Raw genomic sequence first — 72,089 nt, forward strand, 5'->3', positions numbered from 1 at the left:
AGAAAAAATACTGTTAGGTGAACAATAATGAAAGAAAGTTGCCTTTCACTTTGTTTTATATCTTTTAAATGTTTTATATTATACTTGCATTATCTAATCAAGAGCATAATAATAATGCTGAAAAAATAAATAAAGGAAAATCTATGTATATAGAGTAGAAATTAATGCAAACTCTTAAATTACAATCATTATTTCAAATAGAGACAAACCAGGAGCTGAAAAGAAACTAGTGTACACAAACTACTTAAGGTATCTGGTTAGGGCTAAGGATAAGCTTAATTCAATTATATAGTTTATACTTTACCCTAAGAAAAGCTCCCATCCTATCCAAGAACACATAAAGGGACACACACACACAATAGTGGGCCATCATTCTAAAGCAGAAAAGTGTCACATATTTAATAAAATGGAAGTACTTTGGGTCTCTGTTTTGAAGAAGTGAGATATCCAAGATTTTCAAAGGGAACAGTGTGGTCTGAAAAAGAGAGACCAATAAATAAATAGGTAAATAAATACCACATAAAGTAACTTACTTTTGAAATGGAAACAGTAGTTTGCACTTCAGAACAGATGAAAAGGTTAAAAAAGGGAAAGCCTAAAAGGACAAGACTTCTATTTCTAATTCTGACAGAGTAGACTGTATCCAATCAATTCTTCCACTGGGAACCACTAGACAAGCTGAATAACATACAAAACAAATCCAAACCATTCTTTGAGGTCATTCAGTGAGCAGAGAGGCAGACAAGACAAAATATGCTGAGATCCCATAAAAGGAGCTACATTGAGCAGAACCCAAATTCTCAGCCCCTTTTTCTCCTTTATACAGTTTTCTTAGTACAGAGACAAGGCTTCTAGGCAGAAGGCAGTGGTTCAGAGTTTCAGTCTTTCCTTTGAGCTAGAGGGGAAAAAAAAGGAGTTTCCGTGTTAAAACAACCAGTAATGGAGGAGCCAAGTCTAGAAAGAAAAGATAACCTCAGGGAAGTGAGGACATTGCGAATCCCTAATTTGTGATAGTAAGGGCCACTGAACCAAGCCGATGGATCAGCTCGTGGGCTAAAAAGCTAACCTAGAGCTTTTTCAGAAGACTCACAAGGCTGGGGGATAGAAACTGGAGGTCAGCATCCACCATTAATAAGGGGCCCTGGTGAATACCCAGGTTTTCAATTAAAAGCAGTGACGGCTAAGCCTAGGAAAAAGGGTAAGCAGGAAATAGACAGGTGCTCACAAAGGCTAACTCTACCCCAAATTGCTGCAATTCCTGATTAGAGCAAGGTGACCTGCCTCTACTCTAATAGTATTTGATTTTAACAGAAATTAAATACTCTCTGGAGAAAAATAGCAGCTAGAGTTTCTGAAATGTTTCTTCACGAGTTTCAACATTTGATTTTAAAAAATACCAGAAATGCCAAGAGACAAGACTAAAGGGCTAAAAAATTTTAAATGCAGACAAAAGAAAAGAGGGAATAATATATATACACAATATAATTATATTTTAATATATAATTATGTCTTATAATGCAACTATAAATGTAAATGATTATTTATGTAATTCTATATTTATTACAGCTTGAATGTACAATATACAATATTATATTCTTGCCAAAAAAAAATCAGTACCAGAGAGCTTCCCCGTCAATCTCCTGTGAGCTGTAATATCTCTGAGCAGCATCTTCACATTTAATCAGTTATAGACCACCAAGGAATTTGTATTTGCAAATCACTCAGTTCTCCATGGTGAGTTTCCAAGGAGATGTCCACTCTTTGCCAGCCCACCTTTCCCAGGCAACAAGCCATTTCACTGCTGCTCCTGTGCACAAGTTATTTGAATTGTTACACTTGAACAAAAGACAGTGTTCTCATTTCTTTCATGCAGTTTTGAGTGCATTCCTGCTCTGTAAAATGGCCTAAAATTTAGGAGAAGCTAATACCAAGTGTTGACAAGAATGACTAGAATATGGAAGTACCAGAACTCTCATCACATGCTGGCAGGAGTGGAAACTGATACAAATTATTTAGAAAATGCTGGGTGGGATTGCTTAAAATTGGCATCACAAATCTGTTCTGATTTAGCATTAGTGCTCTTTGGTAGGAGTGCAAGATAAACGAGTGGTTGGTGGTGGTTATCAGTCATGTCCGACTCTTTGCAAACCAATTGACTGTAATCTGCCAGGCTCCTCTGCCCATGGGAGTGGGTTGCCATTTCCTTCTCCAGGCACTCTTCCAGATCCAGGGACCAAACCCACCTCTCTTGCATTGGCAGGTGAGTTCTTTTGTTTTTTTGTTTTTTTCTCATCTTCTCAACTCTGTTTTCAAGGTTCCCTTTATTCCAAGAGGAAGGATCTCAGAGTCCACAGTCATCCCCAGTATTTCATGTCCCAGAGCTCTAAATCTTCACAATATTTCAATAAAAGGGATACTTTTGGTGACACACTCATGTGGCAAAATTATGTCAAAGATATTATATAAAGTAAAATACTACGTTATTTATTTGTGATAAAAGGCTCCCCAGTCTGGGGACAGGTATTAAGCCATGAACTCTAGACACCCCCTTCCCATAAACAAGTTCTCTCCCCAACAACGGGGCTTGCTGGGCACAGACCCTTGATGATCAGGGTGGGACTATTTCTCCCACACTCAGGAACTTCCTGAAACTTCCTTACTCAACCGGAAGCACAGTGCTGGCAGGAAGATTGCCGTGACCCTGAATTCCAAGGACACACAGTGACCCGCATTGTCAGTGCTGGCAGTGTCAGTGTCCTTGAGGTTATAAATCTCCCCTGATGGGCCAGTGCCACATCTTATTTACTTATTAGGTCTGAATCATATCTTGTTTTGAGTGCTCTGGACAAATATCTGAACTTATCTCAGCCTGCAAGCTGTCACAGCACTGGGGATGTGTTCCTACTTCAGAACTCTGGGTTAAATAAGTGGGGCCCTGTGCATGTGCCCAGTGAAGCTATAAATCCTTCATAAAAATGCCTATTTACCAGAACCCATTCTCCAGGAGATGCTGCTTTCATAAATGGTTGGCTCTAATACAGATAATCACAGTGGTGTGATCACTCACCTAGAGCCAGACATCCTGGAATGTGAAGTCAAGTGGGCCTTAGAAAGCATCACTACGAACAAAGCTAGTGGATGTGATGGAATTCCAGTTGAGCAAATCCTGAAAAATGATGCTGTGAAAGTGCTGCACTCAATACGTCAGCAAATTTGGAAAACGCAGCAGTGGCCACAGGACTGGAAAAGGTCAGTTTTCATTCCAATCCCTAAGAAAGACAATCCCAAAGAATGCTCAAACTACCACTCAATTGCACTCATCTCACATGCTAGTAAAGTAATGCTCAAAATTCTCCAAGCCAGGCTTCAGCAATATGTGAACCATGAACTTCCACATGTTCAAGCTGGTTTTAGAAAAGGCAGAGGAACCAGAGATCAAATTGCAAATATCCGCTGGATCATCAAAAAAACAAGAGAGTTCCAGAAAAACATCTATTTCTGCTTTATTGACTACGCCAAAGCCTTCGGCTGTGTGGATCACAATAAACTGTGGAAAATTCTGAAGGAAATGGGAATGAATACCAGTCTACCTGACCTGCCTCTTGAGAAACCTATATACAGGTCAGGAAGCAAGAGTTAGAACTGGACATGGGACAACAAACTGGTTCCAAATAGGAAAAGGAGTACGTCAAGGCTGTATATTGTCACCCTGCTTATTTAACTTATATGCAGAGTACATCATGAGAAACGCTGGGCTGGAAGAAGCACAAGCTGGAATCAAGATTGCCGGGAGAAATATCAATAACCTCAGATATGCAGATGACACCACCCTTATGGCAGAAAGTGAAGAGGAACTAAAAAGCCTCTTGATGAAAGTGAAAGAGGAGAGTGAAAAAGTTGGCTTAGAGCTCAACATTCAGAAAACTAAGATCATGGCATCTGGTCCCATCACCTCATGGGAAATAGATGGGGAGACAGTGGAAACAGTGTCAGACTTTATTTTTGGGGGCTCCAAAATCACTGCGGATGGTGACTACAGCCATGAAATTAAAAGGTGCTTACTCCTTGGAAGGAAAGTTATGACCAACGTAGACAGTATATTAAAAAGCAGAAACATTACTTTGCCAACAAAGGTCCATCTGGTCAAGGGTATGGTTTTTTCAGTGGTCATGTATGGATGTGAGCGTTGGACTATAAAGAAAGCTGAGCACTGAAAAATTGATGCTTTTGAACTATGGTGTTGGAGAAGACTCTTGAGAGTCCCTTGGACTGCAAGGAGATCCAACCAGTCCATCCTGAAGGAGATTAGTTCTGGGTGTTCATTGGAAGGACTGATGCTGAAGCTGAAACTCCAACACTTTGGCCACCTCATGTGAAGAGTTGACTCAGTGGAAAAGACCCTGATGCTGGGAGGGATTGGGGGCAGGAGGAGAAGGGGATGACAGAGGATGAGATGGCTAGATGGCATCACCGACTCAATGGGCATGAGTTTAAGTAAACTCCGGGAGTTTGTGATGGACAGGGAGGCCTGGCATGAAGCGATTCATGGGGTCGCAAAGAGTCGGACACAACTGAGCAACTGAACTGAACTGAACTGAATACTAGACAAGGTTTCCAGGAGCGCCTCCTAGTGGCACATCATTTTCCTAATTTTCTTTTCTTTCTTTTTTTCCAGTTTTATTTATTTATTTTACTTTACAATATTGTATTGGTTTTGCCATACAATGACTTGAATCCTCCACAGGTATACATGTGTTCCCCATCCTGAACCCCTCTCCCATCTCCCTCCCCATCTCATCCCTCTGGGTCATCGCAGTGCACTAGCCCCAAGTGTCCTGTATCATGCATTGAACCTGGATTGGTGATTCATTTCACATACGATAATTTACATGTTTCAATGCCATTCTCCCATATCATCCCACCCTCGCCCTCTCCCACAGAGACCAAAAGACTGCTTTATGCATCTATGTCTCTTGCTGTCTCGCATACAGGGTTATCGTTACCATCTTTCTAAATTCCATATATAAGCATTAGTATACTGTATTGGTGTTTATCTTTCTGGCTTACTTCGCTCTGTATAATAGGCTCCAGCTTCATCCACCTCATTATAACTGATTCAAATGTATTCTTTTTAATGGCTGAGTAGTATTTCATTGTGTATATGTACCACAGCTTTCTTATCCATTCGTCTGCTGATAGACATCTAGGTTGTTTCCATGTCCTGGCTATTGTAAATAGTGCTACAATGAGTGTTGGGGTACACGTGTCTCTTTCAATTCTGGTTTCCTCAGTGTGTATGCCCAGAAGTGGGATTGCTGGGTCATATGGCAGTTCTATTTCCAGTTTTTTTAAGGAATCTCCACACTGTTCTCCATAGCGGCTGTACTAGTTTGCATTCCCACCAACAGTGTAAGAGGGTTCTCTTTTCTCTACAACCTCTCCAGCATTTATTGCTTGTAGACTTTCAGATAGCAGCCATCCTGACTGGTGTGTAATGGTACCTCATTGTTGTTTTGATTTGCATTTCTCTAATAATGAGTGATGTTGAGCATCTTTTTCATGTGTTTGTTAGCCATCTGTATGTCTTCTTTGGAGAAATATCTGTTTAGTTCTATGGCCCACTTTTTGATTGGGTCATTTATTTTTCTGGAATTGAGCTGCAGGAGTTGCCTGTATATTTTTGAGAATAATTCTTTGTCCATTGCTTTGTTTGCTATATTTTCTCCCATTCTGAAGGCTGTCTTTTCACCTTGCTTATAGTTTCCTTTGTTGTGCAGAAGCCTTTAATTTTAATTAGGTCCCATTTGTTTATTTTTGCTTTTATTTCCAATATTCTGGGAGGTGGGTCATATAGGATCCTGCTGTGATTTATGTCAGAGAGTGTTTTGCCTATGTCTTCCTCTAGGAGTTTTATAGTTTCTGGTCTTACATTTAGATATTTAATCCATTTTGACTTTATTTTTGTGTATAGTATTAGAGTGTTCTAGTTTCATTCTTTTACAAGTGGTTGACCAGTTTTCCCAGCACCACTTGTTAAAGAGATTGTCTTTTCTCCATTGTATATTCTTGCCTCCTTTGTCAAAGATAAGGTATCCATAGGCTCATGGATTTATCTCTGGGCTTTCTATTCTGTTCCATTGATCTATATTTCTGTCTTTGTGCAGTACCATACTGTCTTGATGATTGTGGCTTTGTAGTAGAGACTGAAGTCAGGCAGGTTGATTCCTCCAGTTCCATTCTTCTTCCTCAAGATTGCTTTGGCTAGTCGAGGTTTTTTGTGTTTCCATACAAATTGTGAAATTGTTTGTTATAGTTCTGTGAAAAATACCGTTGGCAGCTTGCTAGGGATTGCATTGAATCTATAGATTGCTTTGGGTAGAATAGCCATTTTGACAATATTGATTCTTCCAATCCATGAACACGGTATATTTCTCCATCTATTTGTGTCCTCTTTGATTTCTTTCACTAGTGTTTTATAGTTTTATATATATAGGTCTTTTGTTTCTTTAGGTAGATATATTCCTTAGTATTTTATTCTTTTCATTGCAGTGGTGAATGGAATTGTTTCCTTAATTTCTCTTTCTGTTTTCTCATTGTTAGTGTATAGGAATGCAAGGGATTTCTGTGTGTTGATTTTATATCCTGCAACTTTACTATATTCATTGATTACCTCTAGTAATTTTCTGGTGGAGTCTTTAGGGTTTTCTATATAGAGGATCATGTCATCTGCAAACAGTGAGAGTTTACTTCTTTTCCAATCTGGGTTCCTTTTATTTCTTTTTCTGCTCTGATTGCTGTGGCCAAACTTCCAAAACTATGTTGAATAGTAGTGGTGAGAATGGGCACCCTTGTCTTGTTCCTGACTTTAGGGGAAATGCTTTCAATTTTTCACTGTTGAGGAGCATGTGAATTCTTTAACACTGAGCCACCTGGGAAGCCCAAATGAGTGTTTACATCCACCAAAAGACACATACCCAGCATAATGATATTTTCCCAAAAATCTCAAATTAGAAACAATCCTAATATCTATCACCAGTAAAATAAATGCAGACATAAAAATGTTAAAGTGCATTCCTATAGTGAAATTACTATATAGAATATGGTATATATTACAGCTACATATCACATAGACTAAGAATGTCCTTAAAAAAAAAAAAAAACGCACATGTTGTATGATTCCACTTCTGTGAAGTTCAAAAATCAATCTAAACATATCTATGGTTGTAAAAAGCCAGCAAACTGCACAGGTACAAGGCAGAGTCCCCACAAGACTGCTGTCACTTCAAGGGTCAGCCACAAGCACAGGGTCTCCAGGCCCACCTTCACTTCAGACTCACTGGCTGCTAATTCCAGGGGGTTTAGTTGCTCAGTCGTGCCCAACTCTTGCAACCCTATGGGCTGTAGCCTGCCAGACTCCTCTCTCCATGGGATTTCCCAGACAAGAATACAGGAGTGGGCTGCTGTTTCCTTCTCCTGGGGATCTTTCTGACCCGTGGATTGACAGTGTATCTCCTGTATTGCAAGTGGCCTCCTGCTTTGCAGCCAGACTCTTTACTGACCAAACCACCAGGGAAGTTCAAGTCTCCACCAGAGTCTCTCCAGTTACTCTTGAGTTCTATAATTTGCTAGCAAGACTCATGGAATTCAGAAAACACTCTACTTAGGATTACAGTTTTGCTGTAATAAAGTGCACGAATTATAGTCATCAAAGGAAGGGAAGCGTAGGGAGGAATCTGGAAGGGTCCCCAGTGGGAAGCATCCTTGTCCACAGAACTTTCCTCTCCTGGAATGCGTGTGTCACAATACCTATTACCAACGAGGGAAGCCTCCTGGTACCACTGGTGTCCAGAATTTATATTGAGACTTGGCTGTATATTTCCTGCAAGGTTGACCTTTAGTCTTAGCCCTTCCTGTAGGCCTGGGCTAATACCTTTACTCTCCAGTGTCTCCAGAGATCAGATATGATGGGACAAATCTCAAAGCTCCCATTGTAAGTCACATGGTTAGACTTTCTAGTGACCAAAGCTCCCAGGCAAATGAAGACACTGCTCACAGGATGGACATTCAGGGCCTAGAGATCACCTCCTCATACTGAAAAACAGAGAGTCCAGATTCCTCTTCAGGCAAGATGAATTCCTTACTGTACAATTACTGATGCTATTTTATAGAACAGCAGTTAAATTTAAGGGCTTGTATCAGCCAGGTAAAGAATCTGTCTGCAGTACAGGAGACCCAGACTCAGTCCCTGGGTCAGGAAGATCCCCTGGAGAAGGGAATGGCTACACACACCAGTATTCTTGTCTGGAGAATCCCATGGACAGAGGAGCCTTGTGAGCTATAGTCCATGGGGTCAAAAAGAGTCAGACACAGCTGAGCAACTTTCACTTCACTTCATACAGACAGAGAGAGTAAGGTGCTGACTTCTAGGATGCAAAGAATGTTCTACTTCTTGACTTGCTGGTAGTTCCATGGGTCTGTTTACTTTGTAACATTCATTTTTCAGCTCTGTTTGCCATGCTTTGTGCACGTTTCAGCATGTGTGTTATACTTAAATAAGAATGTATACTTAAGGGGGAAAAAAAATGGAAACCCAGAACCGCTGCACAGCCAGAGCAGATATTTAATAGAGTGAAACAGGGAGCGTTGCACAAGCCATGGCTTCTACCCAGTAGGGAAGCACTTTTCGGGTTGAACTCAGCGCAGAAGCCACACTCTTGCTGCCAAAGAAACAGCAGCAGTAAAAACCTTCCTGCTGCTAAGGTGCTGAAAGACCATTTCAACCCCAAATGGCAGAGGTCACGAAGGGTGTGTGGCCCAGAAAATATCAATGAGGGATGCAGAGTCAGCCTGAGTAAGAGAGGCAGGGGTGAGAAAGGAAAGGATCAGGGAGGGAGAGAAAAAAGACAAAGAAGACCAAATAGAAGTATTTCTTTAGCTGGATATCTTTGAGTTTCCCTGAACAGTCTCTGAGATTAAGATTTTGCCTACACGTGTAAGAAAAAGCTCTTTGGAGAAACAGTGATGGAGTAGAGGAAGTAGGTCAGTGGTGGGCAACAGTCAAGGGAGGGTATGATTTTAGGCAAAGTCCCAGCCTCTTTCTGGACCCCAAGGGACGCTCTGGAGTGTACATTACACCTTAGAATCTGTCTCCTCTCAGGGCCAGCCTGTTGGGTTTCTGTGCTTCTATACCAGTTAATCATCTGCTTGGGGTCACATCAAGAGGGGTGAAAGTTCCCAGGCCTCTCCAGCTCTTGCCAAGAGCAGGCAAAAGTGCTCTAGAATTTTGAAGACAGTCCTCCAAAGAGAGTTGCCTACTGATGTGAGTTTCTGGAAGTTAAAGCATATGGAAGTCAAGAAATCAGAAGGATTCAAGGGGTTCCTGAGGGAGCAGCCACTATACTTGGTGAACTCAATATGCAAGCTAAGTGGCTTCAGTCATGAGTCCAGCTCTTTGCAATCCTATGGACTGTAGCATAAAAATATGCTATATATATATATATATATATTTGCATTTCATTATATATATTTTTATTTAAGTTAAACATTTAGAACATTGTGTTCAATTGTCCTGGCATGAGAAGGGACATTCTCAGTCAACCTTTCATAATGTCCCAAGCTGTTGTTGTTGTTCAGTCACTAAGTCATATCCAACCCCGTGGACTGCACTGTGCCAAGCTTCCCTGCCCTTCACTATCTTGTCCCAAGTTAGATCATCTTTTAAATTACTGTTTAAGACATTTATTCAAATGGGATAAATTCCAGCCAGTAACTTCAGAAGCTATTTTAGAACTCAGAAAAGGGAGACAGGGATGGAAAATGCCTGGAAGATGCCTGGAAAGCTCTTAGAAGAAATTGTAAGACTGTCAGGGTAGATGGTGAGTTACATGATCATACATTTAAAGAATAGTGAGTGAGGAAGACATTGCATAAGGTTCTAGTGATATAAAGACAGACATACATAGAACTTGCCCCTGAAGAGTCCATATTCCAAAGAAAAAGACAGTTAAATCACAACTTATAAGGCATTATGGTAAATGCTCCCATGAAAATATGAAAACCAAGTGTTGCAGAGAAGTAACACACTTTGAGCAAAACTTGGCAAAGCAACTTAAGCATTTTCACCCTTTGACACGCTTTCTTGTCACTCTGTTATTCTGTGTCCTTCAGACATATTATCACATTTCATATAGGTTAAGGAAGAGAGATATTTACAAATGAAGTAAATTGAAGTTGTAGTGAAAGTAAGACTTGAACCCCTTATTAATGGTTAATCTGGATGCTTCCTAAACCTGATCCAGCAGAAACAATTCAAGAGCAATATTTCCTTTTTTTCAGTTCTAAGTAGGATATATGATATTCTATCACAGAGATCAGCAAACTAGTACCCACAGGCCACATCCAGCTCAATGTCTATTTCTGTAAAGAAAGTTCTATTGGAATACAGCTGAGCTCATCATTGCATTTGATCTATGGCTGCCTTCCTGCTCCAGGGCAGAGAGATGTGACAGAGACCCCATGGTTTACAAAGCCTAAAATATTTATTACCTAGGCCTTTTAAGAAAATGTTTGCTGACCACTGTTATATGAGTCAGAAATTATAAAGATTGAGAATGTATGCTCATAATTTGGGGCTTCTTTGGTGGCTCAGATGGTAAAGAATCTGCCTGCAATGCAGGATGCCCAGGTTCGATCCCTGTGTCAGGAAGATCTCCTGGAGGAGGGCATGGCTAACAACTCCAGTATTCTTGCCTGGAGAATCCCATGGACAGAGGATCATGGGGGATTATAGTCCATGTTGTTGCAAAGAGTTGGACAGTGCTACTATGACTTGAACCTCTTAGGAGCTAGTTGTTTCTGTCATTTCTTATCTGATGTGGTAAAATCTTGGGGCAGAGGAGATGACTGGATTCCTTTCACTCATCACTTTTAACAAAGAAATTCAAAATCAAATACTTAAAAAAGAAAAGTTTAAGTTGACTCCTTCCTCAGCCTTTCTGTTAGGAGTAAATGTAATAGACACTCCATAGTCACTTATTGGGTAAGTTGTCACCATGGTTTTCTGTGGACCTGCTAGGATTTTAAAAGGTTTTAAAGAAATCTTTGAACAAACATGTAGTATCTAAAGTTCAACATTCAAATGGAAAAGGTCTTCTATTGCCTTCACTAGATTGTTGAAGTTTGTTGGTCAAGCCAAAGTCAGTGATAAAATTAAATAACCTACCAGCCCATAAAATGGATGAGAGAGTTATTAATATTCAAGAATGATATTGGTGGTTTAGTTGCTAAGTCATGTCCAACTCTTGTGACTGCATGAACTGTAGCCCACCAGGCTCCTCTGTCCACGGGATTTTCCAGGCAAGAATACTGGAGTGGGTTGCCATTTCTTTCTCCAGGGCATCTTCCCGGCCCAAGGATCAAACCTGGGTCTCCTGTACTGTAGAGAGTTACAAAAAAGAATCAATTTTGGCGCTGCCCATGTTCTAATTAAGTGTAAATGTATAAAGGATGGAGCTAGAAGAAAATATGACACAACCATCTCTTTAAAAGAGTTCATTAAGAAAATAAGAGTAAGTTAAATGTATTAACAGCTGATCTAAAATTTAAGAGGTTGAAAAATTCTCACATATTTTACAAACATGCAAACAAATTTAATAGGATGCTATTACATACAGCTCACAGAGAAGGGATTTAAACATTAAGGTAAATGATATTTCATAAGCAGGAAAAAAGAATAGTATTAATAGTTTCATAACAATTCAATGACCAGACTGATAAAGTTTTGACCTTGTTTATATAATTCTAAATTCATTTTTAAAAGCCCAACATCAACTTTATGTCTTAAAAAAAGAGGCACTTGTTTTTCACCACAATGATATTCATATTTACATTTCTGAAGGACTCCATGGTTCAGGTGGCATGCCAATCATGTACCCAGGACAGTAGTTTCTCTCAAATTCTGCTACAATTTATTTCCAAGTGGATTTGTCCATAACTTTGCTGTAGTTCAGCAGTGTGTCTGTCCCCATTGAGAACTGATTTGTACAAAGGTCTCTGGCTTCCTGCTGTCAGTAAAGGGAACATATGAGTTCCAAGAATGATTAAGGTAAAGCTTCGGTTAAGTTTCTTACTTCAGAAAAATATAGAAATTCTTCTGAGATTGTGCTTCCTGAAATCTTGCAACTTGGACTATTTAACTCAATTGCTAATAATTAGAACATTTTCAAAGTGTCCAGTGTAGTTGAGTTTAAACTGAATTCCTCTGACTCCATGATCTGATGAGCATGGGTTCATCTTTCAATGACTCTGCTTCCTGAATTTCCTGGATATTTTTGCTTGACTTTCTGTTTACTCAGATACAGAATCTTATTAAGAAACCAAACTTTTCCATTAGGTGTTTCTTGATTTAGTTTTGTTTTGAGCCTAATAAGTAGCCTTCAGCATGGAGCATATAGACTTCCACTCTTATTTCAAAGCCCAAACAACAGTGTTGGAAAGTACTATCCTGAGGATTTAGTAATGAAAGCAAATCCTTGAAAGCTTCAGCCCCATTCATTAGCATAAATCTAAACCCCCTGCAAGTAGCTGCAGGGCCAACTCTAAGCTGGCTCCCTTTCTAGTCAATATCTAAATAAGAAGGAAGTCTGTACCTACAGAATTTGAATTATTACAGCAGGGAACTGAGTTCAAGCCATAAATAAAATAAATAGCTTGCTCCCCATAAAGTTGATCTTAGGTAGGAAATCAATTTCTCTCTGCAGAAAACGACCAGTCTTCCACCACCTGGAAGGTTTGTTTGGAACAATGCCAGTCACCTAATGGGTGCTCAATAAATACATCTTGGATTATTCCAGTCAAATCCATTACAGTCTTTTCAGGACAAGTCAACGTATCAGCATGACCTTTGACGTTGTTCCCTTGGGGTCTTTCCTGCTTCTATAGAGCAAGGTTTTTATCCTTAATTATTCTAAACTTTGGCTTTAGTGCTTTCTTCTGACTGGGCTGTTCATCTCAAAAATTCTTTCAATAGAATAGGTCTTGCTCAGTAGACCTTTTATAACTGGACAGGGAGACTCATCTGACCAAAACAATTAGGCACTGTCTTTACTGCAGGTCAGAAACCCAGAGTAAATATATTTTTATTGTCCTTCCTTATAGTCTTGAGTTTCTGATTTAAAATCTAGACATAAAGTTAATGTTCTACAAAAAAACTTTTTCTGAATAGGCCTTTCAGCAGGCCAGACAGACTCTCTACAGAGGTTCTGGTTTGTGTTTCAAGGGGTATCCATTCAAAAAAAAAAAAAAAGAAAGAAAGATGAATACAGACATAACATCTCCTTTTAACATCATATTTTCCTCTCACTCTGTAAACTGAAATTACATAACTCAGAAATCTAAAATCTGTTGAAGTAATAATACAAAAATTTTCCCATTTTTAGTTTCCGTAACTGGTAAACTTTGATCCCTGTCTTCTTATTCATTGTTCACAAATTTTTATATTCCTTTTGTGATCCCTGATCTCAGGAGTCCAGCAGTATGGTGTTGTTACTGAGTCCAAACGCATACTGCTCACCACATGGACAGGCCAATAAATCTAGAGACAGATTTCTGGGGCTAGGAATGGAGACTTTATCCAGAAAGCCTGCTGACTGAGAAGATGGTAGAATAGCATCCCAAGTAACTATTTTATCTGAGTTAGAATTCAGGCTTCTTTTATACAAAAAGGGGAGGGGACGTGATTGCTTGTTGCAAACTTATGTCTGAATCCTTTGTTCTTGCTTCTGTCCACATATGTTAAGCCATGATGTTCCTGTAAATGTCCAAGAAGACAAATGTTACTCTGTTCTGCAACTTTCTATCTTTATATGAACAGGAAAGAGTTATACCTTTAAAGGTCAGACCCTTGAGAATGGGTTGTCCTGTATATTTCAGGCTATAGGCAATATTCTTAACTTGTAGCTAAAGCAATATCACACAAAGGTTAAAGTAAAAGAAGCAGATCCAATATGGAGTCAGATTTGTTCTTTCCTATTACAGTGTTGGGGGCTTCCCAGGTGGCTCAGTGGGTAAAGACTATGCCTGCAATGCAGAAGACAGGAGACATGCTATATATAAGGATTTTGAATATTTTGGGGCCATGGGTCAGGTTTTATAGTGTTGCTTTGCATACATTCTCATTCTCTCTCTTTATGTCTCCATCTCTTATTCTCTCACTCTCTTTCAATTTTTGTTTACTAATATTTTCAATAATTATTCCATCTTCTCCCTGGAAGATTTTCATGATTTGTCATTTTTACCTCCATTTTAAAGATTAAAAAAGGCTAAAATTGATGGGCTTGTCTAAGATGACGTAGCATCCATTCATTCATTTGGTAAACACTGAACTGAAGTGAAAGTCTAGTCCTTCCTCTGCTTAAAATTCTTCAGTGTGTTCTAGCTGCTCTGAGGACAAAGTCCGAATCCTCAGTTTGGATCACATGGTGGTGTCTAACCAGTCCTGCGTCCGTCTCCTTCCTGCCTATCTCAGCCCCCCTCCCACTTCCCCTTTCATCCCAGCACAGCTGTCAGCCCCTCGGAATTTCAACTCTTTCCCACTCGTGACACTTGGCATATATGGTTCTCTCTTCCAGGATCACTCTTTCCCATCTCCTAATAAAGTCTTCTCATCCTCGATTTTCAACCTAAATTTTACTTCCTCTGTAAAGCCATCTGTGATCCCACAGATTATGGAGATCCCCATCATACACTCTCTCAGAACACCCAGCTTTTCACCTTATACACTGATCAGAATTGTTACTTAACAATATTTGCTTAATTACAAGATCCCTGGAGACAGACACTGTTTAGAATGCTTTACACAAAGTTGGTAATCAATGAATATATTTGAATTAAAATGAATTAATTTGTATGGAATGAATAAAATGCATAAAAACAAGGCTATCCCTATTAAAGTTGTAGTCCCTTTATAATGTGTTTTGATAAGTCAAAAATATCATTAAAAATTATTTCCATTTGGATTTTCTAATTTTGCTCTCATTTATTTTTCATTTGTAATAGCCATGGATGAAATGTAAGTTGACCAGCATATATGTTGACCTGTTTCCAATCATTTATCTCTTAATAACTACTCTTCTTTGTTTGTAAACATTATAGATTATCTAAGAAAATATAATAACACATCACAATAAATTTTACTTGTATATGTTACATGCCAGTAGTAATACTATTATTATAACAATTTTATAGATACACAAACTAAAGTTTAGATTTTCCAAAGGAAAGCCAAAAATGAGATCTGGGTAGTTTCAACTCCTAAGCCTATGCTCTTAATCACTCATGTTACATTATTCTCCCCAAGTATTTCCCAAACATTTAATTATCCATTATCAAATTTCCTCCATGTACAATCTCAGAAAGCTATAAATAGCTTAATAAATGTACTTTTGTGCGTGCTTATAATGTTATTTATGATTCATCATTATAGTATTATTTTTTTACAGTAGGTCCTTGTTGGTTACCTATTTTAAATATAGCAGTGTGTACATGTCAATCCCAAACTCCCAATCTATCCAGAGGAGATTTTTTATGACATTAATGTTTTAATAAGATTTAATAGAAGACAGTAGGAAAGTGGACAAGGGCAAGAAAGATGAGAATCAGAAAAATCAGTTTAGAAACTTCAGTAATAACTCATAATAGAATAGTAGTGGGAGAAGAAAGAGAGCAAAGAAATATTTGCAGGTAGAACTGAAAAGATTCAGTGACTGATTTGTGAGATTCAGCTGAAGACAAGTCATCAGTCAAAGATATCTTCAAGGTTCCAAACTAGGGGGAAGGCTGGTCATTTCCAGTGATAGGAAATTAGAGAAGATTGTCAATTTGCAATGTCTAAAATGTAGAGAGTTGTTCTTTGAAATGAGAGAAATAGTCATGACACTATGTAGTAATAGTTGAGGGCATGAACCTGAGTCTTAAAAGACAAATTAGAGATATAGATTTAGTAGTAAGCCACATAAAGCTGATAACCAAGCCTTGACTCAGAAGAATAGATTATTATACTCTGCATAAATGCAATATTTATTTTCTTTTAAGTAACTACTTCTAATTTCTGAATAATTTGATAATAGTGTTAGCTACCTAATAAACTTATAAAAATTTCAAATATTTTTGTACCTCCATATGTTTGGCAACTTTATTTTCTTTAAAATGAACTCAGAGCACTAAAACACTGAATTCTATTGAACTTTTAACACTTCTTCTTTCTTAGAAATTAATTATACTGTATTTTATTGAGTCTTATGTTGTATTCTAAAAACCCTGCATGCTGCACTGTGCCAGTTGGAATTGCGTTTCATTTCTGTTTGTGTTTCCCCTGAACATTGCTAATATGATTAACGAACCAGACAAAAAATTGGAGGGGTGGTTGGTTTTTTTTTTTTTCCTGCCTCCTAAGGATATGAATGCAAAAGTCACTTCAGAAAACATTCTTTATTCCCCTCCTTTCACCGTAGGAAGGAAGTGTACATTTCTGTTTCTAAATTACACATCCTTCCTGCCATCAGACTTAATCCCCAGAGATTTTCAACTCTAAAAAACAATGTTTTCTGTGCAAATCACATAACCAATCTAAATTTTAATAGCATCAATATTGTGCTTTTTCTCCATCTTCTACTGCAAGATACAAATGCAAGGGTGACCTTTAGAGATTCCTATTTCTTCTGGAACTCATCTCTCATTCATTGAGAAAAACTGTGACCCTTTGTCAGGTATTTCCAAAAATTCTGCATGACTTACATTAACTTTTGTTACAGCTTCAGGAATCATTCACATTGGTTCTATCTTTGCTGAAGCCATTTATCAAGCACTGGCTATCCAGCTATTAACAACTGAAACCTGTGTTAATGGGACACTGCTTTAATTCTTTAAAATCAAGAAATATTATTAATGGTGTAATTAAAAGGGATCAGAAATAAGGACACAAATATGAGCCCATAGAACACATATGTTGTATGTTATATTTAAGAGATAGACTTTGGCTGAGATACATAACTTTGCATTGAACATGTGTTCTGTCCTTTGAAGAAAAATTGTTTTATTGCAATGAGAGAAACACACATCTCTCTCTGATGAGAGAAATATTTGGAAGAGTAGAAATGAAGAGTGTGAAAATTATCTGGGTTTGAGTAAAAGCAAAATGATATTCAGAGACTGTCTTCAGAGGACTCAAACAGTCTACCCAGACCTAGTAGTGGTATCTGGCAGCTAACTGCCCAAGGGAGAGTGACTGTTATGGTCTGGCTGGATATATATTAAAGCACACAAAAAAATCTCATGAGAGTATTGGTGCATATGTCTTGTTTCCAAAACTATATCCCCCCAAAATGATGCATTATGAAAGAATTGTGACAAGAAGTTTGGCCAAGGATGGGATTCTTTGTGTTTATGAAAAGAGCATTAAATACACACAGAGAGAACCAACTATGGGTCCATCTCTTGGTTGAAGATGAAAGAAAATGTCTACTATCATAGCCAAGGTCAACGCAATATGACATTTGAGTAAATTTTACAAGATGATCTAAATTTCATTATTTCAGTATAATTCCCAGAGACGCTGGCTTATCACTGTGTAGGATCTCAGTAATATCAACTATCTCACTGAAGAATTCTAGAAATTAAGTGTAGCTTTTCAGTAAGAGATATTATTGATAAAAAAAATATTAAAGGTTGGTTGGTTTGCATATGAGAAGGGAAAATGTCTCCTTTAGCTATAATCCCCAAGTAGAAATTCTGGAATCCCTTCTCCATTAACAGTGGAGAAGGAAATGGCAACCCTTTCCAGTATTCTTGCCTGGAGACTCCCATGGACAGAGGAGCCTGGCAGACTACAGTCCATGGGATCACAAAGAGTCAGACATGACTGAGCAACTACACTTTACACTTCATTACAGATCTCTTATTTGGAACCTATTCTCAAATTTGAATCTATGTTTGCTAAATATAACAAAAACCAAAAAGCATTTCAATTCAAGGTCATTTAGTGATCATTGTTCTATTACATATAAAATATAGAACCCCAAAGATCCACGAAGAGTAGAAGCGCCTGGGTAAGGAATGCTTTTGGACAGGAAGACCGTTGTGTGAAAGTCTCCTAGGATACTTTGCAGCACACACTGCCGGCTTCTGTGTATCTGCTGAAAGCATCACACAGGGCACGTCTCGTCTCATCATTCCTTGCTGGTACGAAGGAGGGCTTCCCTGATCCTCTGCCCGTGTGGTCCACAGCATGCTGGCATGTGTCTTTTCCTGGCCATTTGATGCCTGCCAGCTCTCCCTGCATCATTTCGCATGACAGAAGAAGAACTCCAAACATTTCCACCTCAACCTGCCAGAGCTTATGCTTCTCTAAGGGGTGCTCACAGCTCCAGCAACAAAGATCCAGGTCAGGTATGCCTTTGCTCTTCCTGGAAGGCATGTCCTCAATTTATGCACATCCTCAAGCATCACTTAGTCTAATATACAAGAGTTTCTCCAGGAGGAAAGGCTTTCATTGTGGCTATGCACAAATTTGTCCCATCTCTGCTTCAGTGTTTCATCTCTCCTCTTAGCATTATGAGACACTAACAGACTTAAACTGAAGAAAGTAGGAAAAACCACTAAACCATTCAGGTATGACCTAAATCAAATCCTTTATGACTATACAGTGGAATTGAGAAATAGATTTAAGGGACTAGATCTGATAGACAGAGAGCCTGATGAACTATGGACGGAGGTTCGTGACATTGTACAGGAGACAGGGATCAAGTCCATCCCCATGAAAAAGAAATGCAAAAAGGCAAAATGGTTGTCTGAGGAGGCCTTACAAATAGCTGTGAAAAGAAGAGAAGCAAAAAGCAAAGGAGAAAAGGAAAGATATTCCTATTTGAATGCAGAGTTCCAAAGAATAGCCAGGAGAGATAAGAAAGCTTTCCTCAGTGATCAATGCAAAGAAATAGAGGAAAATGATAAAATGGGAAAGACTAGAGATCTCTTCAAGAAAATTAGAGATATCAAGGGAACATTTCAGGCAAAGATGGGTTTGATAAAGGACAGAAATGGTATGGACCTAACAGAAGCAGAAGATTAATTAAGAAAAGGTGGCAAGAATAAATGGAAGCACTGTACAAAAAAAGATCTTCATGACCCAGATAATCACAATGGTGTGATCACTCACCTAGAGCCAGACATCCTGGAATGTGAAGTCAAGTGGGCCTTAGAAAGCATCAGTATGAACAAAGCTAGTGGATGTGATGGAATTCCAGTTGAGCTATTTCAAATCCTGAAAGGTGAAGCTGTGAAAGTGCTGCAGTCAATATGCCAGCAAATTTGAAAAACTCAGCAGTGGCCACAGGACTGGAAAAGGTCAGTTTTCATTCCAATCCCTAAGAAAGGCAATCCCAAAGAATGCTCAAACTACCACACAGTTGCACTTATCTCACATGCTAGTAAAGTAATGCTCAAAATTCTCCAAGCCAGGCTTCAGCAATATGTGAACCAAAAACTTCCAGATGTTCAAACTGGTTTTTGAAAAGGCAGAGGAACCAGAGATCAAATTGCCAATATCCGCTGGATCATTGAAAAAGCAAGAGAGTTCCAGAAAGACATCTATTTCTGCTTTATTGACTATGCCAAAGCCTTCGACTGTGTGGATGACAATAAACTGTGGAAAATTGTGAAAGAGATGGGAATACCAGACCACCTGACCTGCTTCTTGAGAAACCTGTATGCAGGTCAGGAAGCAACAGTTAGAACTAGACATGGAACAACAGACTGGTTCCAAATAGGAAAAAGAGTACATCAAGGCTGTATATTGTCACCCTGCTTATTTAACTTACATGCAGAGTATATCATAAGAAACGCTGGGCTGGAAGAAGCACAAGCTGGAATCAAGATTGCTGGGAGAAATATCAATAACCTCAGATATGCAGATGACACCACCCTTATGGCAGAAAGTGAAGAGGAACTAAAAAGCCTCTTGATGAAAGTGAAAGAGGAGAGTGAAAAAGTTGGCTTAAAGCTCAACATTCAGAAAACTAAGATCATGGCATCTGGTCCCATCACCTCATGGGAAATAGATGGGGAGACAGTGGAAACAGTGTCAGACTTTATTTGTTGGGGCTCCAAAATCACTGCGGATGGTGACTGCAGCCATGAAATTAAAAGGCGCTTACTCCTTGGAAGGAAAGTTTTGACCAACGTAGACAGTATATTAAAAAGCAGAAACATTACTTTGCCAACAAAGGTCCATCTGGTCAAGGGTATGGTTTTTCCGGTGGCCATGTATGGATGTGAGCGTTGGACTATAAAGAAAGCTGAGCGCCAAAGGATTGATGCTTTTGAACTGTGGTGTTGGAGAAGACTCTTGAGAGTCCCTTGGACTGCAAGGAGATCCAACCAGTCCATGCTGAAGGAGATTAGTCCTGGGTGTTCATTGGAAGGACTGATGCTGAAGCTGAAACTCCAGTTCTTTGGCTACCTCATGTGAAGAGTTGACTCAGTGGAAAAGACCCTTATGCTGGGAAAGATTGGGGGCAGGAGGAGAAGGGGATGACAGAGGATTAGACGGCTGGGTGGCATCACCAACTCGATGGGCATCAGTTTGAGTGAACTCTGGGAGTTGGTAATGGACAGGGAGGCCTGGCGTGCTGCGATTCATGGGGTCACAAAGAGTCGGACACAACTGAGCGACTGAACTGAACTGAACTGAACTGAACTCTTCTCAAATAAGATTTGTAGTCACCCTAGTCACCAGGCATTCCTATTTGTCCACGAAAGGAGATACCACATCCTGTGTCCTCTCTCCCTTTTGTTACCTTCCCTGGGAGCTGGTAAGGCTGTAATTAATGTAGCAAGATCTCAATTCAAGTAAAGCTATTGTGCTACATAAAAATCTAAGAATGAATGTCCTGATGACCTCTTTTCTTCTCTATGAACCATCTCCTACAGGTAAGACATTTTGAAAATTAAGCACAACTATTGAAAACATAAAGAATTTTTGAAAATTGCTTGAGATTATTTATTTTTCAGTCACTCAGCTGTGTCCAACTCTTTGTGACCCCAGGGACTGCAGCATGCCAGGCTTCCCTGTCCTTCATCATCTACCAGAGCTTGCTCAGACTCATGTCCATTGAGTCGGTGATGCCATCCAACCATCTCATCCTCTGTTATCCCCTTCTCCTCCTGCCTTCAATGTTTCCCAGTATCAGGATCTTATCTAATGAGTCAACTCTTCACATCAGGTGGCCAAAGTATTGGAGTTTCAGCTTCAGCATCAGTCCTTCCAATGAATATCTAGGATTTATTTCTTTTAGGATTGATTGTTTTGATCTCTTTGCAGTCCAGGGGACTCGCAAGAGTCTTCTCTAACACCACAGTTCTAAAGCATCAATTCTTCAGCACTCAGCCTTCTTTACGGTCCAAGTCTCACATCCATACATGACTACTGGGAAAACCACAGCTTTGACTAGATAGACCTTTGTTGGCAAAGTAATGTCTTTGCTTTTTACTATACTGTCTAGGTTTGTCATAGCTTTTCTTCCAAGGGGCAAGTGTCTTTTAATTTCAGGACTGCAGTCACCACCTGCAGTGATTTTGGAGCCCAAGAAAATACAGTCTATCACTGTTTCCCCATCTATTTGTCATGAAGTGTTGAGACCCAATGCCACTATCTTAGTTTTCTGAATGTTGAGTTTTAAGCCAGCTTTTCACTCTCCTCTTTCACTTTCTTTTTTTTTATTATTTTATTTATTTATTTTTTTCAGTGGGTTTTGTCATACATTGACATGAATCAGCAATAGATTTACACGTATTCCCCATCCCGATCCCCGCTCCCACCTCCCTCTCCACCCGATTCCTCTGGGTCTTCCCAGTACACCAGGTTCAAGCACTTGTCTCATGCATCCCACCTGGGCTGGTGACCTGTTTCACCATAGATAGTATACATGCTGTTCTTTCGCAACATCCCACCTTCACCTTCTCCCACAGAGTTCAAAAGTCTGTTCTGTACTTCTGTGTCTCTTTTTCTGTTTTGCATATAGGGTTGTGGTCACCATCTTTCTAAATTCCATATATATGTATTAGTATGCTGTAATGTTCTTTATCTTTCTGGCTTACTTCACTCTGTATAATGGGCTCCAGTTTCATCCATCTCATTAGGACTGATTCAAATGAATTCTTTTTAATGGCTGAGTAATATTCCATGGTGTATATGTACCACAGCTTCCTTATCCATTCATCTGCTGATGGGCATCTAGGTTGCTTCCATGTCCTGGCTATTATAAACAGTGCTGCGATGAACATTGGGGTGCACGTGTCTCTTTCAGATCTGGTTTCCTCAGTGTGTATGCCCAGAAGTGGGATTGCTGGGTCATATGGCAGTTCTATTTCCAGATTTTTAAGAAATCTCCACACTGTTCTCCATAGCGGCTGTACTAGTTTTCATTCCCACCAACCGTGTAAGAGGGTTCCCTTTTCTCCACACCCTCTCCAGCATTTATTGCTCATAGACTTTTGGATAGCAGCCATCCTGACTGGCGTGTAATGGTACCTCATTGTGGTTTGGATTTGCATTTCTCTAATAATGAGTGATGTTGAGCATCTTTTCATGTGTTTGTTAGCCATCTATATGTATTCTTTGGAGAAATGTCTGTTTAGTTCTTTGACCCATTTTTTGATTGGGTCATTTATTTTTCTGGAATTGAGCTTCAAGAGTTGCTTGTATATTTTTGAGATTAATCCTTTGTCTGTTGCTTCATTTGCTATTATTTTCTCCCAATCTGAGGGCTGTCTTTTCACCTTACTTATAGTTTCCTTTGTAGTGCAAAAGCTTTTAAGTTTCATTAGGTCCCATTTGTTTAGTTTTGCTTTTATTTCCAATATTCTGGGAGGTGGGTCATAGAGGATCTTGCTGTGATTTATGTCGGAGAGTGTTTTGCCCATGTTCTCCTCTAGGAGTTTTATAGTTTCTGGTCTTACATTTAGATCTTTAATCCATTTTGAGTTTATTTTTGTGTATGGTGTTAGAAAGTGTTCTAGTTTCATTCTTTTACAAGTGGTTGACCAGTTTTCCCAGCACCATTTGTTAAAGAGGTTCTCTTTTTTCCATTGTATATCCTTGCCTCCTTTGTCAAAGATAAGGTGTCCATAGGTTCGTGGATTTATCTCTGGGCTTTCTATTCTGTTCCATTGATCTATATTTCTGTCTTTGTGCCAGTACCATACTGTCTTGATGACTGTGGCTTTGTAGTAGAGTCTGAAGTCAGGCAGGTTGATTCCTCCAGTTCCATTCTTCTTTCTCAAGATTACTTTGGCTATTCGAGGTTTTTTGTATTTCCATACAAATTGTGAAATTATTTGTTCTAGTTCTGTGAAAAATACTGTTGGTAGCTTGATAGGGATTGCATTGAATCTATAGATTGCTTTGGGTAGAATAGCCATTTTGACAATATTGATTCTTCCAATCCATGAACACGGTATGTTTCTCCATCTGTTTGTGTCCTCTTTGATTTCTTTCATCAGTGTTTTATAGTTTTCTATGTATAGGTCTTTTGTTTCTTTAGGTGGATATATTCCTAAGTATTTTATTCTTTTTGTTGCAATGGTGAATAGTATTGTTTCCTTAATTTCTCTTTCTGTTTTTTCATTGTTAGTATATAGGAATGCAAGGGATTTTTGTGTGTTAATTTTATATCCTGCAACTTTGCTATATTCATTGATTAGCTCTAGTAATTTTCTGGAAGAGTCTTTAGGGTTTTCTATGTAGAGGATCATGTCATCTGCAAACAGTGAGAGTTTCACTTCTTCTTTTCCTATCTGGATTCCTTTTACTTCTTTTTCTGCTCTGATTGCTGTGGCCAAAACTTCCAACACTATGTTGAATAGTAGTGGTGAGAGTGGGCACCCTTGTCTTGTTCCTGATTTCAGGGGAAATGCTTTCAATTTTTCACCATTGAGGGTGATACTTGCTGTGGGTTTGTCATATATAGCTTTTATTATGTTGAGGTATGTTCCTTCTATTCCTGCTTTCTGGAGAGTTTTAATCATAAATGAGTGTTGAATTTTGTCAAAGGCTTTCTCTGCATCTATTGAGATAATCATATGGTTTTTATCTTTCAATTTGTTAATGTGGTGTATTACATTGATTGATTTGCGGATATTAAAGAATCCTTGCATTCGTGGTATAAAGCCCACTTGGTCATGGTGTATGATTTTTTTAATATGTTGTTGGATTCTGTTTGCTAGAATGTTGTTAAGGATTTTTGCATCTATGTTCATCAGTGATATTGGTCTGTAGTTTTCTTTTTTTGTGGCATCTTTGTCTGGTTTTGGAATTAGGGTGATGGTGGCCTCATAGAATGAGTTTGGAAGTTTACCTTCCTCTGCAATTTTCTGGAAGAATTTGAGTAAGACAGGTGTTAGCTCTTCTCTAAATTTTTGGTAGAATTCAGCTGTGAAGCCATCTGGTCCTGGGCTTTTGTTTGCTGGAAGATTTGTGATTACAGTTTCGATTTCCTTGCTTGTGATGGGTCTGTTAAGATCTTCTATTTCTTCCTGGTTCAGTTTTGGAAAGTTATACTTTTCTAAGAATTTGTCCATTTCATCCAAGTTGTCCATTTTATTGGCATAGAGCTGCTGGTAGTAGTCTCTGATGATCCTTTGTATTTCAGTGTTGTCTGTTGTGATCTCTCCATTTTCATTTCTAATTTTGTTAATTTGGTTCTTCTCTCTTTGCTTCTTAATGAGTCTTGCTAATGGTTTGTCAATTTTGTTTATTTTTTCAAAAAACCAGCTTTTAGCTTTGTTGATTTTTGCTATGGTCTCTTTAGTTTCTTTTGCATTTATTTCTGCCCTAATTTTTAGGATTTCTTTCCTTCTGCTAACCCTGGGGTTCTTCATTTCTTCCTTCTCTAATTGCTTTAGGTGTAGAGTTAGGTTATTTATTTGGCTTTTTTCTTGTTTCTTGATGTGAGCCTGTAATGCTATGAACCTTCCCCTTAGCACTGCTTTTACAGTATCCCATAGGTTTTGGGTTGTTGTGTTTTCATTTTCATTCATTTCTATGCATATTTTGATTTCTTTTTTTATTTCTTCTATGATTTGTTGGTTATTCAGAAGCGTGTTATTTAGCCTCCATATGTTTGCATTTTTAACAATTTTTTTCCTGTAATTGAGATGTAATCTTACTGCACTGTGGTCAGAAAAGATGACTGGAATGATTTCAATTTTTTCGAATTTTCCAAGACCAGATTTATGGCCCAGGATGTGATCTATTCTGGAGAAGGTTCCATGTGCACTTGAGAAAAAGGTGAAGTTGATTGTTTTGGGGTGAAATGTCCTATAGATATCAATCAGGTCTAGCTGGTCCATTGTGTCATTCAAGGTTTGTGTTTTTTTGTTAATTTTCTATTTAGTTGACCTATCCATAGTTGTGAGTGGGGTATTAAAGTCTCCCACTATTATTGTGTTAGTATTAATTTCCTCTTTCATACTCGTTAGCGTTTGCCACACATATTGTGGTGCTCCTATGTTGGGTGCATATATATTTATAATTGTTATATCTTCTTCTTGCATTAATCCTTTGATCATTATGTAGTGTCCTTCTTTGTCTCTTTTCACATCCTTTATTTGAAAGTCTATTTTATCTGATATGAGTATTGAGACTCCTGCTTTCTTTTGGTCTCCGTTTGCATGAAATATTTTTTTCCAGCCCTTCACTTTTAGTCTGTATGTGTCTCTTGCTTTGAGGTGGGTCTCTTGTAGACAGCATATATAGGGGTCTTGTTTTTGTATCCATTCAGCCAATCTTTGTCTTTTGGTTGGGGCATTCAACTCATTTACATTTAAGGTAATTATTGATAGGTGTGGTCCCGTTGTCATTTACTTTGTTGTTTTGGGTTCACGTTTATACAACCTTTCTGCACTTCCTATCTAGAGAAGATCCTTTAGCATTTGTTGAAGAGCTGGTTTGGTGGTGCTGAATTCTCTCAGCCTTTGCTTGTCTGTAAAGCTTTTGAATTCTCCTTCATATCTGAATGAGATCCTTGCTGGGTACAGTAATCTAGGTTGTAGGTTATTCTCTTTCATTACTTTCAGGACGTCCTGCCATTCCCTTCTGGCCTGGAGGGTTTCTATTGATAGATCAGCTGTTATCCTTATGGGAATCCCTTTGTGTGTTATTTGTTGTTTCTCCCTTGCTGCTTTTAATATTTGTTCTTTGTGTTTGATCTTTGTTAATTTCATTAATATGTGTCTTGGAGTGTTTCGCCTTGGGTTTATCCTGTTTGGGACTCTCTGGGTTTCTTGGACTTGGGTGGCTATTTCCTTCCCCATTTTAGGGAAGTTTTCAGCTATTATCTCCTCGAGTATTTTCTCATGGCCTTTCTTTTTGTCTTCTTCTTCTGGGATTCCTATGATTCGAATGTTGGGGTGTTTCACAGTGTCCCAGAGGTCCCTGAGGTTGTCCTCATTTCTTTTGATCCTTTTTTCTTTTTTCCTCTCTGCTTCATTTACTTCCACCATTTTATCTTCTACCTCACTTATCCTATCTTCTGTCTCCATTATTCTACTCTTGGTTACCTCCAGAGTGCTTTTGATCTCATTCATTGCATTATTCATTTTTAATTGACTTTTTTATTTCTTCTAGGTCTTTATTAAACACTTCTTGTATCTTTTCAATCTTTGTCTCCAGGCTATTTATCTGTAACTCCATTTTGTTTTCAAGATTTTGGATCATTTTTATTATCATTATTCTAAATTCTTTTTCAGGTAGATTCCCTATCTCCTCCTCTTTTGCTTGACTTGGTGGGCATTTTTCATGTTCCTTTACCTGTTGGGTATTTCTTTGCCTTTTCATCTTGTTTAGATTGCTGTGTCTGGAGTGGACTTTCTGTATTCTGGAGGTCTGTGGTTCCTTTTTATTGTGGAGGATTTACCCAGTGGGTGGGGTTAGACGATTGGCTTGTCAAGGTTTCCTGGTTAGGAAAGTTTGCGTCGGTGTTCTGGTGCGTGGAACTTGATTTCTTCTCTCTGGAGAGCAATGGAGTGCTCAGTAATGAGTTTTGAGATGGGTCTATGTGTTAGGTGTCACCTTGGGCAGCCTGTATGTTGACGTTTAGGGCTATGGTTCCTGCGTTGCTGGAGAATTTGCTTGGTATGTCTTGCTCTAAAACTTATTGGCTCTTGGATGGTGGTTGGTTTCAGTGTAGATATGGAGGCTTTTGGACAGTCACTTATTACTTAAAGTTCCATGTAGTCAGGAGTTTTCTGGTGTTCTCAGGTTTTGGGCTTAAGTCTCCTGCCTCTGGATTTCAGTTTTATTCTTCCTGTAGTCTCAGGACTTCTCCAACTACACAGCACTGATAATAAAACTTCTAGGTTAATGGCTAAAAGATTCTCCCCTGTTAGGGACACCCAGAGAGGTTCACAGAGTTACATGAAGAAGAGGAGAGGGAGGAGGGAGATAGTGTTGAGCAGGAGGAGAAAAAGGGGGACTCAAGAGGAGAGAGACAGATCTACGCAGTTGTCTGTTCCCAGAATGTTCTCCGTAGCCCAGACACCCACCAAGATTCACAGAATTGGATTGGGAAGAAAAGGAGAAAGGAGGAAATAGAGGTGTTCTGAGGTAGAAAACAGAGAGTCAAGATTGGGAGAGAAAAATCAACACACTCCTGAATAAAAATGGGAACTGAATATTGGATTCTTAAATGTTCACAATTTATATCATATATTGAAAAACAAAAATTAAAAATCTAGAGTAGAGATTAGACTCTTAAAAATACTATATTAAAAACAAAAACCAAAACACACACAAAAAAAATTTTTTTAAATATATGTGAAGTTCAGTTTAAAAAATAGGGCTTCTCTTTTTTTTTTTTTTGGTAAGGTTATAGTGTATTGAAAATTAAAATTAAGGAGTAGTAGAGGAGTACTAGAGGACTTTAAAAGAAATAAGAGAAAAAGAAAAATAGAAAATAGAAGAGAAAAAGGAGAAGAAAGAAAGAAAAAAAAAAAAGAATTTTCCCTAATTAAAAAAATCGTAAAAATCTATGAAAATGAAAGTTAAGGAGTGATGGGGGAGTAATAGGGAATTTTAAAGGAAAATAAAAGAGAAAAAATTAAAAAGAAAAAATTAAAAAAAATTTTTTTTTTCTTATTAAAAAAAAAAAATAAGTTAAAATATATCTAGGAATTTCTCTGGAGCTGTTGCGGTCAGTGTCGGTTTGGCTCAGTTTCAGATATCTCCTCGTTCCAGCTTACAGTTCTCGATAGCCACAGGCCTCTTCCAGTGTAGTCGGTGTTTTCTACAGGGATTTTAATCTGTTTCACCAGTCCCTTCTGAAGCGGTTCCCTTTGTTTATTTGGCTTCTGTTTGCCGGTCTCTTCAGAGCCTCATTTCCGCCCTGACACAGGCGGGCGGAGGTGGACTCTTATTCAGGTAGCTAGTTCTGTCGCGCTGCTGGGAGGGGCTGGCGCTGCCGGGAGAGGCTGGCGCTGGTTTCTCGGTCTGCGCTGCTCAGGATCCCGGCCGCTCCACATGGAGCACGCCGCGCGCAGCTCCAGCCCTGGGTGATCCACAAAAGCGCGGAACAAAAGGCTGAGTCCGCTCTTGTGCCTTCCCTGTCAGAGCGGTCCAGGCAGCCAGGAGCTTGACCGGCGCACTCTCTCCGGGTGCAGCGCACCCGCTCCCTTCCACGGTCCCAATCTCGGTGTCCGCCGGCGCCAGTCGGGTGTGTGCGCCTTCTGCCCTCTGCGTCCCCAGCCCGTCCCCGCCGGAGTCGGTCAGGTGCCTGCGCGCTGTGTCTCGCCGCGACCTGCTCCTGCCTCCGTCGGGTCCAGGCCGGCCCACAGTCTGCGAGCCCCTCTCCGGACTCTCTCGGTACCCCCGTTCCGCGAACGGCCGGCACCGAGTTCGGGCCGGTCAATTTTCTCTCTCTTCCCTGCTCTCCCACAGTTCAAGCCGGCAACTCACAAAAGCTCCCTCCGATTGTCCTCAGGGCAGTCAGGCCCGGACCCTGCCCCAAACAATGCCGCCTGCTCCTCTCCATGCCGCCCCCACTTGCTGGTGGCGGATGCGGGTGTCTGGGGCACTTTTCTGCTGAGAGTTGCTTTTAGGCACGTAATCTGTGGGTTTTATTTATTGTTTCCCTCCCAGTCAGGTTGCCCTCCTAGATTCAAACACTTCCCCCAGGCCCGCCAGAGCGAGGGTTTCCCGTTGTCTGGAAACGTCCTCTAAAGACTTGCTTCCCGGGACGGATCTCCGACCTTAGCTCTTTTGTCTCGCTTTTTATCTTTTATATTTTGTCCTACCTCCTTTCGAAGACAATGGGCTGCTTTTCTGGGCGCCTGATGACCTCAGCTAGCGATCAGAAGTTGTTTTGTGAAGTTTACTCTGCGTTCAGATATTCTTTTGATGAATTTGTAGGAGAGAAAGTGGTCTCCTTGTCCTACTCCTCCGCCATCTTCTCCACACCCCAACTCCTCTTTCACTTTCATCAAGAGCCTCTTTAGTTCTTCTTCACTTTCTGCCATAAGGGTGATGTCATCTGATTTATCTGAGGTTATTGATATTTCTCCCTGCAATCTTGATTCCAGCTTCTGCTTCGTCCAGCCCAGCGTTTTGTATGATGTACTCTTCATATAAGTTAAATAAGCAGGCTGACAATATACAGCCTTGACATACTCCTTTCCCAACTGGGATTATAATAAATGTCAAATGAATTTTACAGGAATATTGCTAGTATTATATTTCATTACTTTAAGATGCAGGAACAAAGAGCCCCCGCATCCCAGTGTTTTACAAAACCACTCAGATTATGGCTCCCTTCTGGGATCCAGGATGAAGAAGCAACCCCATCTAACACATGCTATTCTATGCCAGAGGGAAAAGCACAACTGCAGAACTAAGCAATGGCTGCTAAAGCTCTCATTGATGAGACCAGTTCCCATGGCAAAGACTGAAGTCAGTAGAGAGGTGCAATCTTCTTAAAGAAGTGATGGGGAAATAAATGGAAAGTGACACAATCTACCACAGGGCTATATAGGGCGAAGCAGGCCTAGCTGACTGTGTCCATTTAGTATACAGTCCACAATCTCATGTGTCCACGTAACCTAATAAGCCACATAAGTGAGTGAAGAGAATGAGGTGTAAGGAAATGGGATCCATCCGCTTGGTCAACTCTTTCTTTCTAGGACTCAAGCATCACTATGGGTTAGGGGAAAACTTTCTAGTAAGATTCTAATTAATTCTTAGCTTTGCAAGTTCACAAAATTCAGCACTTGCATCTGTATACTTGAGAATGCACAGATTTTGTTAATTGATCCACAGTAACCATTCCTGCAAGACAATTATTGATAAATCAGGATATTAACCTATAGAGTATTGATCAATAGGATATAAATATAAAGTAGAAATGAAACAATTAAGCATTAAATTCAGACATCCACAAACGGTATCAAAGGCTGTGGAAAGCCAAACTGGTGATCTGAAAGTGTTTCATTAAAGCAATAATCCAAACAAAAAGAAATGACTAGTAAAATAGGATGTATAATTGTTAATATATTTAAGATTTCAGGGTTTGTCTATTTATTTCTATTAAGTAACATCGACCTCACTTTCAAATAATTAAAAGGTATTTCTGACATGGTCTCACCCTCCAGTTTTCACTGTAGTGAAAGTGAAAGTGTTGGTCATTCAGTTGTGTCTGACTCTTTGTGAACCCACAGACTCTAGCCCACCAGGCTCTTCTGTCCAAGGAATTCTCCAGGCAAGAATACTGGAGTGGGTAGCCATCCCTTCTCCAGGGGATCTTCCTGGCCTGGGGATCCAACCTGTATCTCCTGAGTCTCCTGCACTGCAGGCAGATTCTTTACCACCAGGGAAGCATCTTTGAGCTTTCATTATAGTAAATATCATTAATAAAGATTATTTTTGTTTACATTGTCATCAATCACTTTCTTTCATTCCTCACACTATACTATAATTCCAAGTTTGTATTAGATAATGTGAAACCAATTATAACCTAAAATTATATTTTAGGTTAGTTGCTATAAGGATCTGTAATTCATCAGAAAAATATTCTTATTCTACATTTTGCAAGGCATGATTTCTGATCATTTACTGAAAATTTTTTTATTCAACTTGCCTTGCCAAATGAAACAACTCTCCTTATTAGACTGTCTATATGTGATTGTTGTTTTATTTTAATTTTCTCCAATAATTTTAAGATCTATCCCCTTGGTACAACCCATGGAATGCATTTGATTTACAGATTGGTTCTCCAAAGTAGTAATGACTTAGTTCAAAGGTAGAAAATTATTGGGACCACCCGAATCTGCCTGTCAATCAACTGGGATATATTTGTTGATTGCCTATAAACACGCACAAAAATGGGGAAGATATAACCCCTGTCCTCAGAGAATTTACAAAAGAGTATGTGAGCGAAATACATAAAAATCTAACATACAAGGTGCTGTTTTAGAGGCAATGTCAAAGAAATCCAAAATTCTGTAGAGGGCTAGAGGAGTCAGAAAAGCTTCTCTGAAGATACAGACTTTGAAGAATGAGTATGATTTTGATGGGCAGCATTGGGCAAAACACATTCCAGATATAATTACTTTTTCTTCCGGTTTCAGGCAGGAAACAGTTCTCTGTCTTTTCCTCTTAGCAAAGTCAAGTTCTCAAGTGCCCTACCAATTTTTATATATTTTTATTCATTCTATTTACTTGACTGATGCCACTGCAAGTGATATTTGAATATTCATCATTTATTAACTACTCTCAAAGTGTATTGACTCAAATGACAACATTATGATTTTCCATGGCAAAAATTTCAATTATTCTACTCTCAGTTTGGTCAGTATTTCTCTGCAAGCTGTCACTTTCCTGAATAAAAGACATAGCACACAGAATGGTGCCTTAGACCTAACAGAATAATTTTGATTATAGTTACTCAGGGTTCTACCAAGAAAATAAAAAGCAAAAGTTTTATGTAAAAGTTGATTATGATACAATTGCTTTGGATATTGTAGGCTAATTCATCACTTCCTTTGTAAAACTCTTTCTATTTCCTGAGAATGAATATATAATTAGTCTGTAAGATCGAGCTTTGGAAGTCAAAGTCTAAAGCTAGATCTCCCCTGTTTAAATTCTAGCTCCCATACTTCAGATCTATAACCAGAAGCAAGTTTAAGTAGCCTGCTTTATTTACTCTATCAATAAAATGAGGATAGTAAGAGGAGCAACATCACAGTATTATGTGAAATTAAATGAGTGAATACATGTAGATTGCTGGAAACAGCACCCGGCACACCATAAGCTATCAATAAATGACACCAAAACCTAAATTTAGGCCAGAATAAGCTCCATTAAATGCCTCCTCTTATAATTATGATTGCTATAAATGTTATATACATTGAAGAAAAGAGTGCCAACGGCCGAGAGCCAAGATTCGCACAGCAGAGGGTTAAGTGGATGGAAGAATGCAATGTATTTATTATCAGCTTGTCAGGTGAAGACATTTCCAGGAGGATAAAACTTTAAATGGGGTTGATTCTGTAAGTCAGAAATGTACAAGTGGTCTATGGCTCATTAATGAAGCACTAAATTGGACAATCAGCATTAATGGGAATTACACAGTAAAAGCTCTGCACGTCAAGCTGAGACTCTGGACTAAATATGTAATCATACACTTTAGCAATTCATTTCCAAGCACTCTTTGTGTCATCCTTCAGACTAGATAGATGGGTAGATAATCTTTATTTGTAGAGGACATTTTATTTTTTATTAATTGCATCTTACTGCCTTTAATAAAAAGAATTACAATAAAAATAAGACAGTTAGAATAGCTGAAAAAATAGCATGATGGCACAGAGGCAGAATAAAATTTGTCCAAAAAGTAGATTGATCGAGTTTTATTTTGATTGCATATAAAATTGAGTTCAAAACTTCCTGGCCATCAGGGATAAGAGCAAGTATTTATTATTTTTTTTCTACGAGCAAGTGTTTAATGTGATGGGAAATAGTTCAAAATCTGCTTCTTTTGTATCTCTGACATGCCTTTTTTCTATTCAATATGTAGGAAAATCTCTAAACACCCCACATCCATTCCCTCGTTGCTTTAAAGTTTTGTTTCCCCTTTATTTAATGTGAGGGACTGGCCATTTATGGCAGTGGTTTCTTTATCAGTCTCCTAGGAAACCTATCTAATCCTGAAGCAAATAAGCCTATTTGTATGATGGCCTTAACTCCCAGAGTCCCCATGAGAGATGAAGGTAGCAGTCTGAAAACTCCCCATCCTTGAGGAGCTAACCTTTTGCTTGTGTGATTAGGCATCTGAAATGCATCTCACTTTCCTTTATAGCTTATATTTCCTGGACAGATGATTGACGTGACACCTCACAGTTTAGCCTCCTGGAGCAGCTAAATCCGACTCCGTTACCTGTCGAATTTAGTTTCTTAATCCCAAACACAATATACACACAACTGAGCCCTAGCCAGCTTTTATTTAAAGCTCATGTCATGGTGCTTTATGCGAAGTCAAGCAGTATTAAACGGTGTGGAGTGAAGCAAATGGAAAGATTAATTTTGCAATATGACACTAAAGGGAACACTTAAAACAGGGATTAGGGGCTGGGTCTGTTCAGGGAAAATGCTGAAACATATCTATTAAAAGCACCAACACCTTAGTCTACTGCTATGAAAAAAACCCAGCTTCATAAACATAAATTCTATATTCTTAGGGGGGAAATGTACCTATAAACAGACTAAAAAGATCAATATTTCTGACTATAAATGGTTTGGCACCTTTCTGATTTATCCATCCTCTTCCTCTTTAATCAAAAAGAGAAAAATTCTCACAAACTTTTAATAAAAAATTTGTTAGAAAAAAAAAAAAACTATCACCTAAATTTCTACAGAAAAAAGAAAGGAAAAACTATGAGTGTAACTTTTAGAAAACCCAAGCTCATAAAGCCTTGCAACCGGGTCACCACTGTCAAAAGTGATCATTTCAACCATTTTAGAGGACCTAAGCTGTCATCATTTTTCTATAAGAACAAATACAAAGAAAAAAAAAAAAACTAGAAAAATAGCTTAGTTTTACCTTGTTTAGTTTCTTATGCTTTCTCTGATGTAAACTCTTTTGAACATAATTAAAGGGAAAACATTTTTTTAAAAATCTATAATGATCATTTGAAGACCCCTTGTTTTGTCTTGAGGAGCAGCTGAAGGAAGACATGAAACAAACTTTCAAGTGCATGAAGGGCCATCACACAGAGAATGTTTGAAAGATTCAGTGAAGAGGGGAAATGGCAGGAGGTATTCACATAAGAACCAAGGGCAAATTTCCTGATGCTGATAGACCTCAGGATGTGTTATCAAGGGAAGCAAAGGAATCTCATTTTTCAGAAGTATTAAAGACATGGTAGATTCTTATCTCCCTACCAATGGTGATTATTGGATTTCTAGTCTAAGAAGAGCACTGTTCTAGAGAGTCTTGGGATTGTTCAAAAGCAGTATAAGGCATTCTCTAACTTTGAAGAACTTCGAGGGAGAGGAGGGAATATGCAACTATAATATTTTCCAAAAATACTGAACTAAAGTAAAGTTGGCAAACTAATTCGGAGAGTAGACAGTTGTGGCAGTGAAGTAGCCATATAAAAGGACACACGGAAGGATGGAGAGGGGGGGCCTTTCAGTGTTGTGGAAGGTAGAGAGGACCTAAATGAACATGAGAGCACTAAATGCCATAAAAATAACCTGATGCATCCCATTTCCTCCTCTGTAGAAACAAAAGAGTTGTACTTTTCTTATATTGTTTGTAAATTTATGCAAGGTAATTTATCTAACACATAGTTAGATTGAGCAAGAACTCAGCAAGTGGAAGGAATTGCAAATAACTATCATCATCATTACCACCACTCTCAACATCCTCATCCCCTACTTCAGTTACCTCCATCCCTTCCACCGGTAGCAGAGATGAATGTAATGTGTAGCAGTTGCTGGTCTTTCATTCCTATTGAGATCTTCATTGAAGTCGTTTCTTCCAACCAGCTTACATTTACACTGATGAACGTGCCAAAAGCTTAGTCATTCCTACAGCATTGAATAGCACCCGTAAACCAGAAAGAAGAGACTTCCTCATTTTACTTTAGGTTTAATATAAGCCATCATCATCCAAATACAGGCAAGCTAATGCCTCATACCCAACTACTGGGCAGACAAATCAACTAGACAAAGACCCACTAATGTTGAAGATGAAATTTTACCTGCTATTTCCCCCAAAGAAAGATCTTCTCTTGTGTGAAGGATATTTTTGAGGTTTCTTAGATTCATACTTATCATTTTCATGTGGGTGGTGAGCGATCTTATTAGTAGTATTCACTCAGCCCTATAATTTGGTAACTTGCAGCAGAGATACTCACTAATTTATCATTGTGAATTCTGTCTTCAATCAGAAGCAAAAAGTTCATTACTGCATTCAAAATAGTCCTTAATGAATGTGCTAATTGGGAGCACATTAGCACATTCCATTTGCTTCTGTGTTTATTTCTAAAGAAAAGTAGTAAATTTGCTTTACTCGGTATGTTTAATGTTAAGTAAATTTCTGCTGTAAGGAAACCATTTCCAAGTTCCTCATGTCAGCAGCAAAGAGCTTTAAAGATAAGAAAAATTCACCATCAAGATATTTTTAAAGTGATGTTATTCAAAGGGAAATTGTTGTGACTTTTAATCGAAATAGCTGAGGACATTACAGGTGCCTTCCATCTTCTAACAGAGAGGAGTCAATCGTGATCATGGCCAACATGAGTCTATGGAGGCCCTGACACTCGGCAAAATCTCACTCAGTTTCAAAATGCCTCATACAAATTCATAAGTTCAGTATACTGATATTCCTTTAGATGTTCACTGAAGGACATTTTACAGGGTTAAAAAAAAAATGCTTTCTAGAGGAATCATTCTTTTAAAAGGGACCTAATTATACCAGTTCTCAAAGAATCCCTATTTACAGATTAGAGACATTGTTTTTTGGTACATATATCTGATAAAATGCCTTCTGGGGTTGAAAAAAATCCTGTTTCATTGCTTGTTCCCTGGGTGTTCAAGTCACAGGCTTCCTATAATTTCAGGCCCTTCTGGGGTGGACTCAAATGGATGAGGAGAAGCAGGGCACTGCTCCCAAGGTGGAGTTATAGATTGTATCACCTTCAGAACTCATTAATAATTATGTCGAATAAAGTCTTAGAGTTTTGTTATGATTCAAGTAAATTGGGGTGGGAAAAGCAAAACAAACTAAGCAAATGCTGGCCGTGAAATTTAAAGACAAACTTTGGGCCTGCAGAGGATACCTGGATATCTTGTCAAAGGACACAAGTTTTATTTGTCTGTGTCTTTCTAGCCTTTAAAATCACAGGCAAATCTCTTCAACTCTCCAGACATCAATTTTTTCATTTGTAAAAATGCAGAAAATAAGAATCTACCTTTGGAATGCTATTGGAGGAATCACACTGCAACATATAAAAGACTTGGAGAATGCAGCTGGAGATTATCATACTAAGTGAAGTAAGTCAGAAAGAGAAAGTCAAATACCATCTGATATCACTTAAACATGGAATCTAAAGTATGACACAACTGAACGTACCTAAGAAGCAGAAACAGACTCACAGGCATGGAGAGCAGACCGGTGGTTGCCAAGGGGGAAGACGTGGGAGAGGATGGATGGGGAGTTTGGGATTCGCAGTTGCCAGCTATGATACACAGAATGGATGAACAGCAAGGTTCTGCTGTATTCAGTATTCTAGGGTAGACCATAACAGAAAAGAATATAAAAAAGAATGTATGATGTACATATAACCTGAATCACTTTGCTGTATCTGTATGGCAGTAATTAACACAACATTGTAAGTCAACTATACATCAATAAAAAATACAAATATAACTAAACAAAAGACATTGGGAAACTAATAAGTGAGAAACATGAAAGTTATTAGTAATAACAATGTCAGCAAAGATTATACCCTCCTTACTGCTTCAATTCAACAGGATGCCCACTCCTACTGAGTGGCCCATTAGGGAAATGGCTAAAAACGGTGAGTTGTGAGCATGCAGGAAGGCTGATCCAGACTCAGCAGCACTCTGACCCCTCCTTCCTCTCCCTTTTCTGCCTGTCCTTCTATTTCCAATCTAACTGACACTCCACCCTCTCCTTAAACCCACTCCCAAAGGGAGAGGCATGAATGCAGGTGTCCTAGGTAGCCCTTTTCATGATGTAATTTGAGAGAGAATCATCAACTTTGGATCCAAACTACTTCCCTTCTCCTCCCCATTTGGAAGCTGTCTTAAAATGAAGCTGACCCAACACTCAGGACCATCCAACGCCATTTGTAGATTGTTTCCATCCCCATGGGTGTGCCTCCGTTCAACTCCTTCTAACACTAACTACCCAGAGGTGGTACAGACACTGTACACGGAGGGCTCCATCCTCCACAAGAGTGCCCTCCTTCAGACAACGGCCATGGTCTCAGAATCTCCAGGTCACCCATATTTCTGGTCGACAGACTATAAATTCAGAGGTTCCCAGAGCCCCCTCAGGTTCAACAATTCACTAGAACAGGGGCTTCCTTGGCAATTCAGTGGTTGAGACTCTGTGCTTCCAATGCAGAAGGCACTGGTCTGATCCTTGGTCAGGAAACTAAGAGCCCACATGCCATGTATGTCCACACCCAAATAAATCACTACAACAGTGTATAGAACGCTGGAAAGTGCTGTACTGTGAGCTCAGAGACCTTGCCTGTCTCACTCACCTCTCTGCTCCTGGCAACCCAGAGTTCTAATTACCTGGTTGATGCTCAGTATTTGTTACTGAATAAAGGAATAAATGCATGGATCAATCAATTCTGTCATTGCAACTGTTTTCATTGGAATCTCTTTTATGCTTAAATGACTTTATTTTTTATTTTACTATAGTTGATTTGCAATGTTGTATTAGTTTCAGGTGTATAGTAAACCATATGCATGCATATATATATATATATATATATATATAAAATTTTTCAGATATTGTGTATAGTTCCCTCTGCTATAAAGCATGTCCTTGCTGGTTAATTATTTTTATATATAATAGCATGTAAATGTTAATCTCAAACTCCTATTGTACCCCTCCCCTGCCTCTCCCCTTTGGTAATGGTAAAGTTTTCTTTTCTTGTGTCTGTGGATCTATTTCTGTCATTTTTTTTAAGATTTCACATATAAGCCATATCATATGATATTTGCCTTTCTTTATTTGGCTTACTTCATTTGAATCCTGAAAGATTTAGTAGCCCTCTAGACTGTCCTATTAAAACACAAAATCTGTGATGAAAATCACTCATAAATCATGAACAAATAATACTCGTATTAGGGCAGACTCCAGACTGGTAAAAATTCAATTCACTTTAATAAATATTTATTTAGTTTCTACTCTGTGCCAGACACTGTCCTAGGAACTACAGATTTAACAATAAGTCCAGGTGATTTTACCTTTTGCAAATCCAAATGCCACCATAGCCTTACAGCCTGCTGGTACCTCCCGTCACCAAGCCCTCAACACATGAAGCTTAATCATCCCCAACACCGCATTTATTATATCTTTTCTGGATCAAACACTTGGAATTTTATCTGTAGCTTAGTGAGTCATATTCAGGATCTATGACCAAACTTATGCCTTTCTGATCAAGTTAATCAGTCCCATTTTTACCATCCCCTAGGATGAATGCTCTGTTTTTCTCAGATATCAGAACACGTTTTGCTCGTCTCTACCTTCAAGCTCCCGCTTTCTCATTGCACCCTTAGGAAAGTTGTTCTCTGTCTTCTTCATCACCTGTATCTGAGTTATCCATCCACTGCAACCCTGCAAAGAAGGTCTCTTGATCTTCAGTCTTTCAAGCCACAAAAACACTCACTTCCTAGAGTACCGGTATCTTCAGCACTCCTTTGGCACTTGGCCTACTAATAAAGCTTCTGTGAATGTATTATAAAAGATCATTACTAGTATCCTTCAAACCTGAGTCAATTATTAGCCGATTCTTTCAAATGCTATTCTCCCCAACAGCATTTAAAAGAGCTCTAGAATTTTGGAGAAAGAAAAAGAGCTTTAAAATGAAAAAAGGCTCTTTAAAAGGAAAAAGAGCTATAGAATATCTTGCACTCCTCTTGTAAGCATTTGGAAACCTGGAATTTATTATCTGAATCTAACATTTTACAGTTCTGCAAAATCAACTGAACAGAAACCAATATAACCTGAGATAAGGTCCACTTATAACCATTATTATAGATTATCTGCTAATTCTTTCCTGCACAATAAGACAAATTCTACTTTCTTCCAATCTTCAGTAACTCCAAATAGATATAAGAACCACTTTGTGACATGATGTTTCAAGATACATATAACCTAGATGTAGATTTCTTTGAGAGCCACTCCAAAATAAGTAGACTTATGCTATAACTGTGTGCTTGTCATTCATAATAGAAAATTATGTGGGTAGCTTTCATTATAGATGGGTAAATTTATATAAATGAAGTGTGTCAACTCAGTAATTACTAAATGTTATATGTGAAGCAATTAAAGCATGAATGCTTTTTAGACTCTGTTGTAGCTACAGGCAATTTTTTCATGAATTGTGCTTCAAAACAATAAAAGCTCCTTTATTGTGCCCATTCTTCAGAAAACATTCTCTTGATATCTCCAGTTTTCTTAAAGAGATCTCTAGTCTTTCACATTCTATTGTTTTTGTTTTTTTTTTCTATGTCTGTGCATTGTTCATTTAAGAAGCCCTCCTTATCTCTTCTGACTATTCTTTGGAATTCTGCATGTAGTTGGGTATATGTTTCCCTTTCCCCCTTGACTTTCCCCTCTCTTCTTTCCTCAGCTATTTGTAAAGCCTCCGCAGACAACCATCTTGCCTTCTTGCATTTCTTTTTCTTTGGGATGGGTTTGGTCACTGCCCCTGTGCAATGTTACAAACCTCCGTCCATAGTTCTTCAGGCACTCTGTCTACCAGATCTAACCCCTTGAATCTATTTTTCACTTCCACTATATAATCATAAGGGACTTGATTTAGGTTATACTTGAATGGCCTAGTGGTTTTCTCCACTTTCTTCAGCTCAAGCCTGATTTTGCAATAAGGAGCTGATGATCTGAACCACAGTCAGCTCCAGATCTTGTTTTTGCTGACTGTATACAGGTGCAAAACAGCTGCAGCTGTTCTTTGGCTGCAAAGAACAAAATCTGATTTCAGGATAGAATCATCTCTTGGGTTGTAGGAAAAGGGTGTTTGCTATGACCAGCATGTTCCCTTGACAAAGTTCTGTTAGTCTTTGCCCTGCTTCATTTTGTACTCCAAGGTCAAACTTGCCTGTTACTCCAGGTAACTCTTGACTTTCTACTTTTGCATTCTAATCCCCTTTGATGAAAAGGATATCTTCTTTTTGGTGTTAGTTCTAGAAGGTCTTGTAGGTCTCATAGAAATTGTCAACTTCAGCTTTTTGGGCATCAGTGGTTGGGACATAGACTTGGATTACTGTGATATAGAATGGTTTTCCTTGGAAACAAATCAAAATCATTCTGTTGTTTTTTTTTGGTTGCACCTAAGTACTAGATTTCAGACTTTTGTTGACCATGATGGCTACTCCATTTCCTCTAAGGCATTCTTGCCCACACTAGTAGATATAATGGTCATCTGAATTAAATTCAAGCATTCCCATCCATTTTAGTTCACTGATGCCTAAGATGTCGATGTCACTCTTGCCATCTCCTGGTTGACTACATCCAATTTACCTTGATTCATGGACCTAAGAGAGGCTTCCCAGGTGACTCAGGGGTAAAGCCACCCAGTGCCACTGCAGGGGACACAGGAGATTCAGCTTCGATCCCTGGGTTGGGAAGACCCCTTGGAGGAGGAAATGGCAACCCACTCCAGTATTCTTACTTGGAGAATCCCACAGACTGAGGAGCCTGGCCTGCTACAGTCCATAGGGTTGCAAAGACTCAAACACGACTGAGCGGCTGAGCATGCACGCATGCACATGGACCTAACATTCCAGGTTCCTATGCAATATTGTTCTTTACAGCACTAAATTTTCCTTTTACCGTGAGACACATCCACAGCTGAGTGCCATTCCTGCTTTGGCCCACCCACTTCATTCTTTCTGGAGCTATTAATAATTGCCCTCTGCTGTTCCCCAGTATCATACTGAACACCTTCTGACCTGGAGGTTCATCTTACAGTGTAATATCTTTCAGTCTTTTAATACTGTCCATGGGATTCTTTAAGCAAGAATACTGGAGTGGATTTCCATTTCATCCTCCAGTGGACCATGATCAAGACATAAATGGTAAGGATCTAACAGAAGGGATTAAGAAGAGTTGCCAAGAATACACAGAGTAACTGTACAAAAAAATGTCTTAATGTTCTGGATAACCATCATGGTGTGGTCACTCAAATAGAGCCAGACATCCTGGAGTATGAAGTCAAGTGGGCCTTAGGAAGCATTGCTATGAATAAAGCTAGTGAAGGTGATGGAATTCCAGCTGAGTTATTGCCAATCTTAAAAGGTGATGCTGTTAAAATGCTGCACTCAATATGTCAGCAAATTTGAAAAACTCAGCAATGGCCACAGGACTGGAAAAGTCCATTTTTATTCCAATTCCAAAGAAGGGAAATGCCAAAGAATGTTAAATCTACCACAGAGTTGCACTCATTTCACATACTAGCAAGGTTATGTTCAAAAGCCTTCAAGCCAGGCTTCAGCAGTACTTCAGCAGTGAATTGAGAACTTCCAGATGCTCAAGAGGTTTCAAAGAGGAACCAGAGATCAAACTGCCAACATTCAATGGATCATAGAGAAAGCTATAGAGTTCCAGAAAAACATCTACTTCTCCTTCATAGACTTCACTAAAGCCTTTGACTTTGGATCACAGACAGCTAAGGAAAATTCTTAAGGATATGGGAGTACCAGACTGCCTTACCTGTCTCCTGAGAAACCTGTATGTGGGTCACAAAGCAACGGTTAGAACCAGACATGGGAAAATTGACTGGTTCAAAATTGGGAAAGGAATATAACAAGGCTTTGTCACCCTGCTTGTTTAAGTTATATGCATCATTTAATTTATTTAACATCATGCAAAATGCCAGGTTGGGTGAATCATAAGCCAGAATCAAGATTGCCGGGAGAAATACCAACACCTTCAGATATGCAGATGATCCCACTCTAATGGCTGAAAGTGAAGAGGAACTAAAAAGCCTCTTGATGAGGATGAAAGAGGAGAATGAAAAAGCTGGCTTGAAATTCAACATTAAAAAAAAAAAAACTAAGATCACGGCATCTGATGCCATCACTTCATACCCAACAGAAAGGGATAAAGTGGAAGTAGTGACAGATTTTATTTCCTTGAGCTCCAAAATCACTGCAGATGGTGACTGCAGCCATGGAATTAAAAGACACTTCCTACTTGGAAGACAAGCTATGACAAACTTAGACAGTGTATAAAAAGCAGAGACATCACTTTTCCAACAAAGGTCCATATAGTCAAAGTCATGGTTTTTCCAGTAGTCATGTATGGATGTGAGAGTTGGACCATAAAAAAGGCTGAGTGGGAAAGAATGGGTGGTGTCCAAATGTGGTACTATAGAAGACTTTTGAGAGTTTCTTGGACTGAAGAGTTAAAACCAGTCAATCCTAAAGGAAATCAACCCTGAATATTCATTGGAAGGACTGATGTTGAAGTTGAACCTTCAGTACTTTGGCCACCTGATGATAACAGGCAACTCATTGAAAAAGACTCTGATGCTGGGAAAGAATGAAGGTAAAAGGAGAAGGCGGTGGCAGAGGATATGGTGATTAGATAGCATCACCAACTCAATGGACATGAATTTGAGCAAATTCCGTGAGATAGTGGAGGACAGAGGAGCCTAAGGTGCTGCAGTCCATGAGGTCACACAGAGTCAGACACGACATACTGACTGAACAAGAGCAACAAGGTTAAACGTAAGCTGAAGGAGGAAAAGTGGTGAAGATATCCTAGGGCTCATTCTACTTTTAGGAAGGTTGGATTTTACCCTTTGGTACCAAGGGTATAACAATGAGATGATTTTTGTAAAACATTATCTTTCGTTGTGCTTAAAAGTATACTTAAAGAGTATAATAGAGGTGAGGATCCTCTAGTTTTCTTACATAAGACTAAGCTATGATTTAGCAATGAAGCAAGACAACAACACAGAATTCATATATTACATATTAAAATATACCTTTTTGACAGCCCTAATATTAGACCATTTCTCAAAACCAGGAAAGTTTGAATTCCCTTACAATGAACAAAATATAGCAGACATAAACTTTTGGCATTAAGGTGGTTACAAGCAATAGTCACTTATAGATGGTGTCCTAAAGTGAGTTGATCAATACTCTCTTTTCTCTCTAAATATGTTGCAGTAAGATCAAGCCATGCATTCATTTTGCTAAGCTCGGTAAATTCTCATCAGTTCTGGGAACTACCAATTTTACCTATATTGATATTTGGCTCGAACTTAAAATGAAAAATCAATATTTTAATGAAAGAAATGTGTCTTGTTCTTTAAATATGTCTCCTCTCTCTTTCTCTTTCCCTTCTCTTTCCTCCCACCCCTTCTCTCTCTGTCTCCTTCTCTCTCCCTTTCTCTCCCTTCTTTCAATGAGGAACGTTTTGTCCCCAGGGTGATACAGTTTTAAATGTCAAGGACTGGTGAAGTCCTACCTAAAACATAGCAACAACTAACATCTGTTTGGCTACTATTCTAAAACCATTCACTGGATGCTGGCCAGGTTCTAAAGATCTGTCCGTTTTGCTCACCATTTGGTTGTTCCTTGTCAATGTTATTTCCATTAAGGTAATATAGCCTCAGAGTTAAAACTATATGAGACATATGCCAAGAGACTACACATTTTCATCCAATCTCTGATTTTTAAGGTGGAGCACGTGACTCCCCTGAGTAAAGCAACATTTCCCTAGCCTACATTATATTAGGCTGAATATAAACAAAAGTGAAAGGCAAATATTCTAGGCATATTCTTAAAGAGAAAAGACCCTTTCCCATTTTTTTCTTCATACATTCTGAAATGAGAACATACCCACTGGATCTTAAGAGCCATCTTGGCTCACGAAGTAGGAGAAATATTTTGGGAATAATGCAAAAAGTGGGTATAAAGAAACTGGATCTCTGATAAACTGTTAATTGCAGTACCATATCAGCCAGTGGCTGCTTATTTCTGTGAGATGAAAACCAATCTCTGTGTCAATTCAGCCATTACTATTTGAGGATTTTAGACACATGCAGCCAAACTTACTCTAATTGACACAAACGTAAAAGTTCAATGAATGTCTCTCTTTTGTCTGGATGTGGAATTTCCAGTATCCAAATAATGAGTACTCTTAAGAATATATATTCCATTGTACTTGTCATTGGATTAAATTAGTCCTTCCTGGTCACCTCCTCTCAATTCTATTTAATACTTCAGAATGTATTTCTAAAATAATTGAAAGCAAAAAATGAATTTGTTGAAACAGAAGATAATCTGTGTGATGCTGATATCACTACATCTATAGACTCACGTGTCTCAAGGCTACCCTAGATTTATTTAGTATTCTCAACAATACTCAATTCATTATATGCCGTCACAAATATCTATTGCGATTCTAAATGTAATCCAAATATCTCCCACATGAATGTCTTCAAGAACTCTAGTCACCTTGAATAATATTTTCCTTTCCTGCATAAACAAAAGAGCTCTAGTCCTAGGCATCCCAGGGACAGCAGAGTCGAAGCAATCCCGGGAGCCTTGACGTTCCCCTTCGTCTAACTCTCTCCAGGTTCATGCCTCCAGGGACACAAGACTGTGGTGTGTGCTTCACGTCCAGTGACCAGTTATACACACTACAGAAATACCTCACAGCCCATCTGTCTCACTCTGGCCCCTTTTCCTGAAGGTTTCTCTCTCATCTCTATTCTCTCTTCCTCATTTTCTGGGTCCTGGGACATCACCTTCTTTTAGAGCTCTCAAAAGATTGTCCTGGTGGGGAGAGGAATAAATTAGGAGTTTGGAATTAACAGGACCTCCTATGTGTAAATAAATAAGTTACTATACATATAACATAGGTAAACAACAAGCACCTAATGTAGGTGCATAGGGAACTATTCAATACCTTATAATAAACTATAATAGAAAAGAAACTGAAAAGGGGTATTTGCTGTTGTTGATCAGTTGCTCAGTCGTGTCCGACTCTTTGCGACCCCCATGAACCGCAGCACGCCAGGCCTCCCTGTCCATCACCAACTCCCAGAGTTTACTCAAACCCATGTCCATCGAGCCGGTGATGTCATCCAGCCATCTCATCCTCTGTTGTCCCCTTCTCCTCCTGCCTTCAATCTTTCCCAGCATCAGGGTCTTTTCCAATGAGTCAGCTCTTTACATCAGGTGGTCAAAGTACTGGAGTTTCAGCTTCAGCATCTGTCAGAAAAAGAGCATACATAGACATATATCTGAATCACTTTGCTGTACATGTGAAATTAGAACATTGTAAACCAGCTATACTTCAACTAGAGAAAAAAAGAGACACATTCCTCTAATTCCAATTACTTTATTTGCAAATCAATGTAGACTTCTCTGCTGTAATCCTAAATCATAGTGCAGGTCAAGAAGGCTGAGGGAGAGGAGAGAGGGTCTACAGACATTTTCACAATCAAAAATTTCATCAACATAATGAAGACCAAACTCAGATACAAGAGACGTAACCTTTATTCATAAATAGATAGAAAGCTGTAACTTTATACATAGGAATTTAAAAGTTAAAGTATCAGTTTTTCTTAACTTTAAGCCAGGTTAAAGTTTAAATAATTAGGAAGGACTTTATCCTAGAGAAGAAAAACCTATGTAAAGAAAAAGGGTAGAAAAAAACATCTCTCTTCCAGACCTTCACATCCCATTCTCCAAGATCTTAACTTTTGCTTTTTTTTTCTTTTTTGTTGTTGTTCAGTCACTAAATTGTGTCCAAACTCTTTGTGACCCTGTGGACTGCAGCACGCCAGGCCTCCCTGTTCTTCACCATCTCCCAGAGCTTGCTCAAACTCATGTCCATCGAGTCGGTGATGCCATCCAACCACTTCATCCTCTGTCATCCCCTTCTCCTTCTGCCTTCAATCTTTCCCAGAATCAGGGACTTTTCCAATGAATCGGCTGTTTGCATCAGGTGGCCAGAGTAATGGAGCTTCAGCTTCAGCATCAGTCCTTCCAATGAGTGTTCAGGACTGATTTCCTTTAGGATTGAATGCTTTGATCTCCTTGCAGTCCAAGGGACTCTCAAGAGTCTTCTCCAACATCACAGTTTGAAAGCATGAATTCTTTGGTGCTCAGCTTTCTTTATAGTCCAACTCTCACATCCATACATGACTACTCAAAAAACCATAACTTTGACTAGACAGATCTTTGTAGATCTTAGCAATAATGTATCCCAAAAGTTTACATATACCATGCTAGCATTTTGAAGTGAAAATCATCTAAAATAGAAATATATACCTTTTAGGAACAAATACCATAGCAGTAAGTGTATATAAAAAGAAAAGTAGAATGTTGGTAACTTCAGGGAAGCAAGTGAAAAGAAATAAATAGATGGGCTGTATTTTTAGACTTAGATTATTGCCAAAGTCTTAATTCATGTTTTGAGTGGCATTTGAGGGTGTTATTACATTATTAAAAGCAACAAATTATTCATGCATGGCAATGTTGAGAATGTGTCATAAAACAAACAGTAAACTGATTTTGTAAAACTGAAGCTGAAAGAAGAAAAGGAGGAAAAAATCATGTTATTGAACACCACCCGTCTCCTGGAAATGGGAGGGGGCTACAGGGAGTGTTCTGTGCTCTGCAATCAGACCATTTGGGTTCTAATTCCAAACAGGGTTTCTTGAAGCTTTTCCTTTAAGGAATTTATCCAATTAAATGAAATCCAATGAATTAAACTCTGCTGTTGCTAAAAATTTCCAAAACCTCTAGAAATTTCCTTCCAATAGAGATTAAATAATCCTTTTAGAGAAAAATGAAGGTGGTGAAATAGAAGGTCCACAGTGATACAGGTAAAGTGTTCACCAACTATAGACCACAAGCCAAATTCTACAATTTCTGTACTCCTCTGGGTACCGCTTAAACCAGCCAGCACTGTAAGCTGACTAAACTTGAGGCATCTGCCCTAGGGTCCCTGCTCCAGCCTTGGCACCTGCCTCCCCTGGAAACTGGGCCTCAGGACCACCCAGAACAAGCACACGCTGCCATCTAAATATTATGGTGTTTGCTGTTACCATCCAGCAGTGGCATCTCGGTCCAGGAGTTACCTGCCCCACATACCACCCCTCTGGAGATTGGTTCTTCCTGTAGGGAATGGCTAAGCTTACCCTCCACCTGAGGCCGCCTCTGTCAAGCCTACCTGGTGGGGAGCAACAGGGATATTCTCTCCTGCTGTGTCAGCCACTCAGTCACTCAGTCATGTCCAACTCTGCGACCCCATGAATCGCAGCACGCCAGGCCTCCCTGTCCATCACCAGCTCCCAGAGTTTACCCAAACTCACATCCATCAAGTCGGTGATGCCATCCAGCCATCTCATCCTCTGTCGTCCCCTTCTCCTCCTGCCCCCAATCCCTCCCAGCACCAGGGTCTTTTCCAGTGAGTCAGCTCTTTGCATCAGGTGCCCGAAGTATTGGAGTTTTAGCTTCAGCATCGGTCCTTCCAATGAACACCCAGGACTGATCTCCTTCAGGATGGACTGATTGGATCTCCTTGTAGTGCAAGGGACTCTCAAGAGTCTTCTACAATACCACAGTTCAAAAGCATCAATTCTTTGGCGTTCAGCTTTCTTCACAGTCCAACTCTTAATACCCATACATGACCACAGGAAAAACCATAGCCTTGACTAGACGGACTTTGCTGGCAAAGTAATGTCTCTGTTTATTAATATGCTATCTAGGTTGGTAATAGCTTTTCTTCCAAGGAGTAAGCATCTTTTAATTTCATGGCTGCAATCACCATCTGCAGTGATTTTGAAGCCCAGAAAAATAAAGTCTGCCACTTGCTGTGTAAGTATTTTCAGTTTAGTCTCTTGTCCTCCACCAAGCCAAAAGCACTCAGTACTGTGCACAGAAAGTGTTTGCTGATCCCTAGTAGAGATCGTTTCTTAGAAATTGAGTAAAGGGAGGATCCAAGAATGAAAATTTGCTTCCAAGGTGATTGCACCCTTTTGTCCAGCTAAGGAAAGCATTTCTTTCTCCTCCAGGTAAGCAATACCTACATGTACCCAATGCAAACAAGCCAATGTTTCTTGTCTGGACACAACTGGCATTTTATGCCTGATGAGTCTCGGGCGTTGAAGAAAGTTGGGGGGCATCTGTGACCTTTATCTTTTAGCGTGGGTAGCAACCTCCTGCCTCCAACCAATGCAGTTGTAATGATTGAAAAAGTCTCCAGACGTTGTCAAATACCCCCTGATGAGGGAGGAGTCACCCCACGGGCGGAGGACTCCTGGAATTATTGAAAGGTAATGAAATCCCCTAGCCCTGTCCCTTCCCAGTCTATCGGTAATTAACTTTGTAAAAACTACTTCATCACTGGTGGAAAGTTATTTTCACAGTGTTCAGATTCCCTCAGTCCGTGTGAGCGTTTTACTGGCTGGGATGTCTGTCAGAATCCTCCCCTGATGAAGTGTTTGGGGAGGTTGGTGGGGTGGCAGAGTGTGAAAGCAGAGAGGAGGATCACTCTGGCCAATGACAGTGGTCCCCCACCTTCCCCCCGAATATGCAGGGAACAGGGAAGCCAGGAAGTGGAAGTGAGCTAGGAACTGAGGAGTTGCGACCCGACATCCTAAAGGAGTCCAGAGACTTTCCAAAGATAAAAATGGGTAAAAGCAGGAGCACAGAGCCGGGAGGATGATGGCCAGTGCCTCACATAAATGGGGAGACGACCAGAGACAGCTGCCCTGAAAGAGTTCATCGCCACCGGCTTTCATTTGTCAGCCGCCACGTGGCATCCGGACTGCTGGTCAAGTTGAGAGGGCCTGAGAGGATATTAAGTGCTGATCAAATCTGACTGGCACTTCAGTTGGCAGGGGCAGGGCATATACTTCACTCTAGTATCAGTTCATAAGACGGAGGATGTGGTGGTGCACCTGTGTTAGGTAAACCTAGGGCATCTTCGGTTCCTAAAGCTTCAGGTTCTTTGGCGCTCGGTGATCAGAAAGCCCATTCCAAGCTACCATACATCTCATGTGGGCAGGGCTCTGACCAGAGAAGGACAGGAGCATGAACAGGATGGAGCGGTAAGGCCTTCCTGGGGCTTGGTTCCCTCACAGCTCCAGCCCCTGACCATCTTTGTTCAGTTTTTTTTGTTTTTTTTCTTCCGTGTTCATGTGTGCACTCAGTTGCTCAGCTGTGTCTGACTCTTGAGACCCCATGGACAGTAGCCTCCCAGACTCCACTGTTCATGGAATTTTCCAGGCAAGAATACTAGGATAGGTTGCCATGTCCTCCAAATGATATTCATCCTCCAGGGATTGAACCTGTGTCTCCTGTGTCCCCTACGCTGCAGGCAGATTCCTTACCACTGTGCCACCCTCTACTTGATTCATATTTGCCGTCCCATTCAAGGGTCATCTCTCCCAACCCCATGGGGCCTGTCCAGACAATCCCCCTGGCCCCAGATCTCAAGTTGCTCCTGTCACTGTAGTCGCATGCTCAGCACAGTGCATTTTTGATACTTTGTTTTGCTCTGTCCCTCTTATGTTTATTAGAGTTCCTTGCTCCCACATGATTTCCTCCTGGGACGGGGAGCGTTGTTTGCAGCACAGCAGGTACCCGGTAAACGCTGCCCGCCCGCTTGACCACTCCAACAAGGACTCCCATCTCCAGCATATTAATGACAGGATTTCTTTGGAGATGACAGAGCTGTTGTGTTACATCTTTGCTGGAAAGCCTTAGAGTCTCTGTTGGCCCCTGCCTCATTATCTCTTTTTCTAAAGCCTCTATCAGTCACACAAGAATTCCAGCCCTGGCTTTTCCCCTGGGAACAAGAAGATGGGCGAGAATAGCAGAATGAGATTCAACTCAGAAAAGTGCATGGGATTTTCCTAAGAGAGTCTGAGAATAAGGGAGGGGGGTTGAAATTCAATGAACTGGAGGTGAGTACATTTAAAAGAGAGAGAGACAAAAAGCAAAACACTAGCACTTCTTTTGATGATTTGCCCTTGAATCCCTGGATCAATCTATACTTGTCTTAATGAGAGACCACACTCTCCTGGTCTCCTTGACAGCAGTGGCTATTGGTATGTGTTATAAGTACAGGACTTCCTCGTGTACCTGTAATAGACAGCAACGATCACGCTCACTATTTAACCCTTCATGTTCCTTGCAGAATAACAATCTTGGGCGATGCCCTGGAATAAGCTCATTAATCAGGCAGTTTGGGATACACTTTTTTTCCTGTAGACACACATGGGCCTTGTTTTACTTTGTTATATGCTGCCTAGGGTTTCCCTGGTGGCCCATGATAAAGAATCTGCCTGCAATGCAAGAGATCTGAGTTTGATCCCTGGGTCTGGAAGATCCCCTGGAGAAGGAAATGGCCACCCACTCTAGTATTCCTGCCTGGAGAATCCCATGGACAGAGGAGCCTGGCGGGCTACAGTCCCTGGGGTCACAGAGAGTCAGACATGACTGAGCAATTAACACTGCTACTGTATGCTACTTACCCCCATCCTGTTTGACCTGAAACTCTTCCAGCTCATAACTCATTTCTAGTCCTCTATCTGATGAGAAACTCTGCGTGGCATTGCAGAGTGAGGCTAGAGAAAGAATCGCTGCGTCAGCCAGAGGATGCTGTCCAAAATGTGTCTCCCCTCTGCTCTGTAATCTTCCTGGGAAGCCAGAGAGCCCTGGACGGGACAGCCTATCCCCTGCCCAGAGCAGAAAGCTTTCATTAGCAGACACAGCTAGGAACAGAGGGGATGACATGTACTCACTTGCTCCCCTGTGACTCTGCAAGGATTCCTGAAGACAGCCTAAGGCGAGCAGCCAGGCCATGTCCAGTACTGGCCCAGGCAGGCACCTGCTGGGATCTGGAGGGATCTCGGCAGCCAAAAGCCTGTGTCAAGTCGAAGGAAAATCTTGAAAGAGAAAGAAGGAGGGAAGGACACTGGGTCACTGTCCTCTCTGGTTAAAACAAGGACTGTGACACCCCAGCATGCCCTCCCAGGCCAGGCGACTCGCCGGGCTTCCTCTGGGCTCTTTTCATTCTGTTTGGAACCCTGTGAGTGACAGCTACGGGATGGAAAAAGGAAAAGACAAGTCATGACATCTGTTCTTTTCCTTCCTTCTGTAATATAAACTTCAAATCCTGCAGAAAGGCCAGAAGTCATATGATGCCTCTGTCCTGTCTGCTGTTAATGAGGCCTCCAGTGACATTTCCCTGCCAGACAGCAGTGCAGGTAACGATACGGGCTCTGCTAGAGGAGAGGTGGACCCACACCCAAGGATTTCCAGCAGCTGACCTCTACCTTGGGGGATGCCCGGCCCTGGCAGGTGGACTAATCATGGCAGGCTGGCTGAGATCAGAGGTCCCGGGTTGTTGGAGTGTAGGCCATGCCATCCTGCAAAGTGTTGCAGACACTCATGCTTTAGGAATCTGAGGAGTGAGCCCCCTGTGTGGTGAAGGAGGCAGTCTCCCTGGGCCCCCTGCATTTCTCTGGTTCTTCGGACCCTGGCAGGGCTGAAAGTGCCTCTGACTTCAGTTTTGGGAATTTGCAGACCCTTTCATGCCATCCACCAGTAGGCTATGCCTGGCTTCCTCTAGAATCTAACTGTCAGGAAAACAAAACAGCTTTGTTACCAAGACTGATTTGTTTGGGAACTCAAGACCGTCACCTGACAAAGTCTCTGAGAAGAGCACCCTCAGAAGATGCTCCCTAACATGGTAGTGTTGAGGGCTGCTTCCTGGGCTTGCATGCTCGGTGGGTAACAAACCTGCCTGCAATGCAGGAGACACAGGAGACACGGGCTCAATCCCTGGGCCGGGAAGATCCCCTGGAGGGGGACGTGGCAGCCCACTCCAGTATTCTTGCCTGGAGAATCCCATGGACAGAGGAGCCTGGCAGGTTGCAAAAGAGTCGGACATGATTTAGAGACTAAACAACAACCTGCGCATGTGTGTAATTAGGAAAAACAAATCTGACTCCACTTTAGATCTGTTCTTTTTTGCTTTAACCTTTGTACTCTGTTGTCTGTGCTTAGTCATGTGGGTTCTGCCCCTTTTATAAATGAATGTGGCCTGCAGCCTGAAATAAACAAGCTAGATCCTTCTCAAGGCTCTGACTTTTAAGAGTCCAGTCACATAGAGATAAAAAGTTGCAGAACAGAGAATAGTATTTTTCTTGTTGAAAATTTACAGAAACATCATGGCCGTGACCTAGTAAGAACAAAGGATTCCAACACCAAGAAGTTTGCAACAACTAACAACCACCCTTCTCCTTCACCTTGCCATTAAAAGTGCTTTGTTAAAATGTTTCAGCGAGCTGAGAGTCTGGGGGTGCATGAACCATCTGTCTGCTTGCATGGCCCTGCAGTAAACCCTTCTGGGCTCCAAACGCCAACACTTTGGTTTGTTTGCGCTCCTTTTTCACTGGATCCGTGTGTTTGGTAATGAAACATGTTGATTTTTTGGGTAGATAGTGTGAACTTTTCATACTTCTCACCACCCCCCATCAGTTACCATGTGCAGAGGGTCATACATGAAGCTCTGCCCATGCAAATATTGCCCACTGGCATCACCCATGTCACCCATGAACCGACTCTTCTATGCTGTTTCATTTTCCTCTTTTTTTTTTTTTTTTTAAGCTCAGTATATCATTACATTCTAAGCAAATGCTACTTCCCTGACTATGATTGATCCCCACTTATTTTATCCTGAATGCAAAGTATTTGATTTCAAGTGTGGTTCATTCTGCTCGGTGAACTCATTATAAAGTCAAGCTGAACATCTCACAGATGTGAAGCACTTTGTCTTCGAGGTTCAGCAATCTAATTTTGAATCTCATTATAGACCGTCTACTGGTGGTGGGCACCAGGGCAGCTACCTGGCTGGTGTTTTCCTGCCCATCTCCTATCCCATAAAGAAACTGTCATTTCAATACCAGCACACCAGAATATTCCCCATTTTGGAAAATAGCTTTATTTCTCTCTCCACACACGCCTCTTGGCACTGATGAGACAGTAATACTTTGTAGTCTATTTTATTAAGCATCTCCGGAGGTCAGGTGCTGAAAAAAGACAGCTTGCAGCTGCTTGCTTCCCATCTATTTAGTAGGTTTCTCCATGGATCATATGTTACGTTTTCTAAAGTTCACAGCATGGATGTCATTTTGCTAAGAATCTATATACCAAGAATCCTTGCTTGGCACTAGAATGTAGTTTATCTCAGGGAGGATCTGATTTCTTGTGTCTCTGTGGTGGATGAAAGGAGAATGGGGTTGAAACGGAAAGTTAGCTCTATTTGCAGAGCAATGCATTGATTCTGAAAGATTGATGCATTCATTTTTTCACCTATTTGGTGCTTTCAAAACCAATGAGCCTCTCCAAGGCTCAGTTCTGGCTACTAATGAAGTTTTTATTTCTCTGCTTTCTATTTTAAAACTTTGATAAGGGAGAATATTTGCTTTTCCAATTGCAATTGTTTCCATTCCCCCATAGAGCAGGCCAAGCCTTGAGAAGAACTGGGACTTTATTTCTTTGCTAGGGAAGAATAAATAGATTTCTGAAACCACAGAGAGGGGAACATGAGCTCGGGGTGTTTTTAATATTGTTATTGTTGTTGTTCAGTAGCTAAGTCTTGTCTGACTCTTTGTGACACCATGGACTATAGCACACTAGGCTTCCCTTTCCTTCACCATCTCCTGGAGCTTTCTCAAACTCATGTCCATTGAGTGGCATTTATATATATTAATTAATAGGGTAGGCTTATGGAGCTGGGTCCAGGAAGTCATACAGACATGTCTTGCATTTTATGTTCATCAAAAACACAGCTTTTCTCAGCATCATGGTCCACTTCCTATCTTCTCAGTTTGATCCAAGAAAGAGGTCATCAAACCACAGCCTGTGGACCAAATCCATCTCACATCCTGTCTTTGAAAACTATTGTTTGGAACACTACCACACCTATTCATTTGTGTCCATTGCTGCTTTTGAGCTGCCAAGGCAGAGTTAAACAGTTGTGACACAGATTACATAGTTCTCAAAGCCTAAAGTATTTACTCTCAGGCTTCTTACAGAAAAAGTTCTGTAGTCTCTAAATAAGAAAAGTGATCTTATTGGTTTTATTTAATTCAAGTTTAACAAAGCATGTGTTTCAAAAATAATTTTCAGTATGATAACTGGGATGAGGATTACAATGAGCATTTACTAAAAATCTGACCCTGCTGGCCTTGCAAGAAGGCTTAATGAATCCTAAACCTCATTATCCCTACCCAAGAGAAGTCTTTGAATGGAATGATTAGTCAATACAAAAATCTGCTATAATTTATGCTTATTTTGATGGCTTTCGGTCTTAGAAAATCTCCCTTTTCCATGTGCTCTTGATTTCCTCCTGTGGACTGTGAAATTAATTATTTCATTATTTTTATTACATTACATTTGAGTCAGACATTATTCAGTAAAGGTAGAGTTAGGAATAAGTGAGAATAAAATTTTATAACATATCCACCCCATAAAATTGTCTCATTATCCATATCACTCCCATTGTGGTTCTCCCTTCTTATAGTTTCCATTTGGCTGTAATGACCCTTCAGGAGGTATCGGCAGCTTCAGTGGTGGTGGAATGAGGATTGGTGTGCATCACACAGCACCCCGCAGCTGGGAAGATGTCAACCAGCTAAGACAACTCCATCCTGCGTTCTGTTCTTAGAACTTGAGTCACATCTACTCACTGAAGTATGGTCACAATAAAGCAATGAGATTGGATAGATGGGTGGATGAATAGATGGATGGAGACAGACGATAGTAGATAGATGGATATGAATGAACGAGAGAAACATATAACTAAGACTTAAAGCATTCAGTTCAAACTTCCCCTCTGCACTTCCCTCAAGCAAGCCAGGTATCACTCTGAAGTCTCAGCCTTCTAAAAGCAATAATGTGTTATGAGAAGCTCATAAAAAATGTAAGAGGAAATGTTATAATAATATGAAAGTACAGTTAAAAGTTTATCAATTAATATTGTGATAAGTCTAAAAATTACCTTTTAAACTGGAAATTCTCACCCTTTATCCTAGCCAAAGAAAGGGAATTTTGGCCTTGGCAAAACCAGCCTTCTCCAGAAGGGCATGTGTATTGCTGGAGCTGAGAGAGGTCTGTGAGGACTGTACAGGAGTGGAGTAGGGGAGGTAGAGAGAGTGGGAAAAATGCTGGGAATCACGGAGAAGCACTGAATCTACAGATTGCTTATGAAAGCCCTAATTCCCTTCCTCTCTGTTTCCATCACACACTATAGGGTTTCATAAGCCCTGCTCAGGACAGTGTATTTGACCAGCTTTCCCATCCTAAGAAATGAAATGAAATATTTATCGTCAGAAAAGTGTTAGAGCTAATCAATGAATTTAGTAGTCACAGGATATAAAATTAATATACAGAAATGCCTTGCATTCCTATATACTAATAATGAAAAATCAGAAAGAGAAAGTAAAGAAGCAATCTTATTCACCAGTAAAGAAACAATCTTATTCACCATTGCAACAAGAAGAATAAAATATTTAGGGAAAAAACCTACCTAAAGAGGCAAAAGACCTATGCAGAAAACTATGAGGCACTGATGAAAGAAATCAAAGACAACACAAACAGATGGAGAGATATACCATGTTCTCGGATGGAAAGAATCAATATTATGAAAATGACTATACTACCAAAAGCAATCTACAGATTCAATGCAATCCTTATCAAATTACCAATGGCATTTTCATAGAACTAAAACCAAAAAATTCACAATTTGTATGAAAACACAAAAGATCCCAAATAGCCAAAGTAGTCTTGAGAAAAGAAAACAGAGCTGGAAGAATTGACCTCACTAATGTTAGATTATACTACAAAGCTACAGTCATCAAGAGAGTACAGTTTGGCACAAAATCAGAAACAGTGATCAATGCAACAGGATAACCTGGAGAATCCAGGATAGCCTGGAGAAGCCCACAGATATACCCAAACACCTATGGGTAATTTACCTTTGACAAAGGAAGCAAGCATATGCAATGGAGAAAAGGCAACCTCTTCAATAAGTGGTGCTAGGAAAACTGGACAACTACATGTAAAAAAATGAAATTGGAATGCTTGTTAACACCACACACAAAAGTAAGCTCAAAATGGATTAAAGACTGAAATGTAAGGCCAGACACTATAAAACTCTAAGAAGAAAACATGGGCAGAACCCTCCCTGATATAAATCACAGCAAGATCCTCTCTGATCCACCTCCTAGAGTAATGGAAATAAGAGCAAAGATAAACAAGTGGAACCTAATTAAAATTAAAAAACATTTGCACAGCAAAGGAAACAAGATGAAAAGACACTTTTCTGAGAATGGGAGAAAATAATTGCAAATGAAGCAACTGATAAAGGATTCATCTCCAAAATATACAAACAGCTCACGAAGCTCCATATTAGAAAAACAAACAACCCTAGCAAAAAATGGGCCAAAGACCTAAACAGACATTTCTCCAAAGAAGACATACAGATGGCCAACAAACACATGAAAAGATGCTCAACATCGCTCATTATTAGAGAAATACAAATCAAAACTACAGTGAGGTATCACCTCACATCAGTCAGAATGGCTATCATTAAAAAATCTAAGCACAATAAATGTCGGAGAGGATGTCGAGAAAAGGGAACCCTACTGCACTGTTGGTGGGAAAGAGAACTGATACGATCACTATGGAGAAGAGTATGGAAGTTCCTCAAGAAACAAGGAATAAAACTACCGCATAGCCCAGCAATCCCACTACTAGGTATATACCCTAAGAAAATCATAATTCAAATACACATGTATCCCCAGTGTACCCCAGTCGTGCCCTTATGAGGAAGTACTATTTACAACATCCTAGATGTCCATCAACAGAAGAATGGATAAAGTGTGGTCCATATATAGAAAGGAATATTACTCAGCCATAAAAGGAACGGAATGGGATCATTTGTAGTGATGTGGATGAACCTAAAGTCTGTCATATAGAGTGAAGTAAGACAAAAAGAGAAACAAATGTTGTATATTAATGAATATATATGGAATCTAGAAAAGTGGAACTGATGAATCTATCTGAGGGCAGGAATAAAGACGCAGACATAGAGAACAAACCTGGGGACACAGCAAGGGGAGGAGAGGGAGAGACACGCTGAGGAAGTAGCGCTGGCAGATGTACACCACCGTGCGTCAATCAGACGGCTGGTGGGAAGCTGCTGCACGGGGCGAGAAGCTCAGCTCGGTGCTAGTTATGAATAACCAAGGCGGGCGGGACTGAGGGTGTGGGAAGGAGGCTCAAGAGGGACTGAATGTATGTATCCTTACACCCGAGTCACCTTGCCGGACAGCAGAAACTAACACAGCACTGTAAAATGACTATTCTCCAATTTAAAAAATAAAAGAAAAAATTTAAAAAAGGTTCACTGGCTTCTGAAAATAATTTTCTTTTAACTGGGAAATACCAATGAGGACTGAACTTCATAGTTCATCCAGGCTTTTAAAAGTGTATTATGCATTGTCACTATGAGTTCCTGGTTTGTTTGTATAGTATTACTCTTAGGCAGGCCTGAGTTTATGCAAGTGGGTAATTCTAGCTGCTTGAACAACAACAGAATCGCTCAGTCATGTCTGATTCTTTGCGACCCCATGGACTACAGCCTGGGTGCCCTCCAGGCTCCTCTCTCCATGAGATTCTCCAGGTGAGAATACTGAAGTGGGTTGCCATGCCCTCATGGTGCAGGTTATCTCATCTAAAAAGCTCTCCTCCAAAAAATCTGTCCTCCAGGGCTTCCCTGAGAGCTCAGCTGGTAAAGAATCCATCTGCAATGCAGGACATCCCAGTTTGATTCTTGGGGTTGGGAAGATCCTCTGGAGAAGGGAGAGGCTACCTACTCCAGTATTCTTGGGCCTCCCTTGTGACTCAGCTGGTAAAGAATCCACCTGCAATGCAGGAGACCTGGGTTCAATCCCTGTGGGGAAATCCCCTGGAGAAGGGAAAGGCTACCCACTCCAGTATTCTGGCCTGGAGAATCCCATGGATTGTGTAGTCCGTGGGGTCACCAAGAGTCAGACATGACTAAACGACTTTCACTCGCACTTCACACCTCCAAAGTCAGTTAGAAATGCCAGTTGTAAGCATTTGTTGGACAGCAGCAGAGCACTGTTTCCAGTAAGTCACAATCAGAGTTTGAGCAAACGCTGGGAGATAGTGACGGACAGGGAAGCCTGGAGTGCTGCAAAGAGTCAGACACAAGTGAGTGACTGAACAACAATTACAATATTAGTTCAGAGATTTTCAAAGACAGAGTGGGTGGGTTTGTAGGGTATGGTGAGAGTATAATTTGAAACAAAAAAATATATTCAACCTATTCTCTTAAAACAAAACTAAAGAGAATTCAATACACATCTTGTCTGTTGGTAACAAGGAAAACGATAAAGACAGAGACAGAAAGCTCATTAAAGGATTAAAAAAGGGTTTTTTAGAAAAGGATAATTTTTTTAAAAGAGCTTGAAAAACTTGCTTGTCAGTCACAAGAAAGAACAACAATATTGAGTTAATATGATGATAAACTGGTCCTGAAGTAATAACAAAAGTTAAAATTTAATGGGGTAAGGAATAAAAATCACTGTTGAGCACCTCCTATGTGCCAAAACTATATTTTACATGCATTTTCCCCATTTAAACAACTCAATAACTTTCTAAATAAGCATAATAATCATTATCATATAATTATCATACAATCGTATCACATAATTTAAAAAAAAATTGAGAGTTGTTGACCAGGTGAAAGGGGTAAGATTTGCACCAGGGATCTTGGTTCCAAAGCTTAGGTTTCTTCACTCCCAGATGAATGGCAGCGCCAACCAACAGGCCACAAGGTGTGAAAATCAATCATCCAATTTCAAAGCTGGCTGTATAGATGAAGGTGAGAGTTATCTGACTTTTCTAGAGCCACCTGATTAATTGGTGGATTTCCTAGAATCATCGTCTCCTCCATCACATTCCCTCCTATTTCAAAACCTGTAGGCCAGGGAAAACAGGCAAGCAGCCTCTAGAAAGCCGGCTCCTTGGAGCACTGGACAAGAAGACTCCCTGCTTCACTAACAGCTTAGCTTCTTAATTTTGATCTACTGGTATTTTTCATTCATTTCAACATCTTTTTCTGCTTTCTATAGTCAACAAATGTAGCCAAAATTATGACTTCTGCATACTATTCCTCCTATAGTTTGTAGCAGAAAACCCAACTGTTCTTGTGTCCAAGGGCTGCCATGAGAACCCCAGGGTTAGCAGAAGGAAAGAAATCTTAAAAATCAGGGCAGAAATAAATGCAAAAGAAACTAAAGAGACCATAGCAAAAATCAACAAAGCTAAAAGCTGGTTTTTTGAAAAAATAAACAAAATTGACAAACCGTTAGCAAGACTCATTAAGAAACAAAGAGAGAAGAACCAAATTAACAAAACTAGAAATGAAAATGGAGAGATCACAATAGACAACACTGAAATACAAAGGATCATAAGAGACTACTACCAGCAAGTCTATGCCAATAAAATGGACAACTTGGAAGAAATGGACAAACTCTTAGAAAAGTATAACTTTCCAAAACTGAACCAGGAAGAAATAGAAGATCTTAACAGACCTATCACAAGCAAGGAAACCGAAACTGTAATAAAAAGTCTTCCAGCAAACAAAAGCCCAGGACCAGATGGCTTCACAGCTGAATTCTACCAAAAATTTAGAGAAGAGCTAACACCTATCTTACTCAAACTCTTCCAGAAAATTGCAGATGAAGGTAAGCTTCCAAACTCATTCTATGAGGCCACCATCACCCTAATTCCAAAACCAGACAAAGATGCCACAAAAAAAGAAAACTACAGACCAATATCACTGATGAACATAGATGCAAAAATCCTTAACAAAATTCTAGCAAACAGAATCCAACAACATATTAAAAAAATCATACACCATGACCAAGTGGGCTTTATCCCAGGAATGCAAGGATTCTTTAATATCCGCAAATCAATCAATGTAATACACCACATTAACAAATTGAAAGATAAAAACCATATGATTATCTCAATAGATGCAGAGAAAGCCTTTGACAAAATTCAACACTCATTTATGATTAAAACTCTCCAGAAAACAGGAATAGAAGGAACATACCTCAACATAATAAAAGCTATATATGACAAACCCACAGCAAGCATTTCACCCTCAATGGTGAAAAATTGAAAGCATTTCCCCTGAAATCAGGAACAAGACAAGGGTGCCCACTCTCACCACTACTATTCAACATAGTGTTGGAAGTTTTGGCCACAGCAATCAGAGCAGAAAAAGAAGTAAAAGGAATCCAGATAGGAAAAGAAGAAGTGAAACTCTCACTGTTTGCAGATGACATGATCCTCTACATAGAAAACCCTAAAGACTCTACGAGAAAATTACTAGAACTAATCAATGAATATAGTAAAGTTGCAGGATATAAAATTAACACACAGAAATCCCTTGCATTCCTATATACTAACAATGAAAAAACAGAAAGAGAAATTAAGGAAACAATACCATTCACCATTGCAACAAAAAGAATAAAATACTTAGGAGTATATCTACCTAAAGAAACAAAAGATCTATACATAGAAAACTATAAAACACTGATGAAAGAAATCAAAGAGGACACAAACAGATGGAGAAACATACCGTGTTCATGGATTGGAAGAATCAATATTGTCAAAATGGCTATTCTACCCAAAGCAATCTATAGATTCAATGCAATCCCTATCAAGCTACCAACGGTATTTTTCACAGAACTAGACCAAAGAATTTCACAATTTGTATGGAAACACAAAAAAACCTCGAATAGCCAAAGTAATCTTGAGGAAGAAGAATGGAACTGGAGGAATCAACCTGCCTGACTTCAGACTCTACTACAAAGCCACAGTCATCAAGACAGTATGGTACTGGCACAAAGACAGAAATATAGATCAATGGAACAGAATAGAAAGCCCAGAGATAAATCCATGAACCTATGGACACCTTATCTTTGACAAAGGAGGCAAGGATATACAATGGAAAAAAGACAACCTCTTTAACAAGTGGTGCTGGGAAAACTGGTCAACCACTTGTAAAAGAATGAAACTAGAACACTTTCTAACACCATACACAAAAATAAACTCAAAATGGATTAAAGATCTAAATGTAAGACCAGAAACTATAAAACTCCTAGAGGAGAACATAGGCAAAACACTCTCCGACATAAATCACAGCAAGATCCTCTATGACCCACCTCCCAGAATATTGGAAATAAAAGCAAAACTAAACAAATGGGACCTAATGAAACTTAAAAGCTTTTGCACTACAAAGGAAACTATAAGTAAGGTGAAAAGACAGCCGTCAGATTGGGAGAAAATAATAGCAAATGAAGAAACAGACAAAGGATTAATCTCAAAAATATACAAGCAACTCCTGCAGCTCAATTCCAGAAGAATAAACGACCCAATCAAAAAATGGGCCAGAGAACTAAACAGACATTTCTCCAAAGAAGACATACAGATGGCTAACAAACACATGAAAAGATGCTCAACATCACTCATTATTAGAGAAATGCAAATCCAAACCACAATGAGGTACCATTACACGCCAGTCAGGATGGCTGCTATCCAAAAGTCTACAAGCAATAAATGCTGGAGAGGGTGTGGAGAAAAGGGAACCCTCTTACACGGTTGGTGGGAATGCAAACTAGTACAGCCGCTATGGAGAACAGTGTGGAAATTTCTTAAAAAACTGGAAATAGAACTGCCATATGACCCAGCAATCCCACTTCTGGGCATACACACTGAGGAAACCAGATCTGAAAGAGACACGTGCACCCCAATGTTCATTGCAGCACTGTTTATAATAGCCAGGACATGGAAGCAACCTAGATGCCCATCAGCAGATGAATGGATAAGGAAGCTGTGGTACATATACACCATGGAATATTACTCAGCCGTTAAAAAGAATTCATTTGAACCAGTCCTAATGAGATGGATGAAACTGGAGCCCATTATACAGAGTGAAGTAACCCAGAAAGATAAAGAACATTACAGCATACTAACACATATATATGGAATTTAGAAAGATGGTAACAATAACCCTATATGCAAAACAGAAAAAGAGACACAGAAATACAGAACAGACTTTTGAACTCTGTGGGAGAAGGTGAGGGTGGGAAGTTTCAAAAGAACAGCATGTATAATATCTACAGTGAAACAGATCACCAGCCCAGGTGGGATGCATGAGACAAGTGCTCGAACCTGGTGTACTGGGAAGACCCAGAGGAATCGGGTGGAGAGGGAGATGGGAGCGGGGATCGGGATGGGGAATACGTTTAAATCTATGGCTGATTCATGTCAATGTATGACAAAACCCACTGAAATGTTGTGAAGTAATTAGCCTCCAACTAATTAAAAAAAATAAAATAAAATAAAAAATTTTAAAAAAATAAATAAAATTTGACATAAAATGGAATTCATTAACTGAAAAAATTAATAAACAGGGCCATGAATCTGATTTTCAAAAATAAAATGTTTAGTGCAAAGAGTAAAAAAAAAAAAAAAAAAAAACAAGAAAACAAATCACACGAACTTAGTGGCTTAAAACAACAGAAATGTATTCTTTCAGTTTTTTTTTTAAATTAATAACTGAAGGATAATTGTTTTACAATGTCGTGTTGGTTTATGCTATATAACAATGTGTATCAGCCATAAATATATGTATGTCCCCTCCCTATTGAACCTCCCTCCCACCCCTCACCCCAGCCCTCCCCTCACCCCAGCCCACCCCTCTAGGCTGCTGCAGAGCACCAGGTTGAGCTCCCTGTGTTATGTGGCAACTTCCCACTAGGTATCTATTTTACACACAGCCATGTGTATATTTCAGTGCCGTTTCAATTTGTCCCACCCCCTCCTCCCCCCACTGTGTCTACAGGTCTGCTCTCTGTGTTTATGTCCCTATTCCTGCCCTCCAAATAGGCTCATGTATTAATATACCATATTTGTTTTTCTCTTTCTGACTTACTTCACTCTGTAAAACAAGCTCTGGGTTCATCCACCTCACTAGAGTGGCTTCAAATTCACTGCTTTCTATGGCTGTGTAATACTATATTGTACACATGCACCGAGACTTACTTGTGCATATGCACCACTCATCTGTCAGTGGACATCCAAGCTGTTTCCACGTCCTATTGCAAGCGGTGCTGCAGTGAACATGGTTCTGGAGACAGAAGTAAAAAAGCAAGTTGTTGGCATGGTTGGCATCTTCTGGAAGCTTTGAGGTAGCATCCATTCCATGTTTTTAGCGGTTGTCGGCAATTCTCGGTGTTTCTTGGCTTATGGCTGCATAACTTCAGTGTTTTTCTTCATCTCTACCTGGACCCTATGTCTCTGTGTCTTCTCCTTTTTTGTGTCTTATAAGGAAATGTGTCATTGGATTTAGGGCCCAACCTAATTCCAGACTGAGCTCATCTTGCGATCCTTAACGGAATTTCAACTACAAAGACCCTATTTCCAAACAAGTTCTCATTCATAAGTACTGGGAGTTCAGACTTGCCACATCTTTTGGAGGGAACATAATTCAACTCACTACACCAGCAAAGACACCATGGCCCTTGGTTAGGCACTATGGTTCCCTAGCAGGGGGAACAGGCCTTGTAAACAGCATTCCAACCAAAAACAAAGGGTTGGTTGTCATCCTCTTGGGATCATGGACGTGTGTGTGTTGTTAGCTGAGTCTTCTGAGGATTTGATAACATAAGCCCCAGTGGTATAAGTACAGTGATCTTGTGTAGGTTGCCAAATATCCTTAAGCTTTAGTTTCATTTTCCATGAAATGGGACAATAATAGTAACATCTGGATCCAAATTTGATTATAATATATAAAAGTGCTTTGTAAGTTATACAATGGTAATTTTTATTATTAACCAGTTTAATGTCTAAGTTAAAAAAAAAAAAAATGAAAGCGATAGTTGCTCAGTCATGTACAACTCTTTGCAACCCCATGGACTATAGACCACCAGGCTCTTCTGTCCATGGGATCCTCCAAGCAAGAATACTGCAGTGGGCTGCCGCTCCCTTCTCCAGGGGATCTTCCCAACCCAGGGATCGAACCCTGGTCTCTCGAATTGCAAGCAGATTCTTTAGCATTTCAGCTAACTGGGAATTATTCTATTTCTTTTGTCTTATTTTGCATAGATTTCCCTTCTTCCATTCTTTCCAGATCAGTATTATTTTCACAATGTTTTTTGAAGACTTTTACTTTGTGTCAGATCATTGGTCCAATCTAAAATGACTTCCTGTATTTTATATTAATATTGAAACTATTATATGCAAGTGTGTATAGGAAAGCAGAATTAACAACAGTTAACTTATGAAATCAAATATTTCAAAAGTAGTAGAGAGATCTAAATATTTCACTACATTCTTGACTCACAATATGGCTTATCCTAATAGCAGACAAACAAGAAAAAAGGAAAAAGTTAAATGTCTTTGGCAAATACCATGTAAACTTGTCCTTCTGAAAACATTTTCATGATCATTTAAAAGGAAGTGAATAATATAATTCAAAAATATAAATAGATGATCATATTGGACTGCAATGAGAGCAGATGTTTTAAGTTATGTAAAATTTTGCCCCATCTGGCTAAACAGTAAAAATGTCTCAACAACAACCCACGGATGAAATGTTGCCAATAAAATGAGGCTAGCAGAGATTGGGTAGAAGTCAGTTTTACCGGATTACTTCATAAAACACTTAAAGGCTATTAATAGAAAGATCATCATTTCACCTCTCTCAGAGATGATCATTCAAAACTTATTTTCAAAAAGTTGAGGAAATTCCACTACCCATTGCATGATAAATTTCACTGTCAATCACATTTGTTAAATTAAGCAGTTCATTTTCTCCCAGAGAACCTGGAATTTAGAAATCCATCCTAGAGCAGTTATATGTTTAAGTTAATTGAAACATTTACTCTATCTCCAACCTAATAAGGATGAGTGCCAATAAGAGAATAAAATTAGAAATGGGCCAGAGCCTCGCTGCCACAGACCCCACTCTGTTTATAAAGAGTAGGTGGATCAATCACAAACATTTGGTTGATGTCAGTTTGCCTCATAGCTGAGTTTCATTGTGTGAACTATTTCCCATCTTTCCAGCTACAAATAGGTGGCTACTAATATAAACTTACTGAACAACCCCAAGTTGAATTATTACCAGGAAAGTTTTCTAATAGCAATAGAATTGAATCTTTTCAAACACAAAAGCTGCCCTTCAGTCTTTTCACCACTTGAGTAGAAAAGTTGTTACCACGTCTCTTGTCCCCTCTTTTTAGCTGCTCTGTGGAAAAGCAGGACCATTTCGCTTATTCATTCTAACAGGAAGACCAGCAGAGAGCCCCCACCCCATGAATAAGTCAGTGAAATGTTAGTCACCCTCAGGGATGTGCAGATTCCTGCTTAAAACAATTAAAAAAAAAAAAAAAACTTCTTGTATTTATGAGCAGTGATTCTAGATGCCAGGTAAAATAAATTTTAATTACAATAACAAGGTTTTTTTGGCTAAATTTAAAATATTTGCTCTGAATTCATCTAAAGGGGTACCATATTCCCCCACACAAAGCACCCCATCCTCACAGTCTTCTGTTTATTTTAGTTTTTATTATTAGTCTTCTTCTTCTATTTATACTAGAATTTTGCTTTATGAAAACTTTTCCATAGACTAATGGAAATGAGACCATTAAGACTCACTGGTCAATGCAATGAACATGAGTATTCTGAATTAAGTATTCTTTTATTTTAAATTGTTTTCTAGTCTTACTCATTGAGTCCGTGAAGGCTTGGCAAATGCTTTAACTGAAAAAACCAAGACCATTAACCCTCGGAGTAAATAAGAACTGGTCCTACAGGGGATAGTTTAATTCAACAAATGTCTATAGAATCTTTGAAAAATATAGATCACACAATATCACATTCTCACTTAAAATCCTCCAAAGGCTTCCCATTGCATTGAAAAGAGAGTCCAAACTCCTAGTCCTGAAATATGGCTCCTCCCACCGGTCCAGGTCTATTTCTTACCACTTTATCCCTTAACACAAACTGACTTCAGACCACTCCCCAGGGTGGCCATTTATACCCCCCAGGTTCCCACAACCTGGAGGCCTGCTCTCTTAGTCCCATCATCCTGGTCGTTCGCTCTCTAGCATGCATCACAATTTGCAATTATTTGTCTATGTTACCTGTTATTTTCCTACTTCCAAAATATAAATCCCATCAGGACAAGGACTCTATGCATTTTGTTCTGTTTGTTTCCCTGGCACCCAGAACGATGCATTAGAATGTGCTCAATAAATGTCCTGTAGATGTGATACTTTCTAAAAGAGATATAGTGATAAAATGATTCATTTTTCTCAAAGAACATAAGAGTTTAAAGGGAAGAGAGGATAAAAACACAACTAGAATAAGAGAGGAACGTGAGGAACTTGGCTTGTAGTCCAGGGGCTAAGTCTCTGCTCTCCCAATGCATGGGACCCACATTTGAGGCCCGGTCACGGGACAAAGCCCTGCAAGCCACAACTAAGAAATCACTGAGGCAACTCAACCTGCATACCCTAGGCAAGACTGAAGAGCCCACGTGCCTCGATTAAGATGCGGCACAGCCAAAACAGTAAATAAATGAATGATCTTATCAGGGTTATGGAGATGATTTAACGAAAAAAGGTGAAGTTCAAAAGGGGTCATCGAATGTGCTCAGAATATCAGGGACGAAGGTGCAGAGTGAGGTGCCCACGAGGGAGTCAGCAGGGTGCTGGAGAGCTTGGGGAGACATAGTGTGGGGTGCAGCATGGGCTTCAGCTGGGAATGCAGCTGGGAAGGTGGGGTGCAAACTGAGGGCAGAGAGATCAGTGCTGTCAGGGCACTCAGACCAAACTCGGAGAGCACTCAGGGAGTGCTCACCTCCACGGACAGAGGGAGTTCGGTCCACCTGGACGTGTCCACCCTAAGAGGACCAGGGCAGAGGTAGCAACAGAAGACCCAGCTGCAGGGTCTTCTCTGACGCCTTGGTAAAATCCTGTTCCCTTCTCTTACCGCTGTGTGTTTCAGCACCTCAAGTCCGTGATTGAATAAAACCCTCCAGAGATAACTTCTATCAGTGGTGCATCAAAAATGAAATCTTAACATTTTCCCCTCTTTAAGTGCTTTTCATTGCAAGTAGTTACCTTATTTTTTTTTTTTTCTTTCTGATTCTCAAAGGCTCTGGTGAGTGATAAAGAAAGAGAAGTAAGGACTCAGGTATTTGCGGTGTATGTTTCCAAGTAATGTTTTTAAACTCATGTCTGGTTTTATCAAGAGAGGAAATCGGGCAATTTTTCACAGGGTGGAGATAATGGCTTATGCCTGTGGCTGTGGAACTAGCTCGAATGTCCCTGTCTCTTTTTCTGGCTTTAATGCCTACTCCAGCAGCGCTAAACCTCGACCAGACAAAGGCTGATACAGTCAGTGGACTGTTTTGCCAAGATAAGAATGAAGGTGAAAATAAGTCTTTATGCTCTTGGCACATATGTTTTACCTGATGATAGCAGGGAGCCCATCTATTAGCTTTCTAGAAAGCTGCTTTCTAGTTGACGTAACAGAAAAAGATTTTAAGTCATCAAAAATAACACCCAAAATCCCCTTAAATACGCCAGGTTCCTCCTAGGCTTCCTTGTAAAATCTGCTAGTAGTTTCACTCTTTAAATGCTATATACTTCAACATCTCTCTGTTACATGTGATGACATCATTTCTGTGAAGATACTTCTGAACATTGTTGAAGTTAAACACTAGTTTGTTACAGTGTTTTAACTTGATCATGCTGCAATGTAAGGGCTGGCCCTTAACGAAATTATCTGAATTTTGTTACCCCGAACCTACCCGCCCTTAACCACACACACACACATACACAAAGAGCTAACTTCTGCATTACTTACATGGAGGTTTTGTAGCCATGCACTTAAGTTTAAAATATGCCGAAACACCTAGAGTCCCATGAGGGAAATGGGAATCAGGTAGAGCAACTTGCCAAAGGACAGCTCTTGTGACTGCCCAGGTTCAAAGACCTGCTTCTCTTTGAACTCCTGGAGTCTCTGACCTTTGGACTGGGGGATCATGCATCACAGGTGTGAAAATTTTACATTTTTTGTACGTCTTCCACCCTAAACAGCAATCTTCTATCTTCTCTGTGTATCAATAGTTACTATGTAACTAGAGTGTGTGCAAGCTAGGTCGCTTTAGCTGTGCCCAACTCTTTGCAATCCTATGGACAGTAAACTGCCAGGTTCCCCTGTCCAAGGGATTTTCCAGGCAAGGATACTGGAGTGGGCTACCATGTCCTCCTCCAGAGGATCTTTCCAACCTAAGAATCAAACCCACATCTCTTAAGTCTCCTGCAGTGGCAGGCAGGTTCTTTACCACTAGCCCCACCTGAGAAGCCATAGCCATAATGTGTATACATTTATACACAATAAATGTATAAGAATGAATGGTATGGGAGGAAGAAAAAATTTAAATGTGCTAAATTAGCATTGCTTTCTCAAGACTCCAAGCTAGATCAATATATCTGGTATATATCAAAATGCAGAGAAAGTCCTCCTGCTTTGCAAAAACACAAGTCTGAGTCCATCTCTCCATACTTAAAAGCTTTCAATGGCTTCACATTGCATTTAGAATAAATCTAACATCTGTGACTAAGATGCCGCTGCCTGATCAGATCCTGGGTCCATGGTTATCTCTCTTTCCTCCTCATACTGCAGAGTCTGCACTTTTGGTATATTTCCATTCTCGGAACACATTTAGCAAAAGGCACATCCCAGGTCCTTCCTTTAGAAGACATTCACATTTCCTGTTTCAGTATTTTCATGATTAAATTTTTCTTTCCTTTTAGATCCCAAGACAGAGATCACTTCGTCATTGAGAACTTTTCATATTACCCAAACATTATGTTTTGAGCATTTGTCTATTTTATAAGCTCAGCCTCTTTTTTGTTTCCTCTGTGAGCCTTCAAGACAGCTTTACAATCCACGTTGTGTGCATGTGTGCATGTCCTTACTGTGTGTCCTGTATACACTTTCTGTCTCCTGAATTAGAACATCCACCCCACGAAGGCAGGGCCTCTTTCCATCCTGCTCACCGCGTATCCCCTAGCACCTGGTACTCTGCTGGGAGAATGGTAGCAGTCTGATGAATATCTGTCCATTTTAAAACTGAAGAGTAGATGCCAGGTGACTGGAACTGTTCTGTTTCCTCCTAAAACTACACCTCTGGGGAGTATTTTTAAATGACATTGTTTTCAAGCATCTCTGATCTTTTTGGGGGGGACAGTTATGGGAGCAGTGAAGCATTCACCTATCCAGCAGGGATATCATGTGACTGGCTACTCAGTTGAGCCATTTAAACAGGATCCATCTCTATGTACAATTTCAGGTCATTTCAGCGAGTGTAAAATGGCATGAACTGAAAGGGACTACCCCTTTTGGGGAAATTGGTTCATTAGCAACATTGAGGAGTATTGGAGGGTGATTAGAGTATCATTTCTTCCCTCTGAGGCAATGTTGCCTTGGGGCTGCTATCTATAACTAATCTCAACTTGCTAGCGCCAGAGCCCCTTCTCCCAGACCCTGAGAAACCCTGCCTGAGGCCAACAGCCAGATGCCTTGTTCCTGGGTTGCCTTATTTCACAGAATTACAGTTTTCTTTCTGATTCTGAAGCACACTGTTGCTTATTTAGATAATAAAAAGCAGTCTAAGTATCAGCCACATGGTATGTTCAGGGCTAGATGCATGCTCTTAGATGTCAAAAAAAAAAAATCTCTTTATTAATATCAGATCTTCCCCCCACCGTACACGTTCCTGTCTCAGTTTTTGTACAAGTTGATAAGTTTGGGTAGCGCTCATTTTCACCTCTTGACAGTTTCTTTGCTTGTTTCAAGTTCTCAGAAGCACATACCGTATGGAGATGAACTGCACAAAGTCCCTGGGAAATGTAAGTGGAAAGGCAATGGTTGTGTCTGCCAGGTTTATTACAAACTTCAGCTCCTCTTCCCAGCTCTGCACAGCTTGCTTTGAGAAGTGCACAGAAGGTCAGCTGGAATTCATGTCTCATCAAGTCACCCCCAATAGGAAAGAAGGCACACTTTAGATATGGAACAACTCACAAGGACTTTGGCACTTCTCAAGTTGCCTGCAAGGTGGGTCATGTTTGTTGACAACGTAATAACCGCACAAAAGTACTTCACTTGTCCAATTGAAACTTTACTGACTGAATGGGTTTTTGAGTATCCTGTAGACTCTCAGGAATTTTGACATGGGAAAGTGTTAGTATAATTACAGACTTGAAAGGGCATCCACTCAGATTTTGCAACAATGTATACAGTATCAAGAGTAAACATTTCAAACTGCAAAAAGTGAACCCTCTAGCTTGGAGAAAAACATGTATATAAAAAAAGCAAACGACAAGATGAGGTAAGAGCTCATAAGTAAATGAAAGCATATCCCTCCCATTCTTTAAACTTCACCCGGTTCCCCATTGCATCTAGAAAAATTCAAAACTACTTAACAGTTCCCATTACTGGTCACCATGCAAAACTAAATGACAACATGACTTATCCACGACCACTTCTACCTCCTTCCCCCTGCTCCCTTTCCTCATCTCCTCCACTTCACATTCATTTCTGCCTCAGGGCCTTTGCACTGGCTGCGCTCTCTGACTTGCAGTTTGCTACCCCTAATGGCAAAAACATCTCAATTCTCCCCACCACTCCCACCCCTGCTTCCAGCATAGGATTTATCACTTTGATATTTTATCTACTTATTTACTAAACTTATCTTATTTATTTACTTGTTAATCATTTGTCTTCCAATTCTTTAATGTAAGCTCCATGAGGGCAGGGACTCTGTGCATCTTATTTTCTGTCATATATACAGAACCAACACCCACCCCATGGTGTATTTAACAGATGTGTGTTGAGTAAACAAATTAATAGCAAATAAAATGCCATTAATAATTTAAAAAACTCATTACTGCTTTATATTATTAATGAACAACATTACACAACACAGTGAGGGACATATAAAATGGGTGGGATAGGGAATTCCTTGATGGTCCAGTGGTTACATCTGCCTTGCAACGCAGGGTACAAAGGTTTGATCCTTGGCCAGGAAACTAGTATACCATACACCCAGGAGCAACCAAGCCCTTGCAATGTGACTACTAAGCCTGTGCTTTGCAACAAAGATCCCACATGCCGCAACCAAGACCCGACGCAGACAGGTAAATAAATAAAATAGGTTTTTTTGTTTGTTTGTTTTCTTTTTTTTTTTTCATTTATTTTTATTAGTTGGAGGCTAATTACTTTACAATATTGTAGTGGTTTTTGTCATACACTGACACGAATCAGCCATGGATTTACAAGTATTCCTCATCCCAATCCCCCCTCCCAAATGAGGGGAAAAGATATAAGGATGAGAGCAGGTCAAGGGAGACAGAATCCCGAAGAGACAAACCCATCAGAAAACCACTCCCAAGGCCATAAGAAAAGGGTGAGTTGGAGACAGGAGGCTTGGAGGAAGGGATCTGATGGGACAAATATAAAGGGAGAAGCAATATATATAGCCTAATATGTTGAGGGTAATATAAATCTACTGGAAGTTATAGAAGAGGGTTCAAGTAGGAGAATAAGA

The sequence above is a fragment of the Cervus elaphus genome, chromosome 30 (genome assembly GCF_910594005.1).
Source record: "Cervus elaphus chromosome 30, mCerEla1.1, whole genome shotgun sequence".
NCBI classification, from domain to species: Eukaryota; Metazoa; Chordata; class Mammalia; order Artiodactyla; family Cervidae; genus Cervus; species Cervus elaphus.